Source organism: Erythrolamprus reginae, chromosome 1, assembly GCF_031021105.1.
Source record: "Erythrolamprus reginae isolate rEryReg1 chromosome 1, rEryReg1.hap1, whole genome shotgun sequence".
NCBI classification, from domain to species: Eukaryota; Metazoa; Chordata; class Lepidosauria; order Squamata; family Dipsadidae; genus Erythrolamprus; species Erythrolamprus reginae.
Genome location: NC_091950.1, coordinates 11387340 through 11458965, shown reverse-complemented (window position 1 = coordinate 11458965; position 71626 = coordinate 11387340). Strand labels below are relative to the sequence as shown.

At 43.4% G+C, this 71626-nt stretch overlaps 4 protein-coding genes across 6 annotated transcripts in view; 3 read left to right on the top strand and 1 right to left on the bottom strand.

The window, feature by feature from the left end:
* The window catches only part of ARRDC5 (arrestin domain containing 5), a 12740-nt gene extending 8181 nt beyond the window's left edge, over window positions 1-4559 (top strand). Inside the window, exons 2-3 of the mRNA XM_070735696.1 lie at window positions 1833-2041; window positions 4080-4559. Coding sequence (XP_070591797.1) covers window positions 1833-2041; window positions 4080-4559 — 689 coding nt within the window. The remainder of the gene's footprint in view (window positions 1-1832; window positions 2042-4079) is intronic.
* A 16757-nt stretch (window positions 4560-21316) lies between these two features.
* Window positions 21317-37739, top strand: LOC139158228 (perilipin-3-like). The gene is made up of 7 exons (XM_070735620.1): window positions 21317-21358; window positions 22703-22898; window positions 28757-28839; window positions 31978-32437; window positions 33539-33738; window positions 35488-35625; window positions 37218-37739. Exons 1-7 carry the CDS (start codon window positions 21317-21319, stop codon window positions 37737-37739), a joined length of 1641 nt encoding a protein of 546 aa, XP_070591721.1.
* A 7338-nt stretch (window positions 37740-45077) lies between these two features.
* Window positions 45078-53089, top strand: TICAM1 (TIR domain containing adaptor molecule 1). Of its 3 annotated transcripts, none has more exons than XM_070744562.1 (3): window positions 45105-45202; window positions 46539-46616; window positions 50208-53089. In XM_070744562.1, the coding sequence occupies exon 3, from the start codon at window positions 50362-50364 to the stop codon at window positions 52324-52326; it is 1965 nt and encodes a 654-aa protein (XP_070600663.1). In that variant the 5' UTR covers window positions 45105-45202; window positions 46539-46616; window positions 50208-50361; the 3' UTR covers window positions 52327-53089. The 3 variants fall into 3 exon arrangements, with proteins under 3 accessions (XP_070600654.1, XP_070600663.1, XP_070600646.1); XM_070744545.1 differs by having other exon boundaries at window positions 45452-46616; XM_070744553.1 differs by lacking the exon at window positions 46539-46616 and having other exon boundaries at window positions 45078-45202.
* Window positions 53090-56078: 2989 nt separating this feature from the next.
* FEM1A (fem-1 homolog A) lies at window positions 56079-61743 on the bottom strand. The gene has a single exon (XM_070744533.1). The coding sequence runs from the start codon at window positions 61588-61590 to the stop codon at window positions 59635-59637; it is 1956 nt and encodes a 651-aa protein (XP_070600634.1). The 5' UTR covers window positions 61591-61743; the 3' UTR covers window positions 56079-59634.
* Between the last annotated feature and the right edge of the window lie 9883 nt (window positions 61744-71626).

Genomic DNA, 71626 nt, shown 5'->3' with positions numbered 1-71626 from the left:
CCGCAATCTGCATTGGTTGCCGATCAGTTTCCGGTCACAATTCAAAGTGTTGGTTATGACCTATAAAGCCCTTCATGGCACCGGACCAGATTACCTCAGGGACCGCCTTCTGCTGCACGAATCCCAGCGACCAGTTAGGTCCCACAGAGTGGATCTTCTCCGGGTCCCGTCAACTAAGCAATGTTGCCTGGCGGGACCCAGGGGAAGAGCCTTCTCTGTGGCGGCCCCGGCCCTCTGGAACCAACTCCCCCCAGAGATTAGAACTGCCCCCACCCTCCTTGCCTTTCGTAAACAACTTAAAACCCACCTCTGCCGCCAGGCATGGGGGAATTGAGATCCTCTTTCCCCCTAGGCCTTTACAATTCTATGCATGGTATGTCTGTATGTATGTTTGGTTTTTATATTAATTGATTTTTAATCATCAATACCAAATTACTATTGTACACTGTTTTATTGTTGCTGTTAGCCGCCCCGAGTCTCTGGAGAGGGGCGGCATACAAATCCAATAAATAAATAAATAAATAAATAAATTAAAAGACTTAAAAAGATCCTAAGAACTTAAAAACATTCAACTTATCATTCACTCAATAGATCATTTTGTCAATTTCCAATGGTTTTCAAATGTCCGCTGAGATCCTTTAGCACTGCGCCCAGCGTGTTGTTGTTGTAATTATTATTATTATTATTATTATTATTATTGTTGTTGTTGTTGTTGTTATTGTTGTTATTGTTATTATTATTATTATTATTATGATGATGATGATGATGTCAGTACAACACAGCAAACCAGATCACTATGCTGGATTTCGTATTTCATCACCAGTTGGGCGCTTCCCAAGCACCTAGGACTGCGTGATGTGGCGGCGAATTATGTTTGCCGATGCCAGTAAAGCGGCCTTTTGCAATTGACAGATGGAGATTTTGTCAATTCCGATGGTTTTCAAATGTCCGCTGAGATCCTTTGGCACTGCGCCCAGCGTGCCAAGTACCACTGGGACCACTTTCATTGGCTTATGCCAGAGTCATTGCAGCTCGATTTTTAGATCTTCGTATTTCACTAATTTCTCTAGCTGCTTCTCCTCAATTCTGCTGTCTCCTGGGATGTCGATGATCCATACTTTCTTTTTCTCCACAATCACAATGTCTGGTGTGTTATGCTTCAGAATTCGGTCAGTCTGAAGTCGGAAGTCCCACAGTAGTTTTGCTTGCTCATTTTCGACCACTTTTTCGGGCTTATGATCCCACCAGTTCTTCGCCACTGGTAAATAGTAGTTCTGGCACAAGTTCCAGTGGTTCATCTGTGCCACAGCATCGTGTCTATGCTTGTAGTCAGTCTGTGTGATTTTTTTTGCAGCAGCTGAGTATGTGATTGATTGTTTAATCTGTTTCTTTACAGAGTCTGCACTTTGGATCGTCTGTTGATTTTTCAATTCTGGCTTTGACAGCATTTGTTCTAATGGCCTGTTCTTGTGCCGCCAGTATAAGTCCTTCTCTCTCCTTTTTGAGTGTTCCACTTGTAAGCCATGACCAGGTCTTTTCTTTATCCACTTTGCCTTCAATCTTCTCTAAGAACTGTCCATGCAATGCATTATTATTATTATTATTATTATTATTATTATTATTATTATTGGTTTATTATTATTAATGGTTTATTATTATTAATGGTTTATTATTATTAATGGTTTATTATTATTAATGGTTTATTATTATTAATGGTTTATTATTATTAATGGTTTATTATTATTAATGGTTTATTATTATTATTATTATTATTATTATTATTATTACTTCCAGGATATGAGGATATTTTTGCATTGTTTCTTGATTTGCAGATAACTGGCTGGGGCCAGGTGTGCATAAGTTTGATTTCGACTTCGTCTTACCTCCAAGCATCCCGTCCACTTTCACCAGCCGAGTGGGCAGAATCAGCTACTTCCTGCAGGCGCTTTGTGCCACGCGAGAACTTATCCTTGGCAAGCAGAAAAAGTATATCTTGGTTCAAGGGATTTCGCTGTACAGCCAGGACATCGTGCAATCCAAGGTAGTCCTCGCCATACAACAGTTCGCTTAGTGACCATTCGATGGAGGGGGTTTTTGTAATTAAAAAAAAAATTCCTCCACAATTTCCATTTTTATATCAACACATGTTTCAAAATGTCAATAACATACATATTTATACATTTTTGTTCAATCAATCAAAATGTCCTTTATAAATAAATAAATAAATAAATAAATAAATAAATCAATCAATCAATCAATGTCCTATTTTGTACCTATTTTTATCCTGTTCATCAGTCTGTTTTCCTTCATTCTGTTATTCCTTCTATCTCTGTCTCCTTCTCCTACCTTCTTATTCCTTCTCTCCCGCTCCTACTTCCCTCCATTCCTTCTTCACTCTCTTCACTCTTTTACTTCCTCTTTCTCCCTCTTTATTTCTCCCTGAGTGCTTCTTATCCTAGATCATCTCATATTTAACAGACTGATGACATATGCTGTACATTTTTAAACTAGTGGTGCCTCTTCTATAATAATTATATTTATAACTTTTCTGTATATATGACTCTTTACTCTGGGTATATGTTACTAATCCAATGCTGCCTCTTCCAAACCTAGCTTTTGTCCATATGTATATAAGCAGAGTAACGCAGAAGGACTAGATAAGATATCAGAATATATTGTGGCAATTTAATGAACCAGATAAATGAACGAAGACACATTTGTATAAAACAGTGGTACCTCTACTTAAGAACTTAATTCATTCCGTGACCAGGTTCTTAAGTAGAAACGCTCTTAAGTAGAAGCAATTTTTCCCATAGGAACCAATGTAAAAGCAAATAATGTGTGCAAACCCATTAGGAAAGAAATAAAAGCTCGGAATTTGGGTGGGAGGAGGACGAAGAGGGGGAGGAGAGTTGCTGCTGAAGGAAGAAGATGAGGGGAGAGGAATCAAAAAAATCCAAAACTTTAAGGCTTAAAAAAATAAAAGTGGGACTCTGAGGCGGCAAGGAGGAGCATGCGCCTCCAATACACCCGGCGCAAAGCTGCCTCCCCTACACTGCCTCCCCTACACTGCCTCCCATACACTGGCTGCTGCTGCTGCTGCCTGCTTCCCCTTCCTTCCCGTGCTGAAGGGCTCCCCTCTCCTCTCGCTCACTCACTTTGTAGCCGGCGCCTTTCCTTCGCTGTGGTGAAGGGAGAAAACAAATAAAATATATAAATTCAATTCAATTCAAGACTCGGGGCGGCTCACAACAATAATAAAAACAATATTCCAGCGAAAACAAATCTAATATTAAAAAGCACATAAAACCCTATCATATTTAAAAAGCAAACAACATATACATACCCAAACATAAATATAAAAAAAAGGCTGGGGGAAAAGTGTCTCAACTCCCCCATGCCTGGCGATATAGGTGGGTCTTGAGTAATTTACGAAAGACAAGGAGTGTGGGGGCAGTTCTAATCTCCGGGGGGAGTTGATTCCAGAGGGCCGGGGCTGCCACAGAGAAGGCTCTTCCCCTGGGGCCCACCAAACGACATTGTTTGGTCGACGGGACCTGGAGAAGGCCAACTCTGTGGGACCATATTGGTCGCTGGGATTCGTGCGGTAGCAGGTGGTTCCGTGGGTACTCTGGTCCAATGCCATGCAGGGCTTTAAAGGTCATAACCAACACTTTGAATTGTGACCGGAAACTGATCGGCAGCCAGTGCAGGCCACGGAGTGTTGCAGAAACGTGGGCGAATATAGGAAGCCCCACGATGGCTCTCGCGGCCGCGTTCTGCACAATCTGAAGTTTCCGAACTCTCTTCAAAGGTAGCCCCATGTAGAGAGCATTGCAGTAGTCGAACCTCGAGGTGATGAGGGCATGAGCGACTGTGAGCAGTGACTGCCTGTCCAAATAGGACCGCAACTGGTACATCAGGTGGACCTGGGCAAAATGCTAAATGCTAATGCTATTTGTTCTCCTATTTATTTATTACTTAGATTTGTATGCCGCCCCTCTCCGAAGACTCGGGGCGGCTGTGAACCTCCTAAGCTTTTCCTTCAATGTTGCCCTCTCTCCTTCCCCTCTTTTCAGTTCCCTTTGGTGGTGGAAGCCCAGCACGTCCTGACCTACAACTGTTGTCGCAGGAACGCCCCCATCACTTTACGCATGTCGCTGAGCAAGAGCATCTACCTTCCGGGCGACAACATCACCTTCACCACCGAAATCACCAACCCGACGGGCAAGTCCATCCGCAAGGTCGTCTTCACCCTTCACTCGGTCGTCCTCTACAAAGCGATCAACTTCCGAGCGGAGTCGCGGACGTTAGTGCAACACGAGGAGATGCTTCGCCTGGAGTCGAACATCGAAAGGGGCCCTTGCGAGTTCACCAAGATCCACAGCACCCTCTGCTTGCCCAAAGTGATGCCCCTCACCAGCGCTCAGAAATCGGACGACATCATGGAGATCGGCTATGAGCTGACGGGCACGGTCCACTTCCCCTGGTGTCTCAACAGAGTGGTGGCCAAGATCCCCATTGTGATCAAAAACGAAGCCACGGGGTCACCGGAATGAAGGACGGAAGTCCGCAGTGAAGACCGCGGTCCCCTCACCCTCATCCCCCCCCCCAAAACCCTCCACCATTTTTATCCAAATAGGTTGATATAGTTTTCAAAACGGGTCATGTTCTCCATTCCCCCATCTCCCAGTTCATTAAAAGTTTGCTCTACGTTTCCACTTCCGAGACTCATGGTGCATTTCGTTGGGTTTTACTGTCCGTTCTCCAGTTACACCACTATTGGGCTGCAGCTGGTATGGTCAAGTGCGCAGTCCCAGTTGAAAAATGGAGCTGCACGCACAGCTCGAGCAGACTGGCGGGCAGGTACATGTGTCGGTGTGAGATTCGGCTTCTGCGCATGTGCAGGAAACCAAATCTTGCACTAGGACCTTTGTGTGTATGAGATTTTGCTGATTTTTGGTGGGTTTCTTGCTTCCGCGCATACGCAGAAGTAAAGAAATCGCTGTAAATCAGTAAAATCTCATGTGCCCGAGCATCCTCGGTCGAGATTCGGCTTCTGTGCATGCACAGGAAGACAAATCTTACGCCAATGCGCATGCCTCTGCACGCTGGATGTGCCCGCGCACATCACCAGGATCATACCTGTAGCGCCGCCGATGGGCAGCCCTTCCCTGAGTTACAATCATAATAGAGTCGGCCTATTATGGTTGTAGCTTGTGACGGTTATTAACCAGATTGTATTACCCACAAGATCATATGCTGCAACGTCCTACCAGTCAATGACTACTTCAGCTTCAACCGCAACAACACAAGAGCACGCAACAGATTCAAACTTAATACGAACCGCACCAAACTTGATTGTAAAAAATATGATTTCAACAATCAAGTTATTGAAGTGTGGAACTCATTACCGGACTCAATTGTGTCAATCCCTAACCGCCAACATTTCTCCCTTAGACTCTCCACGATTGACCTCTCCAGGTTCCTAAGAGGCCAGTAAGGGGCGTACATAAGTGCACTGTTGTGCCTTTCGTCCCCTGTCCAATTGTCTTTCCTTTCTTTATCTATCTTATATATTCTCTTCCTTTCATATATCCTCTCCTCTAAGTTCACTTTCTCCCTCATTTATATTATCACATGTCTATTTTTCTTCCTATGTATTTGGGTATTGGACAAATGAATAAATAAATAAATAAAATAGTAATAGCAACCCTGCCACCCTTCCACCTCTCACAATACTAGACAACACAGTATCAACAGTAGAGACCTTCAAATTTCTAGGTTCTATCATATCTCAAGACCTAAAATGGTCACCTAACATCAAAAACACCATCAAAAAAGCACAACAAAGAATGTTCTTTCTGTGCCAGCTCAGGAGGCTCAAACTGCCCAAGGAGCTGCTGATACAGTTCTACAGAGGAACCATTGAGTCTGTCATCTGCACCTCTATCACTGTCTGGTTTGGTGCTGCAACCCAACAGGACCGACACAGACTTCAGAGGAGAACCAGAACTGCAGAAAAAACAATTGCTGCCCACCTGCCTTCCATTGAGGATCTGTATACTGCACGAGTCAAAAAGAGGGCGGGGAAAATATTTACTGACCCCTCACATCCTGGACACAAATTGTTTCAACTCCTACCCTCAAAATGTCGCTACAGAGCACTGCACACCAAGACAGCTAGACACAAGAACAGTTTTTTTCCGAACGCCATCATTCTACTAAACAAATAATTCCCTCAACACTGTCAGACTTTCTACTAAATCTGCACTTCTATTCCACTAGTTTTTCTCATCATTCCTATCACCCATTTCCTCCCATGTTGACTGTATGACTGTAACTTGTTGCTTATATCCTAAGATTTTTATTAATATTGCTTCTTCATTGCTTATTTGACCCCTATGACAATCATTAAGTGTCGTACCACATGATTCTTGACAAATGTATATTTTATTTTATGTACGCTGAGAGCATATGCACCAAGACAAATTCCTTGTGTGTCCAATCACACTTGGCCAGTAAAAATTATATTCTATTCTATTCTAATAGCACTTAGACTTAAATACTGCTTTACAACTACAATTGAGTTAATCAGTTATTAAGAGCCCATTTTACGACCTTCCTTCCCAAAGTTATTATGTGAATCACTGCAGTTGAATTACTGACACAGTTGTTAAGTAAATCTAGCTTTCCCATCAATTTGGCTAAATGCCTCATAAAAATCATAACTCGTTTGCATAATTTTCTGAAGTGCTTATTATACTTCAATGAGAAATATTATGAATGGGCTTCAACTCAACCTAGCTGGGTGGGGGATCTGGGAGTTGAAGTCCATAAGTTTTAAAGTTGCTGATTCCTAACAGGGCAAGGATCCCTTTGACCTAATTCCAGGCATCTCCAGCATCTTGGTGTAGGCTTCACCTGTCAAGTTGCTCTACCTGTGTTTTCATCACCTCCACCCCTGCACTGATCTCTCATTGGCCAAGCCAAGGTGACTCCTTAGTGTGGTTCGCCTACTCCTCGTAGGCTTAAAACTTCTCCCATGTAAACAAGGACACATTTTGTATCAGGAGCCTGTCCACCTACCACCCGAAGAGAGACCATCATCCGATAACAAGACCCAGGTAATTTAATGCGAAGGATTGCGTTGTTGTTGATCTGAATGGGTTTGCCCTGGGTGGTTGTAATTTTTTTGGCAATTTTTAAACCTGCTGGAGTCCCAGAAATGGTGTGAATGCTTGGAGATCCTTAACAAAATCAGAATTTGATTCAATTTGTTTTAGCCTCTGGTCCCCTAATCAGGAAACTGCAGTTTAATGTTTCCAAGTGTAAAATAATGCACTTGGGGAAAAGGAATTCTCAATCTGAGTATTGTATTCACAGTTCTGTGTTAGCAAAAACTTCAGAAGAAAAGGATTTAGGGGGAGTGATTTCTGACAGCTTCAAAATGGGTGAACAGTGGAGTCAGGCGATAGGGAAAGCAAGTAGGATGCTTGGCTGCATAGCTAGAGGTATAACAAGCAGGAAGAGGGAGCTTATGATCCCGCTATATAGAGCGCTGGTGAGACCACATTTGGAATCCTGTGTTCAGTTCTGGAGACCTCACCTACAAAAAGATATTGACAAAATTGAACGGGTCCAAAGACGGGCTACAAGAATGGTGGAAGGTCTTAAGCATAAAACGTATCAGGAAAGACTTAATGAACTCCATCTGTATAGTCTGGACTCTGGAGGACAGAAGGAAAAGGGGGAACATGATCGAAAGATTTAAATATGTTAAAGGGTTAAATAAGGTCCGGGAGGGAAGTGTTTTTAATAGGAAAGTGAACACAAGAACAAAGGGACTCAATCTGAGGTTAGTTGGGGGAAAGATCAAAAGCAACGTGAGAAAATATTATTTTACTGAAAGAGTAGTAGATCCTTGGAACAAACTCCCAGCAGACGTGGTTGGTAAATCCACAGTAACTGAATTTAAACATGCCTGGGATAAACATATATCCATCCTAAGATAAAATACAGAAAATAGTATAAGGGCAGACTAGAGGGACCATGAGGTCTTTTTCTGCCGTCAGTCTTCTATGTTTCTATGTTTCTAAATGCAACTTCTGTTGATTGTTCCCATGGTCAGAATTTTCCTCCTTAATTCCAGGTTGAATCTCTCCTTATTCAGTTTCCATCCATTATTCCTTGTCTGGTGCTTTGGAAAATAGCTTGATCCCCTCCTCTCTGTGGCAGCTGCTCAAACATTAGAAGACTGCTATCATGTCTCCCCTGGTCCTTCCTTTCATTAAACCAGCCATGCCCAGTTCCTGCAACTGTTCTTCATATGTTTGAGCCTCCGGTCCCCTAATCATCTTTGTTGCTCTTCTCTGCACTCTTTCCAGAGTCTTAACATATTTTTAATAGCGTCATGACCAAAACTGGGTGCAGTTCTCTAGGGGTGGTCCTACTAAGGATTATATACAGTGATATTAGTACATCCCTTGATCCTGGTTGTATCCCTCTGTTAATGCAGTTTAGGATTGCATTGGTTTTTTTGGTTGCTGTTGCACACTGCTGTCTCATATTTAGCTGGTTGTCCACCAAGACTCCAAAATCCCTCTCCCTGCTATTATTGGTTTCACCCAGTCTATATGCATACATTTGGTTTTTATTTATTATTATTATTTTTTATTTATTGGATTTGTATGCCGCCCCTCTCCGTGAACTCGGGGCACCTAACAACAGTGGTAAAAACAGCATGTGACAATCCAATACTAAAACAGCTAAAAACCCTTGTTATAAAACCAATCATACATACAAACATACCATGCATAAATTGTAGAAGCCTAGGGGGGAAGAATATCTCAGTTCCCCCATGCTTGACGGCAGAGGTGGGTTTTAAGGAGCTTACGAAAGGCGAGGGTGGGGGCTATTCTAATCTCTGGGGGGAGTTGGTTCCAGAGGGCTGGGGCCGCCACAGATAAGGCTCTTCCCCTGGGTCCCGCCAAATGACATTGTTTAGTTGACAGGACACGGAGAAGGCCCACTCTGTGGGACCCAACTGGTCGCTGGGATTCGTGCAGCAGAAGGCGGTCCCGGAAATAATCTGGTCCAGTGCCATGAAGGGCTTTATAGGTCATAACCAACACTTTGAATTGTGACCGGAAACTGATCAGCAACCAATGCAGACTGCGGAGTGTTGGAGTAACATGGGCATACTTAGGGAAGCCCATGATTGCTCTCGCAGCTGCATTCTGCACGATCTGAAGTTTCCGAACACTCTTCAAAGGTAGCCCCATGTAGAGAGCGTTACAGTAATTAAATCTCGAGGTGATGAGGGCATGAGCGACTGTGAGCAGTGAGATATAGCTCCGTGTGCCATCTGTGGCACCCATGCCATAGGTTCGCCATCACTAACCTATCACCCAGAGGGTCGTTGGTTGATGGAATTCACTTCCAGAAGACAGCTGTCAGCCTTGATAGCTTCAAGGCAGGATTAGACAGATTCATGGATGCCAAGCATATAGATGGTTATTGAAACAGATGTCCAAGTGCTGCCTCTATGTTGGTTGAGGCAGGCAGGATTACCTTGAGTATCACTTGTTGGGGGTCAAGGGAAAGGGAGGGCCTTGCCTTCTCTTTCTGTTCAAGATCCCCATGGACAATTGGTGGGCCACTGTGTGACACACAATGCTGGACTTGATGGGCTTTGGCCTGATTCAGCAGGGCTCTTCTTAGGTTCTTATCATCTAGCACAGTGATTCTCAACCTTTCTTTCTAATGCTGCGACCCCTTCATACAGTTCCTCATGTCATGGTGACCCCCAACCATAAGTCTAGCGCCAATTCTCCCAACAGAGCTTTAAGCTGATTGGCAGGAAGGTCAGAGGGACACCGCCTACTGTAAACGCCTGATTGGTCGGATTGTAAAAATATTTTCCAAGGCGCCAGAATAGAAGCCTTAGTTCTTAACACCAGGGGGGATTTGTCTTATCCTAAGCTCTTAGGCGACTCCTGTGAAATGGTCATTCGACCCCCAAGGAGGTCCCGACCCCCAGGTTGAGAACCACTGATCCAGGATGTTAGCTATTCCTGCCAGCTTGATATCATCAGCAAATTTGATAAGTTCCCCTTCTATTCCCTGAGTCATCTTGGCTTCTACTAGGATGCTAAAATTATTTAACCTGAGAAGTAGATTAAATCAGTGAAGAGCTATCAAACTTTTTACTACCACACTGTGGCCGTGGCTAATGCAGGATGCCCTGCATATTCTTTCATCTTTCCATGCAAATTGGGTGCTCTGGGGTGGGGCTCCATTTCCCCCCCCCCCCCATCCAGGCAGCAGTCCACCCCTTGGTTAAATGCTTCAGCTTCAACCACAACAACACAAGAGCACACAACAGGTTTAAACTTAATATTAACCGCTCCAAACTTGACTGTAAAAAATATGACTTCAGTAACCGAGTTGTCGAAGCGTGGAACTCATTACCGGACTCCATAGCGTCATCCCCAGACCCCCATCACTTTACCCTGAGATTATCTACGGTTGACCTCTCCAGATTCCTAAGAGGTCAGTAAGGGGCAAGTACAAGTGCACTAGAGTGCCTTCCGTCCCCTGTCCTATTGCTCTCCTATATCTCCTATACCTTCCTTCTATTCCTATATCTCTTCTTCTATTCTGTCATTGATATGTTCTATTACTATACCTTCTTTTCTATTATTTCTTAGATATATTTTACTACGAGTATCTCCTCTATAACCTTCACCATGTATTTTACTATGGGTATATAGATATACAGTATACCCACTAAAACCCTCATTGTGTATTGGACAAAATAAATAAATAAAAATGAAATAAATAAAAATAAAATGGCCTTTTGAGTAATGGATGCTTGGACTCAGATCAAGGACACTGCAGCCTGGAAAGTTCCTAAAGACTGTGTTTTTTTTCTCTTTTTTTAATTTACAAAATCAAACCTTTTAAAAGACTTCCAAAGGGCATCTCTTTGGCTTTGATCTCTTCCTTTCTTTAGAGTAGGACCGAGAATGTGATCTCGCTGTGTAGAGCACTGGTGAGACCACATTTGGAATAATACTGTGTCCAGTTCTGAAGATCTCACCTACAAAAAGATATTGATAAAATTGAACGGCTCCAAAGATGGGCTACAAAAGTGGTGGAAGGTCTTAAGCATCAAACTGATCAGGAAAGACTTCATGAACTCCATCTGTATAGTCTGGAGGACAGAAGGGAAAGGGGGGACATGATGGAAACATTTAAATATGGTAAATGGTTAAATAAGGTTCAGGAGGGAAGTGTTTTTAATAGGAAAGTGAACACAACAAGGGGACACAATATGAGGTTAGTTGGGGGCAAGATCAGAAGCAACGTGAGAAAATATTATTTTACTGAAAGAGTAGTAGATGCTCGGAACAAACTTCCAGCAGACGTGGTTGGTAAATCCACAGTAACTGAATTTAAACATGCGTGGGATAAACATCCATCCATCCTAAGATAAAATACAAGAAATAGTATAAGGAGAGACTAGATGGACCTTGAGGTCTTTTTCTGCTGTCAATCTTCTATGTTTCTAAGGGGGCACAATCTGAGGTTAGTTGGGGAAAAGATCGGAAGGAACGTGAGAAAATATTATTTTACTGAAAGAGTAGTAGATGCTTGGAACAAACGTCCAGCAGACGTGGTTGGTAAATCCACAGTAACTGAATTGAAACATGCCCAGGATAAACATAGATCCATCCTTAGATAAAATACAGGAAATAGTACGTATAAGGGCAGACTAGATGGACCATGAGATCTTTTTCTGCCATCAATCTTCAATGTTTCTAGATTTTTAATAGGAAACTGAACACAAGAACAAGGGGGCACAATTGGAGGTTAGTTGGGGGAAAGATCAGAAGCAATGTGAGAAAATATTATTTTACCGAAAGAGTAGTAGATGCTTGGAACAAACTTCCAGCAGACGTGGTTGGTAAATCCACAGGAACTGAATTTAAACATGCCCGGGATAAACATAGATCCATCCTAAGATAAAATACAGGAAATAGTATAAAGGCAGACTGGATGGACCAGGAGGTCTTTTTCTGCCGTCAATCTTCTATGTTTCTATGTCCTGTGCTGACCTCTGAGGGTGGATGGGATTACAGGCAGTTTTGACTTGCAACCATTCATTCATGGGCCATATAAGGTTACAATGGCACTGGAAAACAATTCTCACACTTACAATTGTCATAGCATTTCCAAAGTCAAGGGATCAAAATTTGGGTGTTTAGCAACCAACATGTATTTACTATGGGTGGAGCATCCCAGGATTATGTGATCCCCACTTGTGATCTACCCAGCCGGCTTCTTTGAAGTGAAGCCAATATGGGGAAAGTGAGAGTTGCTTAACCAACTGCATGATTTACTCAACCTTTGCAGTGGTTCAGGACAGGGGCTTGTCCTCTGTCCTGGTGCTTCTTGACCTCTCAGCAGATTTTGATACCATCGACCATGGTATCCTTGTGCGGCTGGAGGGGTTGGACTTGGGAGTGGGAGGCACTGTTCTTCAGTGGTTCTCCTCCTACCTCTCCGGTCGGTCGCAGTTGGTGTTAGTGGGGGGTCAGAGGTTGACCTCTAGGTCTCCCCCTTGTGGGGTGCCTCAGGGGTCGGTCCTCTCCCCCTGCTATTTAATATCTACATGAAACCGCTGGGTGAGATCATCCAAGGGCATGGGGTGAGGTATCATCAGTATGCTGATAATACCCAGTTATATATCTCCACCCCATGTCCAGTCGGTGAAGCGGTGGAAGTGATGTGCTGGTGCCTGGAGGATGTTGGGGTCTGGATGGGTGTCAACAAGCTCAAACTCAACCCTGACAAGACGGAGTGGCTGTGGGTTTTGCCTCCCAAGGATAATTCCATCTGTCCGTCCATTACTCTGGGGGGGGGAATTATTGCCCCCCTTGGAGAGGGTCCGCAACTTGGGTGTCCTCCTTGATCCACAGCTAACATTGGAACATCATCTTCCAGCTGTGGCGAGGGGGGCGTTTGCCCAGGTTCGCCTGGTGCACCAGTTGCGGCCCTATTTGGACAGGATGTCATTGCTCACAGTCACTCATGCCCTCATCACCTCGAGGCTCGACTACTGTAACGCTCTCTACATGGGGCTACCTTTGAAAAGTGTTCGGAAACTTCAGATCGTGCAGAATGCAGCTGCGAGAGCAATCATGCACTTTCCCAGGTATGCCCATGTTACACCAACACTCCGCAGTCTGCATTGGTTGCCGATCAGTTTCCGGTCACAATTCAAAGCATTGGTTATGACCTATAAAACCCTTCATGGCATCGGATCAGAATATCTCCGAGACCGCCTTCTGCCGCACAAATCCCAGCGACCAGTTAGGTCCCACAAAGTCGGCCTTTTCCGGGTCCTGTCGACGAAACAATGTCGTCTGGCAGGACCCAGGGGAAGAGCCTTCTCTGTGGCTGCGAGAGCTATCGTGTGGTTACCTAGATTCACCCATGTCTCTCCAACACTCCATGGCTTGCATTGGCTGCCGATCAGTTTCCGGTTGCAATTCAAAGTGTTGGTAATGTCCTATAAAGCCCTACATGGCATTGGACCAGAATACCTCCGAGACCATCTTCTGCTGCACGAATCCTAGTGGCCAATAAAGTCCCACAGAGTTGGCCTTCTCCAGGTCCCGTCTACCAAACAATGTCGTCTGGTGGGCCCCAGGGGAAGAGCCTTCTCTCTGGCGGCCCCAGCCCTCTGGAATCAACTCCCCCCAGAGATCAGAACTGCCTCCATCCTCCTTGTCTTTTGTAAATTGCTTAAGACCCACCTGTATCACCAGGCATGGGGGAATTGAGACATCTCCCCCAGGTTTATATAGTTTTATGTATGGTATGCTTGTGTTATATGGTTTTTAAATGATGGGGTTTTAGATGCTTTTTAAAAAAAAATAGATTTGTTACATTGTCATACTTTATTTTTATTGTTGTGAGCCGCCCCGAGTCTCCGGAGAGGGGCAGCATACAAATCTAATAAATTATTATTATTATTATTATTATTATTATTATTATTATTATTATTATTATTAACAACGTGGTGAAAAAGCTTGTGAAACCGGGCACGGTTCATTTAACAACTGCCTTGATTAATAATGGAAATTCTGGTCTCAGTGGTATTATAGGTCAAGACCTAGAAGTATACAAATATATTGATTAGAATTCGATATAGTGCTACATCAAAACTCTGTCTATCTGTGATTCCCATATCCATCTATTACCTGTCTGTCTATCTATCATCATCATCTATCAGAATGGAATGGAATGGAATGGGATGGGATGGGATGGGATGGGCTGGGATGGGATGGGAGAAGAGAAGAGAAGAAAGAGAAGGAGAAAGAGAGAGGAATATAGAATATAGAATAGCCCCCAACATTTCTCCCTTAGACTATCCATGATTGACCCCTCCAGGTTCCTAAGAGGTCAGTAAGGGTCGTACATACGTGCACCGGTGTGCCTTTCATCCCCTGTCCAATTGTCTCTCCTTTATCCCATATATCTTTTCTTCCTTCTTATATCTTCTCCTCTATTTTTATTTCTTTTCTTCTATCCGTTTCTTTATATATATTACTACATGTCTATTCTCTTCAAATAAATAAATAAAATAAATATAGAGTATAGAATATATATAGAATGTAGAATATAGAATATAGAATATAGAATATAGAATATAGAATATAGAATATAGAATATAGAATATAGAATATAGAATATAGAATATAGAATATAGAATATAGAATATAGAATATAGAATATAGAATATAGAATATAGAATATAGAATATAGAATATAGAATATAGAATATAGAATATAGAATATAGAATATAGAATATAGAACAGTGATGGCAAACCTTTTTTTCCTTGAGAGCCGAAAGAGCGTGCGCCCACACCCATAATTCAATGCCTGGGGAGGGCGCAAACAGCTCCCCCATTCCTCGGAAGCCCTCTGGAGGCTAGAAACGTCCTGTTTCCCAACTTCTGGTGGGCCCAGTAGCCTCGTGTTTTGCCCTCCCCAGACCCGCAAGGGCTTCCCAGGAGCCGGGAGAGGGTAAAAAGGCCTTCCACCATTCCCCTGGAGGCTCTCTGGAAGCCAAAAACGCCCTCCCAGAGCCTCTGTGCGAACCAAAAATCAGCTGGCCAGCACACACATGCATGTTGGAGCTGAGCTAGGGCAATGGTTCGCATGCCAGCAGATATGGCTCCACATGCCACCTGTGGCACCCGTGCCATAGGTTCGCCATCACTGATATAGAATATAGAATAGAAACTACTCAAGTTTTCTCACGTTGATTCTGATCTTTCCCCCAACTAACTATAAGTCTAGAAACATAGAAGATTGACGGCAGAAAAATATCTCAAAATATCCATCTAGTCTGCCTTTATGCTATTTCCTGTATTTTATCTTAGGATGGATCTATGTTTATCCGAGGCATGTTTAAATTCAGTTCCTGTGGAATTACCAACCAACTGGAAGTTTGTTCCAAGCATCTTCTACTTTTTCAGTAAAATGATATTTTCTCACGTTGCTTTTGATCTTGCCCCCAACTAACCTCACATTGTTCCCGCTTGTTTTTGTGTTCACCTTCCTATTAAAAACACTTCCCTCCTGGACCTTATTTAACCCTTTAACATATTGAAATGTTTTGATCATGTCCCCCCTTTTCCTTCTGTCCTCCAGACTATACAGATTGAGTTCATGAAGTCTTTCCTGATACGTTTTATGCTTAAGACCTTCCACCATTCTTGTAGCCCGTCTGTGGACCTGTTCAATATTGTCAATATCTTTTCGTAGGCGAGGTCTCCAGAAGTGGACACAGTATTGCAAAAAGGGCTACATACAAGAAATGTTAAATTAAAATTAAAATTTAATTAAAAAAACAGAACAGGGATAAAAATATTAAGGACTTGTAACATGAAGACTGTTTAAAATATAGTTTCAGTTCTTACATGGAGTGTTTGATGGCTACTTTAATCTGAAATGGTGTAGGGATTCCTGCTTGAGAAGAGGTTGGACTAGAATTAATTTAATTTATTAGACTTTTAAGCCGCCCAATTCCTCGTGGGCTCTAGAAGACCTCCATGGTCCCTTCTAATTCTGTTATTCTTTTGAGACATGGATGCTATCAATGGTGATGGGGGATTCTAGGTCCTGTATGTTGATGCAGTAGTTGATGAAGTGTAAATCAAATCACCAACTCAGAATGAGATTAAATTTAAATAATGGAATAAAGGATTAGGTTAATGCCACTAAATTAATCAGGGAAATCAACTAAAAAGGACTTAACCACTTTAGCTTTGATGTATCAATACAAATCCATAATATGCTATGTTAGGTCACGCTATATTATATTATGTTTAATATGTTGAGATAATACTGTATAGTAGGGAAATACTGTATAACCATTTCTTCCTGAATCTTGGCCATTATAAAGTAGGAATAACCAGAGAATTCTTGGGTTTGAAGTCCACACATATTATTATTATTATTATTATTATTATTATTATTATTATTATTATTATTAGTATTTATTAGATTTGTATGCCGCCCCTATCCGTAGACTCGGGGCGGCTCACAATACAATAAAACAGTTCATGACAAATCTAATAATTTACATTTTAAAATATTTTTAAAAACCCCATTATTAAGCAGACATACATACAAACAAACATACCATGCATAAATTGTATAGGCCCGGGGGAGATATCTCAGTTCCCCCATGCCTGACGACAAAGGTGGGTTTTAAGGAGTTTACGAAAGGCAAGGAGGGTAGGGGCAGTTCTAATCTGGGGGGGGGAGCTGATTCCAGAGAGTCGGGGCCGCCACAGAGAAGGCTCTTCCCCAGGGGCCCGCCAACCGACATTGTTTAGTTGATGGGACCTGGAGAAGGCCCACTCTGTGGGACCTAATCCGTCGCTGGGATTCGTGCGGCAGAAGGCGGTCTCGGAGATACAGTATTCTTAACTTTGCCAAGGTGAAGAAGCACTCAAAGATATTATCTATCTATCTATCTATCTATCTATCTATCTATCTATCTATCTATCTATCTATCTATCTATCTATCTATCTATCTACCGGTATCTATCTATCTATCTATCTATCTATCTATCTATCTATCTATCTATCTATCTATCTATCTATCTATCTATCTATTTATATGCCTCCTCTCTCCGAGGACTCTAACCTTGTTAGCTAACAATGTACAGTTGTTGTTAGTCCTTAACCACATTTGACCACAATTGAGCCCAAAAGACAAGACAGACAAACAAACAATATTATGGTTTGTTAGCATTTCTCATATATATTTGACTCGGATGACCTAAGACACCACGGGCTTTTTCAAAAAGTGACTCAGCTGCGAGAGAAGAACCAACAATGCAAACATTTGCAACTGGTGTGTTTGTGTGTCCAATGCATTTGTTGGGCCTCCAGGACTACACAGATCTTGGCAATATTTCCTTATTTTTAAAAAAAGTCTATAGTTGGGACAATAGCACAGTAGAACAATGTGGGATGTGTAAGGTTTACAACTTCTTCTTGGAAATACCGAAGTATGTATCGTCACATATTTGGAGAAAATATGGATCCAAATGGTCAAACAGGTGGCAACTCCAAATCTTAGCAAAAAATACTCTGTCCTACACATTGGCAAAAAGAATCAGAACACCAAATACAAGCTAAATAAACAAGAACTTACACATAACCCTCACTCCGTAAAAGACCTTGGAATATTCATATCCAATGATCTAGTGCCAAAGCCCATTGCAACAACATCGCCAAAAAGGCTTCAAGAGTTGTTAGCTTAATCCTATGTAGCTTCTGCTCTGGTAATCTCACACTACTAACCATAGCATACAAAACTTTTGCCAGACCAATCCTCAAATACAGCTCATCTGTCTGGAGCCCAGGCCACATTTTGGAAATAAACACTCTAGAAAATGACCAGAGATACTTTACCGGAATAGCCCTCCACTCCTCCACTGGCAACAGAATTCCCTACGCAACTAGACTTACAATCCTAGGTTTAGAAAGCTTAAAACTACGTTGCCTTAAACATGATCTAAGCATAACTCATAAAATCATCTGCTACAATGTCTTTCCTTCAAGGACTACTTGAGCTTCAACCAAAACAATACACCAGCACAGAACAGATACACATGTAAACTAAACTGATCCAAACTTGACTGCAGGAAATATGACTTTAGTAACTGACTAGTTACTGAGTAGTCACTACCAGACTCTGTAGTATCCTCAACAAACCCTCAAAACTTTACCCTTAGACTATTCACTGTTGACCTCTCCCGATTCCTAAGAGGTCAGTAAGGGGCATTTATTTATTTTATTGATTGATTGATTGATTTTGTCCATTGCACAATGAGAGTTATATTGGGTATACATATAGCAAATATATAATGAAGGTTATAGAGGATATACTCATAGTAAAATATATCTAAGAAAGAAGAGAAGAGAAGAAATAGGAATAAAATATATCAGTGAAAGAATAGAATAAATATAGGAATAGAAGAAAGGTATAGGAGATATAGGAGAGCAATAGGACAGGGGATGGAAGGCACTCTAGTGCACTTATGCACACCCCTTACTGACCTCTTAGGAATCTGGAGAGGTCAACCGTGGATAGTCATGTATAAGTGAACCAGCCTTCTGTCCCCTGTCCTAATGTTTCTCTATTATTATTATTATTATTATTATTATTATTATTATTATTATTATTATTATTATTAATTAGATTTGTATGCCACACCTCTCCGAAGATTCGGGGCGGCTAACAACAATATAAAAAGACAATGTAAACAAATCTAATGTTAAAAACAATCTAAAAAACCCCAATTTTTAAAAAACCACTCATACATACAAGCATACCATGTATAAATTCTATAAGTCTAGGTGGAAGAGAAATTTCAATTCCCCAATGCCTGACGACAGATGTGGGTTTTAAGGAGCTTGCGAAAGGCAAGGAGAGTGGGGGCAACTCTGATATCTGGGGGGAGCTGGTTCCAGAGGGTCGGGGCCGCCACAGAGAAGGCTCTTCTCCTGGGTCCCGCCAAACGACATTGCTTAGTCGACGGGACCCAGAGAAGGCCAACTCTGTGGGACCTAATCGGTCGCTGGGATTCGTGTGGCAGAAGGCGGTCCCGGAGATATTGTATCATATATATAGACATTGTTATATCTTTGTATATCACCAATACATACTTGACAAAGCAAACAAACAAACAAATAAATAAAGATCCTTGGAAACTTTCTTAACCCACATCACCTCTCAGCCCATCTTGGAGAAGAATTCTTCTGAAGACCTCTTTCCTTCTCTCTCTCATGCCTAAGAAATCAAGGGTCCCCAAATTGGGCAACTTTTAAGATTTGTGGACTTCAACTCCCAGAATTCCATAGCCGGCTGGAGAAATTCTGGGAGTTGAAGTCCGCAAGTCTTCAAGCTGCCATGTTTGAAGACCTCTGGCTAAGATGACCATGCATGGTGAAATGGGTGTGCGCGTGGTGTGGAATTGCTCAACAGGACAAAAACCGTGGGCAGGTGTTTGGGAAAACGGGCTCCTTCCCAACAAATTCCAGATACTGTACTTGCAAAATGAGAACAGCGTCTTCTCTTGCTCTTGGGTCCAAAACATTCTTCTCACGCCCAAACAGTGCACCTGATCTGCAAATCCAGCTGAGTGGCGAGGCGGAAGCATTCTTGAGGTTGCTCACCCATAGCACGTAGTCGTTGAAGGTAGACTGCACCTACACGTGGAGGGTTTTATTCAGTAAGTCTCGCCCTGTGTTTATTTTACATTTTCAGTGGGATCCGTGATCCCCCTAGAGCAGGGGTAGGCAAAGTTGACTCTTCTAGGACTTGTGGACTTCAACTACCATAATTCCTGAGCCAATTGTTCTAGCTCAGGAATTCTGGGAGTTGATGTTCACAAGTCATAGGAGAGCCAACTTTGCCTACCCCTGCCCTAGAGTTCTTCTTAGCTAGATCCCTCAAAGACACTGGAAGTGAGACCTAGGAGCTTTGGTGGCGCAGTGGTTAGAGTGCAGTACTGCAAAGCAACTTTTGCTGACTGCTGGCTGTAAGTTCACCAGTTCAAACCTCACCAGGCTCAAGGTTGACTCAGCCTTCCATCCTTCCGAGGTGGATAAAATGAGGAGCCAGAATGTTGGGGGCAAAAGGCTGACTCTGTAATCCACTTAGAAACATAGAAACATATACAAAACTATAAGCCTTATTTGTTCAGCTTAAAAAAACATAAATTAACATTTGAACCCAGTTCTTCCGTACACCACAGTCACAAAGACAAAACAGAATAGCTAAGAGAGAACCACTCTTCTGGCTCCCTCTTGTGGCAATCTGTAACACTAGCTCTTAAAGCAATAGTGTTCTATTACATGTAAGCATACATTGTTATTTATTTTTATTATTTGTTTGTTTTATCAAGTACATATTGGTGGTATACAAAGATATAATAATGTTTACATACATGATACTAATAAGAGGGAAACATTAGGAAAGGAGACGGTAGGCACTGTGGTGCACTTATGCACGCTCCTTACTGACCTCTTAGGAATCGGGAGAGGTCAACGGTGGATAGTCTAAGGGTAAAGTTTTGGGGGTTAAGTGATGATACTACAGAGTCAGGTAATGAGTTCTATGCATTAACTACTTGGTTACCAAAGTCCTATTTCTTGCAGTCATGTTCGGAGCGGTTTTCTTTGAGTTTGTATCTGTTGTGTGCTTGTGTGTTGTTGTGGCTGACGCTGAAGTAGTCGTTGACAGGAAGGATGTTGTAGCAAATGATTTTATGGGCTATGCTTAGGTCGTATTGGTTTGTGGTATATATATCGCCAAATTCAACTAGTTATGTAAATAGTACTAATAGGGAGATGATGGATCAATGGATCAATAATATAGATACTATAAGTGGACAGAGGGATTGAGGAGTGGAGGGAGAGAGGGAGGATGTATGAAGGGGTGGATGTATAAAGGATGTATGTATGAAGGGATGGATGGAGGGAGGGAGGGATGGAAGGATGGATGGATGGATGGATGAAGAGATGGATGCGTTCATGCATGAAAGGAAGGACGGAGAAAGAGGATGCATTGATAGGTAAGCACTGTAAATGGATGGATGGGTGGATGGATGGATGGATGGACAGACAGATGAATGGATGGACAGATGGATGGATGGATGGATGGATATTGTGATAAACTTTGGATTGTGTTCTCTTGCAGTTGAAACAGAGCTACTCATGGCAGCCAAAGGAGAGAACCAGGATGTTACGAAGACTGAGGTCAGTCTCCAAACTCTTCATTCAGAAAATGATGGCTTACAAGGAAGGTCACACATCCCCCCTGGAGCCCATCTTTTTCTTCGGATCTCCAGGGCTGCCACCCTTAGCGCTGGGGGAAATGGGAGTGGCGTGGAGTATCTAGCCATAATCACATTCCTCTCCCCCAGAGTCAAGGCCACTCCGCCCTGCACCTGGAGTGGGGTGAGTGGGAGGTATCTCCCATGGGAGCAATGCCTTGATTGGACCTTGGGATGATGGACTGTTGGTGCTGGGAGGGAGACTTGGGCTTTTTTGGGAGGGGAACCCGGAAGCTTTCAGACTCAGATTTTTCCAAATGTGCCAATATGGCACATCTGGAACTTGAGGAACTTCTGGCCTTGGAGTTTTCTTGGGTTAGGGGTGTTACTCAGAACTCTCCCTCCTTCCTTCCCTCCTTCCTTCCCTCCATCCCTTCATTCCTCCTTCCACCATTCCCTCCACCCCTCCATCCTTCCCTTCCTCCATCCTTCCTTTCCTCCATGCATCCCTTCATCCTTCCTTCCATCCTTCCCTCCAACCCTACCTCCATCCCTCCTTCCACCATCCTTCACCCATCTTTTCCTTCATCCCTCCCTTCAACTTTCCATCCTTTCTTCCTTCCCTCTATCCCTCCCATCCTTCCATTTCTTCATTCAACCATCCTTCCCTCTTTCCCTCCCTCCATCCCTCCTTCACCCATCTTTCGCTCCTTTCCTCCATCCCTCCCTTCATCCAACTTTCCATCCTTCCTTCCCTCTATCCCTCCATCTTCCATCCATTCCTTCATTCACCCATCTTTCCCTCCTTTTCTCCATCCCTTCATCCAACTTTCCCTCCTGCCCTCCATTTCTCCATCTTCCATCCATCCATCCTTCCATCCCTTCATCCAACTTTCCCTCCTGCCTTCCATCTTCCATCCTTCCCTCCCTCACCCATCTTTCCCTCCATCCCTTCAACCACCCTTCTTCCCTCCCTCCCTTCTTCCCTCCCTCCCTCCTTCTCTCCATCCTTCTGGCTGCAACCATCATAAATCCATGCCAGTGGCAAGTGGCCAAATTTTAATCATATGACCAGGAGGATACGGCGATCGTCTTAAGTTTGAGGACCAGCCATATGTGACTTGTAACTTCAAACGGTCACAAAACGAGTCAAGGACTACCCACACATCAAAAATAGTGGGGGATCCCCAAGACAGTGAGCTTCCATCCGCCCCAGCCACAAAAGGCAACACTCAGAGCTGATGGGAGTTGTAGTCCACGCAATCTAGACATATCCTGGCAGCCACGGGGAATCTAGCTGAGATCAACTTTCTTTTCTTCCCTCCAGAATATCGTGACGAGGGTCACCAACATACCTTTGGTCAGCTCTGCCTACCAGGTTTGGTCCTCCATGTACCGGTATGCCAAGGAGACCTACCCCTACGTCAACACCGCCTGCAACATTGTGGAAATGGTGGTCGCAGTCGCCGTGGGCAGTGCCCGTGGTGCGGCCCAGCTTTTCCAGCCCCATCTTGAACCGCAGAGTGAGTTGTGGCCTTTACACATTCCAGATGGGTGTGTTTTCAGCAAATGCCCTTAGAGCATCTTTCCCAACCATGGCAACTTGAAGATATCTGGACTTCAACTCCCAGAATTCCCCAGCCAGCATTCTACCGCACAAATCCCAGCGGCCGATAAGGTCCCACAGAGTTGGCCTTCTCCAGGTCCCGTCGACCAAACAATGTTGTTTGGCGGGCCCCAGGGGAAGAGCCTTCTCTGTGGCGGCCCTGGCCCTCTGGAACCAACTCCCCCCGGAGATTAGAACGGCCCCCACCCTCCTTGTCTTTCATAAACTACTCAAGACTCACTTATGCCGCCAGGCATGGGGGAGTTAAGATATTCCTTCCCCCTAGGCCATTACAAGTTATGCATGGTATGTTTGTGTGTATGTTTGGTTTTTATAATAAGGGTTTTTAGTTGCTTTACTAAATTGGATTGTTACATGTTGTTTTTTATCATTGTTGTTAGCCGCCCCGAGTCTGCGGAGAGGGGCAGCATACAAATCCAATAAATAAATAAAATAAATTAATTAATTCTGGGAGTTGAAGTCCAAATATCTTCAAGTTGCCAAGGTTGGGAAACACTGCCTTAGAGGGTTGAGCTCACCTGGTCACATGACCATGACCACAAGTCACGCCCACAGAAGTGGTAGGGAAAATTTTTACATTTCACCACTGGGGTTTATAATCTCCTGCAAAACCTCCCCCCCCCCCATCCAAAAGGGACTGAATTCACGATCAAACAAGTGAGCACAACTTTTTTGCTACCTGGAGCAAAGGTTGGAAGCCCTTGGTCTGGGCAATTCTGTAAAATATTCCTTTTAATGAAAAGCCTTCTTTGCAAAAGGCTAAAACAGCCTTTCTAAGAAATCTGAACTCATTTAGGATTCGCGTCTCATGTTTTTTTCTCTGTTTAATTAGTTGGCTTTTTAAAAAGAAAATAAACCCAATCTACTTTTCTTTTATAAAAAGAGGGTGTTTTCAAGCCAAATAGGAACCCTTTTAGCTTTTTGCGCAGTAACCGAGAAACCGAGGCCTAAATAAATTTTAAACAAATCGCAATATATTAGGGAATGTGGTTTTATTTTTACTGTATTTTTCGGAGTACAAGATGCACCTTATTCCTCCCTAAAAGAGGCTGAACATTTGGGTGCATCTTATATTCCGAATGTAGCTTTTTAAAAGCTTTTTTCAAACCCATTTCTAACGAAGTGCTAACAATCTTCCCGAATAAGACTTTTTTCAGCTTTAACCAGGGAATAAAATTATGTATGTATGTATGTATGTATGTATGTATGTATGTATGTATGTATGTATGTATGTAGGTATGTAGGTATGTAGGTATCTATCTATCTATCCTCTTTCTTTCTCTCTCTCTCTAATTTATCTAATCTCTCTCTCTCTCTCATCTATCTATCTCTCTACCTATTGTATCTTATCTATCTATCTATCTATCTATCTATCTATCCATCCATCTATCTATCTATCTATCTATCTATCTATCTATCTAGTCTGTCCGTCCGACCGATCTCTCTCTCTCTCTCTCTATCTATCATCTATCTATCTACCTACTGTATCTTATCTATCTATCTATCTATCTATCTATCTATCTATCTATCTATCTATTTATCTTCTATCTATTTATCTATCTATCTATCCTATCTATCCTCTCTATCCTCTCTCTCTCTCTCTAATTTATCTAATCTCTCTCTCTCATCCATCCATCTATCTATCTAGTCTGTCCGTCCGACCGATCTCTCTCTCTCTGTATCTATCATCTATCTATCTATCTACCTACTGTATCTTATCTATCTATCTATCTATCTATCTATCTATCTATCTATCTATCTATCTATCTATCTATCTATCTATCTATCTATCTACTATCTATCTATCTTCTATCTATCATCTATCTATCTATCTATCTATCTATCATCTATCTATCTATCATCTATCTATCCTATCTATCCTCTCTCTCTCTCTATCTATCTAATTTATCTAATCTCTCTCTCTCTCTCATCTATCTATCTATCTATCTATCTATCTATCTATCTATCTAGTCTGTCCGTCCGACCGATCTCTCTCTCTCTCTCTCTATCTATCTATCTACCTACCTACTGTATCTTATCTATCTATCTACTGTATCTTATCTATCTATCTATCTATCTATCTATCTATCTATCTATCTTTCTATCTATCTATCTTCTATTTATCTATCTTCTATCTATCTATCTATCTATCTATCTATCTATCATCTATCTATCTATCTATCCTCTCTCTCTCTATCTATCTAATTTATCTAATCTCTCTCTCTCTCATCCATCCATCTATCTATCTATCTAGTCTGTCTGTCCGTCCGTCCGACCGATCTCTCTCTCTCTCTCTCTCCCTACTGTATCTTATCTATCTTCTATCTATCTATCTATCTATCTATCTATCTATCTATCTATCTATCTATCTATCATCTATCTATCTATCATCTATCTATCTATCTATCTATCTATCTATCTATCTATCTATCTATCATCTATCTATCTATCCTATCTATCCTCTCTCTCTCTATCTATCTATCTAATTTATCTAATCTCTCTCTCTCTCATCCATCTATCTATCTATCTAGTCTGTCCGTCCGACCGATCTCTCTCTCTCTCTCTCTCTCTCTCTCTATCTATCTATCTACCTACTGTATCTTATCTATCTATCTTCTATCTATCTACTGTATCTTATCTATCTATCTATCTATCTATCAATCATCTATCTATCTATCTATCTATCTATCTATCTATCTATCTATCTTGTATAGGATAGTAATACTGTACTGTAGTTTGTATAAACATAACATAAGTAACGAATAATGATAAAAGAGGACAATAGGACAGTAAGACAGGGATGGTAGGCACAATGGTGCTCTTATGTCCGCCCCTTACAGATCTCTTAGAAACGGGGAGAGGTCAACTGTAGACAATTCAAGGTTAAAGTTTTTGGGGTTTGGGGAAGGAACCACAGAGTCAGGTAGTGCATTCCAGGCATTGATCGCTCTATTGCTGAAGTCGTATTTTCTGCAGTCGAGTTTAGAGCGGTTGACATTGAGTTTGAATCTATTATGTGCTCATGTATTGCTGCGGTTGAAGGTGAAGTAGTCACTAACTGGAAGGACATTTTGGTATATGATTTTATGAACTACCTTTAGATCACATCGGAAGTGACATAGTTGTAAATTGTCTAACCCCAGTATTCCCAGTCTGGTAGAATAAGGTATTTTCTGCTGAAGCTAGACAGACTAAGGACACTAGCCAGATGAATACCTAGTGTTGTGTTTGGGCCTGGGCCAACCGTTGCTCCCACAGATGGGAGAGACGCGGCACAAAGCGAATGCGAAAGCCTGGCTGACAGCCAAGAAGACGTGGCAGACAGCCAGGAGGACGAGGCCACTGGGACGCAGGATTCAGCAGACAGCCCAGGGGATTTGGCATGCAGTCCCTCAGACAGTCTTTCGTCCCTGGGTTCTTCTGCAGATCAATATATTGATCTGCGTAGCCGAAGAGCTATGCAAAGAAGGGATCGCTTTAAGGAGTATTACAAGTCATTATAGGAGCACCTGGGCTGGGTGTGGTTCTTATACTGAGGGCTGGGTGTGTTCCTTTAATGAGGGCTAAAGGGATAAAAGGGAACAGAGGCCCAAGGCAAACTGTGGCTGTTGATCTGTGTTATTTTGTGGTTCCTGCTCTGAAGTTTCTGTTCCGTGCCGTTGGAGTTTTCAACCCAGCTTTTTCAGACAAGTGGGAGGTGAAAACTCTGGGACGTGCTGTTTGCTCCAAAGATTCAAAAGGACTCCTGAAACGTCTTTGCTCATTCCAGGTTGTCTTTGTTTGTTTTTTCCTGTGTTTTTGTATGCGGCTGAAGTAAGCCTTGCACTCTCACTGTTTTTGGACACTAAGAACTGTTTTGAGTAATCCTTTTTTGTTTATCTAATACAAGTGTGCTGATTATAAGAGCACGTGTGTGTTTGATTTCTTTTCCTTGGACTGTTACGCATTGCCTGAGCCCAGTCAGGCAGAACACCATGTAGGAAGATTCTCCCCCCACACCCCGCCCATTTTCCTCCTCTAAAAAACTAAGGTGCCTCTTACACTTCAAAACATACAGTAATCTGAAAGAATACCAGTGTTTCAAACTGAAACAAAATCTCACCCCATTCCTAAAATGTCTGTAAAGGGCGTGCATAAGCGCACCAGTGTGCCTACCTGTCCTACTGCCCCAATTGTCCTCTTTTATCTGTATTTACTTTGTTTATGTTTATACCAATACCTACTATCTTGTACATTGTTAGTGCTCTGTACAAAACAGTTGGGTTTGGCAATACATAAACAAGCTAATAATGAATGCTTGTACGTATTGAAGCAATATAACTTTAAGAGTTTGTGTTGGAAATGGCCATAAGAGGGAGCCAAAAACGCGATTCTCTCTCTCTGTAGTTCTCTATTAGAAACATAGAAACATAGAAGACTGACGGCAGAAAAAGACCTCATGGTCCATCTAGTATTTCCTGTATTTTATCTTAGGATGGATATATGTTTATCCCAGGCATGTTTAAATTTAGTTACTGTGGATTTACCAACCACGTCTGCTGGAAGTTTGTTCCAAGGATCTACTACTCTTTCAGTGAAATAATATTTTCTCATGTTGCTTTTGATCTTTCCCCCAACTAACTTCAGATTGTGTCCCCTTGTTCTTGTGTTCACTTCCCTATTAAAAACACTTCCATCCCGAACCTTATTTAACCCTTTAACATATTTAAATGTTTCGATCATGTCCCCCCTTTTCCTTCTGTCCTCCAGACTATACAGATTGAGTTCATGAAGTCTTTCCTGATATGTTTTATGATTAAGACCTTCGATCTCTGATTGTGTTTTTCAGCTCATCCTTTGTGGCTGCTGAAGTCAGAACTGTGTGTTCAATGATAATTTATGTATTTGTAAACTGTACAAGCAAGGCTTGTATTATCGTTAATGTATTGAGAGTTATTGACTGATTTGACTGTGTATGACTGGACTGTTTAATTTGACTACAATATTTGCTACAGTAAATACTATTTTATACACTTTAATGTACAGTATCTGGTTTATATGACTGAACCATTATTCATATCTATTGACTATCTGCTAGAATTCCACATTTCCTTTGTCTTCGGAGAGGGGCGGCATACAAATCCAAATAATAAATAAATAAATAAATAAATAAATAAATAAATATGTGTATCCTTGATAACTCAGAAGTCACTCTGCATACTCCTTAACATACATGTTTGACAAACAAACAAATCCGCACGAATCCCAGCGACCAGTTAGGTCGCACAGAGTTGGTCTTCTCCGGGTCCCGTTGACTAAACAATGTCGGCTGGCGGGACCCAGGGGAAGAGCCTTCTCTGTAGCGGCCCCGACCCTTTGGAACCAGCTCCCCCAGAGATTAGAATTGCCCCCACCCTCCTTGCCTTTCGTAAACTTCTTAAAATCCACCTCTGCTGTCAGGCATGGGGGAATTGAGACATCTCCCCTGACCTATATATTTTATGCATGTATGTTTTATTTTTAAATAAGGTTTTTTTTAGTTTTTTAATTATTAGATTTGTTACTGTATATTGTTTTTATTATTGCTGTGAGCTTCCCTGAGTCTACGGAGAGGGGCAGCATACAAATCTAATAAATAATAATAATAATAATAATAATAATAATAATAATAATAATAAACAAACAAACAAATAAATAAATAATTAAAATGGGAGGCTGATTTGACTTAAAGCCCAAAATTTTTAAATATGTTCTTTTTCTCCCCTCCTTTCCTAGTTGCCACCGTGAACGAATACGCTTGTAAAGGATTGGACAGGCTGGAGAGAAAACTGCCAATTCTCCAACAACCAACTTACCAGGTATGATAAATTAGCAAAAGTTCCTCAAAACACACCTTGCTGGCTGGAGGATTCTGGGAGTTGAAGTCCACACCTCTTAAAAAGTTTCTCCAAATTCAGAAACGTTGCTCTGGAGCAGGGGGTCTCCAACCTTGGCAACTTTAAGACTGGTGGACTTCAATCCCCAGAATTCCTTAGGCAGCCATGCTGGTTCTGGAATTCTGGGAGTTGAAGTCCCCCAGTCGTAAAAGGGCAATAGTTCGCCACCCTTGTGCTAGACAATTGAACCCTAAACTTAGGACCACGATTGACCCTCAAAATTTATATTGCTAAGTGAGAAATGTTGGGGGAGAGTTTTGCGCATGCGGAAGTTAATCCACCAAGTAGCCACAGTAAACTACTATACCTAATTGAAGTCTTCAATGAAAAACACAGCAGCAGGCTTTCTTGTAAAAATTTATTTTACTTTTCTTCTTCTCAAAATACTTCTCTAAATAAACTATCACCTTTACTATTAACCACTATAGTAAACTGTCCACAATACTTCTATATAACTCCTATTACATCCACCATTGCAACCACTAAGTACAAACCAAACAGGACAAAACCACTCTATAACAGACAGACTCCGTGGTGTCAACCCCCAACATTTCTCCCTTAGACTTTCCACGGTTGACCTCTCCAGATTCCTTAGAGGTCAGTAAGGGGCGAGCATAAGTGCACTAGTGTGCCTTCCGTCCCCTGTCCAATTGTCTCTCCTATATTTTATATAATCTTTTCTCCCATCCATATATCCTTCCTCTACTCTTCCTTGATGTATTCTATTCTCATGTCTCTTCTTCTATCCCTTCCCTGATATTTACTACTACACGTTTTTATTCTCCTTAACTTTCAATTTGTATTGGACAAAATAAACAAACAGACAAACAAACAAACAATAACTCTACTATAACAAAACCACTCTGTAACAAGCCGCACCCATGCAAGGGTGTTCCTCCTTATATAGGTTAAAGCCAATCAGGTTGCAGCACAATTAGCAAACCCATGATTATGTGCTGATTATGGCTTACATCCCTGTGGTTACAGGCCATTTACTTGCATTGTGATATTACCTTCAGAAATAAACTTATTTCTGGCAAGAAATGTATTAAGTAAGCTTTGCCCTATTTTACAACTTTTCTTGCCACATTTGTTAAGGGAATCCTTGCAGCCATTAAATTAGTAACATCTGGATTCCCTTCATTTGGTCACAAAGGGGGATCACTTGAACTCTTCCCCTCCACCACAGGACATTGCAATCGTCATAAATGTGAGTCAGGTGTCAAAGCATCCGAATGCCAATGATGTGAGCACGGAGAAGGCTGCAACAGTCAAATATGTGAAATATAGTCACAAGTGCCCTTTTTTCAGTGCCGTGGTAACTTTGAATTTGAATTATATTTAAATGAACTGTTGTAAATAGAGGACTACCTGCAGTTCTCATTTGCTCCAGAGGAGAAGAGTAGATAAACAGCAGGGAAATTCAAGGAGGTGGATATAGATTAGATGAGAGGTCTTCAAACTTGGCAACTTTAAGACTTGTGGACGTCAACTCCCAGAATTCTCCAGGCAGCATAGCACAAAAAGAAAGAAAGAGAGAGAGAAAGAAAGAAAGAGAGAGAGAGAGAGAGAGAGAAAGAAAGAGAGAGAGAGAAAGAAATAAAGAAAGAAAGAGAGAGAGAGAGAGAGAAAGAAAGAGAGAGAGAGAAAGAAAGAAAGAAAGAGAGAGAGAGAGAGAGAGAGAAAGAAAGAAAGAGAGAGAGAGAGAGAAAGAAAGACAAAAAGAGAGAGAGAAAGAAAGAAAGAGAGAGAGAGAGAAAGAAAGAAAGAAAGAAAGAGAGAGAAAGAAAGAAAGAAAGAGAGAGAGAGAGAAAGAAAGAGAGAGAGAGAGAAAGAAAGAAAGAAAGAGAGAGAGAGAGAAAGAAAGAAAGAAAGAAAGAGAGGGAGGGAGGGAGGGAGGGAGGAGGGAAGGACAAAATAGAAAAGAAAGAGAAGAAAAAATGAAATAGAAAGAAAGGAAAAGGAAGGAAACAAAAATGAAAAAGGAAGGAAAAATGAGGGAGGAAAAAACCAGAGCAAAGCACATTCCCCCCCCCCCAGCAATTAACATCTGGATAAACAGGAAATTGAATCCGATAACGAAGCAATAAAAGAACTCCACCCCAGAGCTGGCTGAGTGCCTATCGAACAAAGAGTTGCAATGTATTATAATGTGTAAACAGATCATAATAGAAAAAAACTACCTGCAAACTTCTATGTGCCCTGATGACATAACCTATGTGTTTTTAATAAAAACCATGTGTTTTCAATAGGAAAGTGAACACAAGAGCAATGGGGCACAATCTGAGGTTAGTTGGGGGAAAGATCAGAAACAACGTGAGAAAATATTATTTTACCAAAAGAGTAGTAGATGCTTGGAACAAACTTCCAGCAGACGTGGTTGGTAAATCCACAGTAACTGAATTTAAACATGCCTGAGATAAACATATATCCATCCTAAGATAAAATACAGGAAATAATATAAGGGCAGACTAGATGGATCATGAGGTCTATTTCTGCCGTCAGTCTTCTGTTTCTATGTTCCTATGAGGCACCTTCCTCCATGATGGGGAACGTTGTTTGCCACACCCCCTTTCCCATCAGCTTTTCCTTATATACTGCCAAGGTGTGGCCAAATGTCCCATAGATCTATTTAACACCAAGAACCCCTTCTTGAGAGATATTCATGTCTCAATCTCATCCTCCCTACCCTTGCATCTAAAAGGGGGTCCTGATCCTTAAAGTCACCATCGTCCTCTGTGTCAGACAATACCCTAATTGGGGGTTCTACAGTCTCAGGTGGTTCCTCAGTCTCCAACACTCCTTCACTCTCACTCTCAGACTCTGGTAACAAGAACACTGGCCTGCGATGCCAGTACTTATCCATCTCCTGGTCCTCGAAATTTGTGACCAGCTGAGCTGGACGTGGACCACTCACAACAGTTCCAACACAAAGACCCCAAACTTTGGGATATAAATGGTCCTAGAGGTAGGACTTTGAGGAGAGACCGTCCTTGTGATTGAATTTCCAACCAATTATTCTTGCACAGCCTTTGATGATCTTCTTCCTCCTTCTTCTAGGTCTTCGAAGATGGGGTCACCTTGACCAAGACGGTAGTTTCGTCCACTGTCCATGCCGCTGGGGAAGCCAAGGGCCGTATGACCCAGAAAGTGACCAAAGCCGTTGACCTTACCAGGGACATTGTCCAGGACAGCATCACCTTGACCCAAACTGTGGTGAGCTCCACCGTCAACACGGCCCAGAATGCCGCCAGCGAAGCCAAGGGCCTCTTGACCCACCGAGCGGCGGACATTGTCAACCTGGGCAAGGAGACCATGAATGATGGTGTTGACCTGACTCGGTCGGTGGTGTCCAACACGATCAATGCTGCCCGTCAAGTGCAGAGCGCTGGGGCTCTCCAGGAAGGGGTGGAGATGGCAACGTTGTTTAGGCAAGCTGTGGTCAGCGGAATGGACACCCTGCTGGATAAGACGGAAGAGATGGTGGATTATTACCTTCCCATGTCAGAAGAAGAACTCGGTAAGAGCAGAACTTCTCTAGCTGCAATCAATCATCAGTAAGAAACCAGATTAGGGTCACCCAGTCAGCTTCCAAAATCAATTCTCAAAAATCCTTCCTTCCTTCTTTCCTTTTTTCCTTCCTTCCTTCGAGTCTTTGGAGAGGAGCGGCACACAAATCTAATAAATTATTATTATTATTATTATTATTATTATTATTATTATTATTATTATTATTATCCTTCCTTCCTTCTTTCCTTCCTTCTTTCTTCCTTCCTCTTTCTTTCTTTCTTTCATTTTTCTCTTTCCTTCCTTCCTTTTCATCCTCTGTTCTTTCTTTCTTCTTTCCCACTTTCATAATTTCCCCCTTTTTCCTTGCATTTCTTTCCTACATTCCTTTTCAAATTTTCCTTCCTTCCCTCCCTCCTGCCTTCCTTTTTTCATTTTTCATTCCTTCATTTTTTTTATTTTTTATTTTTCCCCCTTTCTTTTTCCTTTCTTCCTTTTTCATTTTTCCTTCCTTTCCTTCCTCCTTTCTTTCTTTTTTCTTTCTTTTCTTCCTCTTTATCTCTTTCTTTCTTCCCTTCCTTTCCTTCCTGTTTCTCCTTCCTTCCTTTCTTTCCCACTTTCATGCCTTCTCCCTTTTTCCTTGCATTTCTTTCCTACATTCCTTTTCAAATTTTCCTTCCTTCCTTCCTTCCTTTTTCATTTCCCTTCCTTCCTTCCTTTTTCCTTCCTTTTTCCTTCCTGCCTTCTTTCTTTCCTTCCTTCCTTCCTTTTCTTTTCTTTCTCAGTTTTTCCTTCCTTCCTTCCCTGCCTTGTCACCCACCCATCTCATCTGCAGGGGACTCATCGGACAAGCAAGCCAGAGCCATCATCCATGTAAAACAGTGTTTCCCAACCTTGGCAACTTGAAGACATCTGGCTGGGGAATTCTGGGAGTTGAAGTCCAGATCTCTTCAAGTTGCCGAGGTTGGGAAACACTGATGTAAAATACTGACACGAGAACAAAAAAAGTTGGAAGGAATTGGGGGGGGGGCAGGTTTTTTAAACCTTCCATGGGGGCTGATCCTTCCCGGGGGTCCGAGGGGGCCTCTTCACACCCTCTTTGTCCTCCCTGCAGCCCAGCTGGCCAACCAGGTCCAGGGGGTCAGCCCGGCCTCCCTAGACGAGCAGCAGAGAGAACAGAGTTATTTCGTCCGCCTGGGCTCCCTCTCCAGCAAACTCCGTTCCCGAGTCTACCGGCATTCCCTGAATCGGCTTCATGTGGTCCAGGAAAACACACAGGACTTGCTTGGCCAGCTCCAGTATGTGATAAACCTGGTAAGCGGGACCTGGGTTCAAATCAGCCAGGACACAGTGTCATTTCCATCTGCCCCACCCACAAAGGGAAACCCTCAGAGCTGATGGGAGTTGTAGTCCACGCAATCTAGACGTACCCCGGCAGCCACAGATCTCTCTGGCCAGGGATCTGATATGAGCCAGCCGTGTGCAGCAGCTGCCGAAAAAGCCAACACAGTTCTAGGCTGCATTAACAGAGAGATAGAATCAAGATCACGTGAAGTGTTAATACTACTTTATAAGGCCACACTTGGGACACTGCATTCAGTTTTGGTCGCCACGATGCAAAAAGGATGTTGATACGAGTGCAGAGAAGAGCAACAGAGATGATTAGGAGACTGGAGGCTAAAACATATGAAGAACAGTTGCAGGAACTGGGCATGGCTGGTTTAATGCAAAGAAGGACCAGGGGAGACATGATAGCAGCCTTCCAATATCTCAGGGGTTGCCACAAAGAAGGAGGAGTCAATCTATTCTCCAGAGCATTTGAGGGTAGAACAAGAAGCAATGGGTGGAAACTAAACAAGGAGAGAAGCAACTTAGAATTAAGGAGAAATTTCCTGACAGTTAGAACAGGGGATTAGACTACAAGACCTCCAAGGTCCCTTCCAACTCCATTATTATATACAGGTAGTCCGCAACTGGCAGTTCCTTTAGTGACCATTCAAAGTTACAATAGCATTGGGGGGGAAAATACTTATGACCATTTTTCAACCTTTCGGCCATTGCAACACTGAGGTTTTTGGTGTAAAGTTGTGTGACAATACAGTATATGATTTATAATGACCATCATGATTTACAATAGAAATTACAGGTTCAATGGCAGTCGTTAAGTTAAGGGCTGCCTGCATTGGGTTACCTAACCAGGTGAATAAAATAGAATAGAATGGAATGGAACGGAAAAGAATAGAATAGAATAGAATAGAATAGAATATATGGAATGGAATGGAATTGTGATTGGACAAACAAGGAATTTGTCTTTGGTGCATATGCTCTCAGTGTTCATAAAATAAAAGACACATTTGTTGAGAATCATGAAGTATAACACTTAATGATGGTATTATTATTATTATTATTATTATTATTATTATTATTATTATTATTATTATTATTACTGGGTTCAGTTCTGGAGACCTCACCTACAAAAAGATATTGACAAAATTGAACGGGTCCAAAGACGGGCTACAAGAATGGTGGAAGGTCTTAAGCATAAAACGTATCAGGAAAGGCTTCATGAACTCAATCTGTATAGTCTGGAGGACAGAAGGAAAAGGGGGGACATGATCGAAACATTTAAATATGTTAAAGGATTAAATAAGTTTCAGGAGGGAAGTGTTTTTAATAGGAAAGTGAACACAAGAACAAGGGGACACAATCTGAAGTTAGTTGGGGGAAAGATCAGAAGCAACGTGAGAAAATATTATTTTACTGAAAGAGTAGCAGATGCTTGGAACAAACTTCCAGCAGACGTGGTTGGTAAATCCACAGGAACTGAATTTAAAGATGCCTGGGATAAACATACTGTATATCCATCCTAAGATAAAATACAGAAAATAGTATAAGGGCAGACTAGATGGACCATGAGGTCTTTTTCTGCCGTCAGTCTTCTATGTTTCTATGTTTCTATTATTATTATTGTTGTTGTTGTTGTTATTGTTATTATTGTTATTAAATAATTAGAATATTATTGCATTGTTTCTTAAATTGTTTTCATTTCTGCTTTTCTGGTAGGTGGAACATTTGAGAAACAGCGCTGGGAGTCAGTTCCAAGAAGCACAAGAGAAACTTAACCAAATTTTGCTCAAATGGACCCAGATTCAGTCAGGAGAGGGTCAAGAACGGAGAGAGAATGAAACCCCCCCACAACAGGTAGCCCTGTGATGGCAAACCTATGGCACTCAGTCCACAGGTAGAATATGGAGCCATAGCTGAGGGCATGTGAGCTCCAGTGCGCATGCATTGTCTGGATATATAGAGTAACACAGGAAGACTATATAAAATACCAGAATATATTGTGGCAATTAATAAACCAGATAAATGATAAAGACACGTTTGTAGAAAATAATAGTTTACTCTTCAGTGCAAAATATCTTCAGTCTTCTATATACCGAACCTTTACACCAGCTACATTCAACCAACCCAGGTTACAAGTAGATACTAAAACAATACAGGTTTCTAGTAGATATTAAAACAATACAGGTTTCTTCGTGTCACTATTACTATTCTACTCAATGTCTAACTCACGCTCAACAGCAAACAACCAACAAGGGAATAATCATGGTGAAGTTGATTTGCATCTTATAATGCTCTGGTCCAATCACATCACAGTTCACACTCAATGACTCAGTATTAGCAGGCTTACATTCTACTTTTTACCTTACAGTATATGGTAATACAATGAAATATCACCCTGCTAACCCCGACGTGCATGATTTTCGGCCTTGGGGAAGGCCGTTCTTGCCCTCCTCAGGCTTCGGGAAGCTTCCCCGATGGCGGTCTACTATGGACCTCACCCCATTCCTAAGAGGTCCATACATAAGAACCCCTCTACTTACAAACTTTTCTAGATAAGATTTTTTTGCCTCTCCTCAAGAACCATTTTCTACTTACAAACCAGAGCCTCCGAAACTGTAACAGGAAAAGGAGGGGAGAAGCCTCCGTGGGGCCTCTCTAGGAATCTCCTGGGAGGAAACAGGGCCGGAAAAGGAGAAGCCTCTATGGCAGTGTTTCCCAATCTTGGCAACTTGAAGATATTTGGACTTCAACTCCCAGAATTCCCCAGCCAGCAAATGGGGCCTCTATAGGAATCTCCTGGGAGGAAACAGGGCTGGAAATGGTTGGGAGAAGCCTGTGTAAGGCCTCTCTAGGAATTTCCTGGAGGAAACAGGGCTGGAAAAGATGGGGAGAAGCCCATGTAAGGCCTCTCTAGGAATCTCCTGGGAGGAAACAGGGCCGGAAAAGGTGGGGAGAAGCCTGTGTAGGGCTTCTCTAGGAATCTTCTGGAGGAAACAGGGCTAGAAAAGAAGAAGCCTCCATGGGGCCTCTCTAGGAATCTCCTGGGAGGAAACGTGACCGGAAAAGGTGGGGCCTCTCTAGGAATCTCCTGGAAGGAAACAGGGCCGCCACCCTCCCTGTGGTTTACCCAATCGCACGCATTATTTGCTTTTACATTGGCTTCTTCTTACAAACTTTTCTACTTAATAACCTGGTCACGGAATGAATTAAGTTCCTAAGTAGAGGTACCACTGTACTCGTAACCATGTTTATACATCTTACATATTCACAGTCATGTTTATACTTTGCCTGTAATCATAAACACACTTGACAAAATAAATAAAAATAAAGTTAAATTAAAATTAAATAATAAAATAAGATAAAAAAGAAATAATAAAGTAACATTTAAAAATAAAGTATAAAATAAAATAAAAATAAAATAATAAAAATAAATTTGTCCTCTCCAGGTTGAATCAATGACTTTTGCCATGTTAAGATCCCTCATCCAAGATCTCAGCCCTGCTTACACCTGGCTGATGTCCACCGTCGAAGTGCTACCCAGGAACCTCCGCGAAAGAGTTGACCAAACACAGAGTAACTTCCACCACCTCCACCGCTCTTTCTCTTCCGCCGAGTCCTTCCAGGATCTGCCCTCTGGCTTCCTCACCCAGAGTCAGGAGATGGTCTCCCAAGCCCGGGACGTACTCCACATGTTGGCGGAACACCTCATCCAGATCACCCCTCTGAATTGGGTCGTGGGGCCCTTCCGGCCTCAGGAAGGAGCGTCGTCGGGAACCTCTCAGGAGGAGAGCAAGACGGGGCGGTTGAAGGAACCATGCAAAGACGTCAGGGCATACCCGTCGGAGAAGGTGGCGGTCAAGAAGATGAAGAGGATGGAGAACACAACTGAAGAGGACCCAAGAGAGTCCACGGAGGCCTTGAAGGAGCTGCTAGCAGACTCCAAGGGGGCCCCCCAAGAGAAGAACTAGGAGAAAAAAGAGCAGCAAAGACCACCATGCCAGTAGGGAGTCTCTGGGGGTAACCACAAGGCAGGGTCAAAAGTCTCAAGATGGCGACCACAACACAGCTTTGATGGCCTGGTTGGGTCCAACATCTTCTCTGGCCGTGCCTTGCGGACATCCCTGGGACCATCTGAACATCCTTAAAAGTTTTGCAGTTCTTGGAGGGAGAGGGTTCCCCCACCCCAATGCTCCCCAACTTCACCCCATGATGCTGGAGGCCTTGAAGGAGAGACGCTGTCCAAGGATGGAGCTCTAGTCCTTGTGAGGAGAGAAACAGGAAAGCTAAAAGTTTGCCGAGAGATCGAATCTGCTTGGATCCATTTCTCCTTCTCCCCAAAGGGACCCAGGTCTTCCCCAGGGAGGGGGAGGTCTGGAAGGGTTATTTCCCACTCCCTAAAAAGTGAGGGGCTCCATTTTGTTAATTTCCAAAGAAGCTTTTCTTAGATTTCTACTTTAAGTTGGAACTGCAACCCCAAAAGGGTCAGGAATCAGATTTGGATATAAGAGCTGGAATAGCTGTCATTTATTTAGACTAGGGGTCCCCAAACTTGGCAACTTTATGACTTCTGGACTTCAGCTCCCAGAATTCTCCAAAAATCAATCAATCAATCAATCAATCTACCTACCTACCTACCTACCTATATATCTATCTATCTGGACTTCAGCTCCCAGAATTCTCCAAAAATCTATCTATCTATCTATCTATCTATCTATCTATCTATCTATCTATCTATCTATCTATCTATCTATCTATCTATCTATCTATCTACCTTCCTTCCTTCTTTCCCTTTCTTTCTTTTCTTTCTTTCTTTCTTTCTCCCTCCTTCCTTCCTTCCTTCTATTCCTCCTTCCTTCTTTCCTTCCTTTTTCTTTTTTTCTTTTTTTTCATTTTTCTTCACTTCCTTTTTTATTTTTTCCTTCCTTCCTTCCTTCCTTCCTTCCTGTGCCATGCTGGCTAGTGAATTCTGGCAGTTGAAGTCTACATGTCTTAATGTTTCCAAGTTTGAAGATCTCTGATTGAGATTTATATCCCATTTCTCTTGAAGTATGTTATAATCTAATTAGGCCGTAAGCATAGTGGCCAATTCCAAGGAAGGAATTGACATCTCGGAAAGGAATTAAATTTCCTAGTACAGTATAGCCAAGCATCCAATCCTCATTACTGCAGACATGAGCTTGTAAATAGGTATAGGGCTGGGCTGTCGAGGTCAAAAGCTTAATGGCAAAGATGGACTTGAAGATAATATTTGAAGGCAGGTGGAAGACATGGTGACTTTATTTAACTCGGGGTGAGTGGGAGGGGGAGTTCGGAATGGGTCCAGCTGAATTTACCATGACGCTAAGCTTCGAGCATCTTCCAAGGGGTCCTTCTTGTGTCTACACTATGGGAAAATAAAATCTAAAAACATGTGTGTTCATTTTCCATCTTCCTTTGCGATAGGAGAGATTGTATGGTGAATAAAAATTGGCATTTGATAAGGTAAAAAGGAGATGGTTGGGCTTGGATTTAGAGCAGGCCAGTTTTCAAGATAAAATGGATTGGCATGGAAGGCCATCTGAAAACACCAGATTAGGGGAAGGGTCTATTGATGGATGGAGGGGTGCGGATGGGTGGGTAGATTGAGGGGAAGGCATGGAGGGAGGGGTGGGTGGGTGGAGGGATGGCTAAAAAAGGAAACAGAAGGATCAGAACACCTTATTCTCAGCAATCAATGCTCAGATAAGCAGGGATTAACACCAGGCAAACAAACTGAAAACAATACATTGGTCAACACAAAAAAATCATCAGCAAAGGTAATATAGACAAGAGCCTTGGTGATGCCGTGGTTAGAGTGCAGCACTGCAGGCTACTTCTGCTGATCGCCGGCTGCCAGCAGTTTGGCAGATCGAATCTCAGTAGGCTCAAAGTTGACTCAGCCTTCCATCCTTCCAAGGTCGGTAAAATGAGGACCCAGATTGTTGGGGGCAAGAGGCCGATTCTCTGTAAAGCGCTTAGAGAGGATTGTAAAGCGCTGTGAAGCGGTATATAAGTCTAGAAACATAGAAGATTGACGGCAGAAAAAGACCTTATGGTCCATCTATTCTGCCCTTATGCTATTTCCTGTATTTTATCTTAGGATGGATCTATGTTTCTCCCAGGCATGTTTAAATTCAGTTCCTGTGGATTTACCAACCATGTCTGCTGGAACTTTGTTCCAAGCATCTACTACTCTTTTAGTCAAATAATATTTTCTCACGTTGCTTCTGATCTTTCCCCCAATTAACCTCAGATTGTGTCCCCTTGTTCTTGTGTTCACTTTCCTATTAAAATCACTTATCTCCTGAACCTTATTTAACCCTTTAACATATTTAAATGTTTCGATCATGTCCCCCCTTTTCCTTCTGTCCTCCAGACTCTACAGATGGAGTTCATGAAGTCTTTCCTGATACGTTTTATGCTTAAGACCTTCCACCGTTTTTGTAGCCCATTTTTGGACCCGTTCAATTTTATCCATATCTTTTTGTAGGTGAGGTCTCCAGAACTGAACACAGTATTATTCCAAATGTGTTCTCACCAGCGCTCTATACAGTGGGATCACAATCTCCCTCTTCCTGCTGGTTATACCTCTAGCTATGCAGCCAAGCATTCTACTCACTGTCCCTACCGCCAGACTGCACTAAGTCTAAATGCTATTGCTAATTGTCCAATGGAGTTTGATGTACTGATTCAAAAGAAAAAATGCTTAGTTTTGCCCTATCACCATTCTTGGAGTGTGAAAATGCATCGCCTGTTAGTAAAGAAAGGACATTATAGTTACGCCTTCAAACGCTCAGCGGGGGCTGGACAGTAAAACAAAGGCCACTATAACTTTATGTGTGGAGGATTCCCAGTTGACAAACATAAGGCCTGGAGATAACGCAAGTCAGGTTTGGGAAAGATTTAAAGTGTTATTCCAAAGGGAGACAGCTGGTGCCAAGGTCATTTTGACCAAAGAGTTGCTCACAGAGGTCAGCCTGGGACCTTACTTGCAAAATGATATTTTTCTGCAGAACCCCAGCCTAGCAAACTGGTGAGTTTGTTTTTTTCTTTTTCTTTCTTTCTTTCTTTTTCTTCCTTCCTTCCTTCCTTTTCTTCTTTCCTTCTTCCTTCCTTCCTTCCTTTTCTTCTTTCCTTCTTTCTCTCTTTTTCTTTCCTCCTTTCTTTCTCTCTCCCTTCCTTCCTTCCCCACCCCTCTTTTTTATCTGAATATAAAATACAAATGAAAATAAAGGCAATAGGGAAGTTGGAGAAAAGAAGGGGGACAGAGATGTGAAATAAAGGGAAAGTTGATATAAAGCAATGTTACGTGTTTTCAGTGTCATAAAATCCAGAATAAAGTTAGAATAGAATAGAATAGAATGAAGAATAGAATAGAATATTGTAATGAAGAATCGAATCAAATAGAATAGAATAGAATAGAATATTGGAGTGAAGAATCGAATCAAATAGAATAGAATATTGTAATGAAGAATCGAATCAAATAGAATAGAATAGAATATTGGAATGAAGAATCGAATCAAATGGAATAGAAAATAACGGAACATAATGGAATAGAATAGAATTCTTTATTGGCCAAGTGTGATTGGAGACACAAGGAATTTGTCTTTGGTGCATCTGTTCTCAGTGTACATAAAAGAAAAAAGACATTTGTCAAGAATCATGAGGCACAACACTTAATGAGTACAACCTCCACTTTTTACTTTTCTGCATGAAAGGACAGGCCCTTCCTATCACAACCCTCCGAGCCAAAACCAAAGTCCACATTTAATTTTATTTACTTTTGCTTTGAACACAAAGTCCAGAACGAATTTCCAAGGATCCACCCAACTTGTTAAACTTCTTTCCCTCCATCGCTCCATCGCTCCTTCCGTTTCTATTATTGGCTCAAAGGGTGTGTGTGTGTGTGTGTATGTGTGTGTGAGAGAGAGGGAGAGAGATTCTATTATTTGCCTAAAGGTCAGTGGTGTATTAACCATTAAACAGACTAAGCACATGCTTAGGGCACCAGGCCCAAAGCGGGCACCAGAAAGTTGAGAAACAAAGGGGGGGGGGAAAAATCAACATTTTTTTTAAAAAAAAGTTATAAAAATTGAATCTTGGGGCACCAAAATTTGTCAGTGCTTAGGCCACCAGTGAGTCTTAATCCACCACTACCAAAGATGGTGTGTGTTTGATTCTGTTATTTTCCCAAAGGGTCTGTGTGTTTGTGTTTGTGTGAGAAAGAGTTTCTGTTATTTTCCCAAAGGTTTTGTATGGGGGGTGGCGGTGGGGAAGAGAGAGATGGCAGATAGACATATGTAGACTGACAGACAGACAGATAGAAAGGAAAATAGAAGAAGAGAGATGATAGCTAGGTAGGTAGGTAGAGTATGCAGAGATAGATAGAAAAGATAGAAAATAGAAGAGATAGATAGAAAAAATAGAAGATAGAAGAGATAGATGATAGAAAAATAGAAGAGAGAATAGATAGATGATAGATAGAAAGAAAGAAAAATAGAAGAAGAGAGATGATAGCTAGGTAGGTAGGTAGGTCGAGTATGCAGAGATAGATAGAGAGAAAGAAAGAAATTAGAAGATAGATGATAGATGGATAGAAAAATAGAAAGAAGATAGAAAAGATAGATGATAGATAGATAGATAGATAGACAGATAGAAAGAAAGAAAAATAGAAGAATAGAAGAAGATGATAGATAGGTAGGGAGGTAGATGGGTAGAGTATGCAGAGATAGATAGAAAAATAGAAGATAGAAGAGATAGGTGATAGATAAATAAATAGATAGATAGAAAGAAAAAATAGAAGATAGAAGATATAGGTGATAGATAAATAAATAGATAGATAGAAAGAAAGAAAAAATAGAAAATAGATGATAGATGGATAGAAAAATAGAAGATAGAAGATAGAAAAGATAGATGACAGATAGATAACAGATAGATAGATAGATAGATAGATAGATAGATAGATAGATAGATAGATAGAAGAATAGAAGAAGATATGGATAGATAGGTAGGGAGGTAGATGGGTAGAGTATGCAGACAGATAGAAAGAAAAATAGAAGATAGAAGAGATAAATATGTAGGTAGGTGGGTAAAGTATGTAGATAGACAGATAGATAGACAGACAGACACAGATAGAGATATTCTACTATTTGGCGAAAGTGTTTGTGTTTGTGCGTGTGTGTCTTGCCATTACTTTCCCAAAAGGTATCTATGTGTGAGACAGAGTTACTACTATTTGCCCCAAATGTGTGTGTATATGTGTGAGCGAGAGAGAGATTCCATTATTTTTTTTATTTTTTTTTATTTTGTCCAATACACAATGAGGGTTTTAGTGGGTATATATCTATATACACATAGTAAAATACACGATGAAGGTTATAGAGGAGATACTCATAGTAAAATATATCTAAGAAAGAATAGAAAAGAAGATATAGGAATAGAACATATCAATGAAAGAACAGAAGAAGAGATATAGGAATATATCTCTTGTAAGCAGTGTGAATCTCACACTGCTTACAAGAGCTTGCAAAACGTTTGCCAGACCCATCCTCAAATACAGCTCATCTGTTTGGAACCCATATCGCATCTCAGACATTAACACCCTTGAAAATGTCCAAAGATACTTCACCAGAAGAGCCCTTCACTCCTCCACTCGAAACAGAATTCCCTACGAGACTAGACTTTCAATCCTGGGCCTAGAAAGCCTAGAACTAAGACGCCTTAAACAAGATCTAAGTATTGCCCACAAGATCATATGCTGCAACGTCCTGCCTGTTGGCGACTACTTCAGCTTCAACCACAACAACACAAGAGCACACAACAGATTTAAACTTAATATTAAACGCTCCAAACTTGACTGTAAAAAATATGACTTCAGTAACCGAGTTGTCGAAGCGTGGAACTCATTCCCGGACTCCGTAGTGTCATCCTCAAACCCCCAACGCTTTACCCTTAGATTATCTACGGTTGACCTATCCAGATTCCTAAGAGGTCAGTAAGGTGCGAGTACAAGTGCACTAGAGTGCCTTCTGTCCCCTGTCCTATTGCTCTCCTATATCTCCTATACCTTTCTTCTATTCCTATATCTCTTCTTCTATTCTTTCATTGATCTGTTCTATCACTATACCTTCTTTTCTATTCTTTCTTAGAATAGAATAGAATAGAATAGAATTTTTATTGGCCAAGTGTGATTGGACACACAAGGAATTTGTCTTGGTGCATATGCTCTCAGCGTACATAAAATAAAATATACATTTGTCAAGAATCATGTGGTACAACACTTAATGATTGTCATAGGGGTCAAATAAGCAATGAAGAAGCAATATTAATAAAAATCTTAGGATATAAGCAACAAGTTACAGTCATACAGTCAACATGGGAGGAAATGGGTGATAGGAATGATGAGAAAAACTAGTAGAATAGAAGTGCAGATTTAGTAGAAAGTCTGACAGTGTTGAGGGAATTATTTGTTTAGTAGAGTGATGGCGTTCGGGAAAAAACTGTTCTTGTGTCTAGTTGTCTTGGTGTGCAGTGCTCTGTAGAGATTTTGAGGGTAGGAGTTGAAACAATTTGTGTCCAGGATGCGAGGGGTCAGTAAATATTTTCCCCGCCCTCTTTTTGACTCGTGCAGTATACAGGTCCTCAATGGAAGGCAGGTGGGCAGCCATTGTTTTTTCTGCAGTTCTGATTCTCCTCTGAAGTCTGTGTTGGTCCTGTTGGGTTGCAGCACCAAACCAGACGGTTATAGAGGTGCAGATGACAGACTCAATGACTCCTCTGTAGAACTGAATCAGCAGCTCCTTGGGCAGTTTGAGCTTCCCGAGCTGGCGCAGAATATACTGTATATAGATATATTTTACTATGAGTATCTCCTCTATAATCTTCATCATGTATTTTACTATGTGTATATGAGGGTTTGTGTGTGTGTGTGTGTGTGTGTGTCTGTATATATTCAGCAAAAAACAAACATGTGCCATATATATACACACACACACACACTAAAACCCTCATTGTGTATTGGACAAAATAAATAAAAATAAATAAATAGGACATATCAATGAAAGAATAGAAGAAGAGATATAGGGATAGAAGGAAGGAATAGCTATACAGTATAGTACCCCAAAGGGCCTGTCTGCTTGTTGTTTCTGTGGGCTGGGTGCAAAGGATCCACTTCCCAAGCGATTCGAGGAAACCGAAACCCGCAACCAGCCCTCCTTCTGGCCGAGACTTCACTTCCTATTTCTTTCGGGGCGGATTTGTTGCTTCCCGCCCAGCTGGCAGGAGGGGCCGAGAGAGGAGGAGGAGGAAGAGGAGAAGCCAAAGAGATCTTGCTGGGAGGTGTTGGAGCTTTCGAGACTTCCGCCTCCTGCTCCTCGGAGCTTGCTCGGTCCTTGCAGGGCGGCCGCAGCCTCAGGTGAGTCTCCCAGGGGAGCCCCCTAAGCAAAGACCCCACCCCTACACCCACACATATCCTCTTTGCAAAGTCAGCTGGGGGTGGGGGCAGATTTCCGACCCAGAGGTTGCATGGGAAGAAGGGGGGGGGGATTAGCCAAGGTTTTCCAAGGGGAGGGGGAAAATTATAAAAAGGGGGCCGGGAGTCCCTTTTGGAGGGAGGGTCTCGTGGCAGGCAGACCCTTTGCACAGCTTTCTTTTTCTTTAACAGAGTTGGAAGGGACCTTGGAGGTCATCTAGCCCAACCCCCTGCCCTTTCCTTTGGAGTGTCCCAATATCTCGGGGGTTGCCCCAAAGAAGAGGGAGTCAAGCTATCCTCCAAGCACCTGAGGGTAGAACAAGAAGCAACGGGTGGAAACTAAACAAGGAGAGAAGCAACTTAGAACTAAGGAGACATTACCGGACAGAACAATTAATCAGTGGAACAGCTTGCCACCAGAAGTTGTGAATGCCCCAACAGTGGAAGTTTTTAAGAAGATGTTTGATAACAATCTGTCTGAAGTGGTGTTGGGTTTCCTGGCTAAGCAGGGGGTTGGACTAGAAGACCTCCAAGCTCTATTACTAATACTATTACTATTATTACTACTATTAATACTACTACTACTACTACTATTATTATTATTATTATTATTATTATTATTATTATTATCATCATCAAACCTCAACTTCTTTTTTTTACATAGTAATATAAACCCTAACCCATTTCTATAACAAAAACCGTGTCTAATCGGTAAAGCCCAAAACCAAAGTTCATTTTTCCCCAGCTCAAGCACAAAGTCCTCAAGCAGTTTCAAAGTGGAGACCGAAATAATTGCATTTTTTTAACCCCTTCGGTCAAAGCAGTCAACTGGACAAACACTGCTAATTCCGTCACCTTTGCAAGCCATGAATCTTATAGGAATCAAAGCGTCCGTCCATTTTTTTGTGCATAAAGTGATCTTGCTGCCATTAACATAGATCAGTGTTTCCCAACCTTGGCAACTTGAAGATATTTGGACTTCAACTCCCAGAATTCCCCAGCCACTGACATAGTAAGACCTAGAAGAGGTTTCGTAGAATTGCCTAATACTATATATCGCATCCCCCAAAAGCAAGACGTAGGAGACTTTCCGTTTCGCAGCATTCCCGAACAGAACATATATCACATATATTTGAAGAAAATATAATTGTTGTACATGGAAATAAAGGTACGGCAGTAGTAAGAAATTCTTGATAGGATTCACAGTTTGTTGGGTTATGCTGGCTTGCGATGACAACTACTGTACACTATATAATAAATGTTCATGTTTTTTGTTCAGCAATAAATGTGAATTCTTCTTCATTGAAGAAAAAGAAGACATCTCCTGAAAATAAGATGTAGCACATCAAAAATTAATGTAAGACGCTGTCTTATTTTCGGGGAAACAGGGCATTGGTCAACTGTTTCAATTGACTCACGCATTTAAGTGAACTGTTCCTAAGCACATTTATGCAAGTAGTAAATTCTTGATTTGTAAATACACAGTTATTAAAATCTTGAGACGGTCCTGGCGCATCGATGTCTTCTGTTCTTTACAAAATCCTTAAAAACAAGACAAACCAGGTTAGGGATTTTCAGGCCTAGCAATGGAGGGACGAACCCATCTTGTCTCGCCTTGCCTCGGCGTGTCTGAAAAATTTCCTTCCGGCATCAAAGGCGTCGGGTGAACTGGCTAGGAGAGGATGAGAGGTTCGTGAAGTGGCTAGTTTTGCGGCCACGTTTAAATCTTTCCTTTTCCCTCCAGGACTGGGGAATTGATTTAAACATAGAAGACTGACCGCAGAAAAAGACCTTGCGGTCCATCTAGTCTGCCCTTATACTATTTCTTGTATTTTATCTTAGGATGGATCTATGTTTATCCCGGGCATGTTTAAATTCAGTTACTGTGGATTTACCAACCACGTCTGCTGGAAGTTTGTTCCAAGGATCTACTACTCTTTCAGTAAAATAATATTTTCTCATGTTGCTTTTGATCTTTCCCCCAACTAACTTCAGATTGTGTCCCCTTGTTCTTGTGTTCACTTTCCTATTGTAAATACACTGTTATTAAAATCTTGAGGTGGTCCTGGCGCATCGATGTCTTCTGTTCTTTACGAAATCCTTAAAAACAAGACAAACCAGGTTAGGGATTTTCAGGCCTAGCAATGGAAGGACGAACCCATCTTGCCTCGGCGTGTCTGAAGAATTTCCTTCCGGCATCAAAGGCGTCGGGTGAACTGGCTAGGAGAGGATGAGAGATTCACGAAGTGGCTAGTTTTGCTGCCACGTTTAAATCTTTCCTTTTCCCTCCAGGACTGGGAAATTGATTTAAACATAGAAGATTGACGGCAGAAAAAGACCTCACGGTCCATTTCTAGTCTGCCCTTATACTATTTCTTGTATTTTATCTTAGGATGAATATATGTTTATCCCAGGCATGTTTAAATTCAGCTACTGTGGATTTACCGGACCACGTCTGCTGGAAGTTTGTTCCAAGCATCTACTACTCTTTCAGTAAAATAATATTTTTTCACGTTGCTTCTGATCTTTCCAACTAACCTCAGATTGTGCCCCCTTAGAAACATAGAAGATTGACAGCAGAAAAAGATCCCAAGGTCCATCTAGTCTCTCCTTATATTATTTCTTGTGTTTTATCTTAGGATGGATATATGTTTATCCCAGGCATGTTTAAATTCAGTTACTGTGGATTTACCGGACCACGTCTGCTGGAAGTTTGTTCCAAGCATCTACTACTCTTTCAGTAAAATAATATTTTCTCACATTACTTCTCATCTTTCCCCCAACTAACTTCAGATTGTGTCCCCTTGTTCTTGTGTTCAGTTTCCTATTGAAAACACTTCCCTCCTGGACCTTATTTAACCCTTTAACATATTTAAATGTTTTGATCACATCCCCCCTTTTCCTTCTGTCCTCCAGACTAGACAGATTGAGTTCATTAAGTCTTTCCTGATACGTTTTATGCTTAACACCTTCCACCATTCTTGTAGCCCGTCTTTGGACCCGTTCAATTTTGTCAATATCTTTTTGTAGAGAACTGGACAAAGAATTATTCCAAATGTGGTCTCACCAGCGCTCTATACAGTGGGATCACAGTCTCCCTCGTCTTGCTTGTTATGCCTCTAGCTATGCAGCCAAGCTTTCCCTACCGCCTGACTGCACTGTTCACCCATTTTGAGACTGTCAGAAATCACTACCCCTAAATCCTTCTGAAGTTTTTGCTAAGATTGGCCCCAGATCAGGCGACGCTCCCCTCCCAGGTGGGTGGGTGGGTTACACAGAGGCCTTGACATAGAACCCGAATGGAGCCTGACATTAGGGTTGTGAGTAGTTGCTGTCATTACATAGCTGTCACAGCTGTACATCTCCACACCGTGTCCACTCAGTGAAGTAGTGGAAGTGATGTGCCAGTGTCTGGAGCCTGTCGGGGTCTGGATGGGTTCCCAACAGGCCCAAGCTCAATCCAGACAAGACGGAGTGGCTGTGGGTATTGCCTCCCAAGGACACGTCCATCTATCCATCCATTACCCTGGAGGGGGAATTGCTGACCCCCTCAGAGAGGGTCCGCAACTTGGGTGTCCTCCTCGATCCACAGCTGACTTTAGAACACCATCTTTTGGCTGTGGCGAGGGGTCGTTTGCCCAGGTGCTCCTGGTGTATCAGTTGCGGCCCTATTTGGACAGTGAGTCTTTGCTCACGGTCACTCATGCCATTATCACCTTGAGGTTCGACTACTGCAATTCTCTCTACATGGGGCTACCTTGGAAGAGTGTTCGGAAACTTCAAACCGTGCAGAATGCAGCCGCGCGAGCGGTTATGGGCCTTCCAAGGCATACCCATATTTCTCCATCACTCCGCGGACTGCATTGGTTGCCGAGGACACAATTCAAACGGTTGGTTAGGACCTACAAAGCATCAGAGTCAGCCTATTGCCACCAACAATCTGGGTCCTCATTTTACCAGCCTTGGAAGGATGGAAGGCTGAGTCCACCTTGAGCCAGTGAGATTTGAACTGCCGAACTGCAGCTAGCAGTCAGCTGAAATAAGAATAAGAATAGAAGGAATGGAATTATGAAATGATGAAAGGGAAAGGAAGGGAAAAGGAAAGAATGAATAGAATTGGAATGGAATGGAATTATGAAATGATGAAGGGAAGAGAATGGGAAGAGAATGAATAGAATAGAGAATAGGATGGAATAAACAGAATAGAATAGAAAATAGAAATATGAATAGAAATTAGAATGGAATAAAGAATAAACAGAATAGAATAGAAAATAGAAATATGAATAGAAATTAGAATAGAATAAAGAATAGAATAAACAGAATAGAATAGAAATTAGAATAGAATAAAGAATAAACAGAAGAGTAGAAAATAGAAATATGAAGAGAAATTAGAATAGAATAAAGAATAGAATAAATAGAATAGAAATATGAATAGAAATTAGAATAGAATAAAGAATAAACAGAATAGAATAGAAAATAGAAATATGAAGAGAAATTAGAATAGAATAAACAGAAGAGTAGAAAACAGAAATATGAAGAGATTAGAATAAAATAGAATAGAATAGAATAATGGATATAGAATAGAATAGAGTTTTGGAATGAAGAATAGAATGGAATAGAATAGAGTAGTGTAGAGTAGAAAATAGAACAGTGGAAAAATAAAATAGAACAGAGAATAGAATAGAACAGAACAGAATATAGACTAGAGGAAAAATATAATAGAATATAATAGAATGCAGAATACAATAGAATGCAGAATACAATAGAATTCTTAATTAGTCAAGTGTGATTGGACACACAAGGAATTTGTCTTTGGTGCATAGGCTCTCAGTGTACATAAAAGAAAAGATAAGTTTGTCGAGAATCATAAGATACAACACTTAATGATAACAAGTTTGACACCCCTGTTCCAGTGTTTCATTCTCTTCTTTCTCTTTTTTCCTTCCAGCCTTCAGGTTTGGCCAAAGTTACGATGCCGGCTTGTTCCGCAGTGTTTCAAATATTTTCCCTAGAAGACGTCATATCTTTAGGCACCTTCCTGGCATCCCACCTTTGATGAAGTTTGGGAAGCTGTACCTTTCCTCAGCTGGCCCACCCGTAACATGCCTTTCAACTTGGACCCAGCTTTGTCCATGATGGGGGCTTCCCAGGCAGACGGAGGTTTTGAAGGGATCCTCCAGATCCTCGATGGGATCCCGCCGGAGAGGCTGGTTCAATACCGGCACAAGCTGAGCTGCTCGCACCACGACTGGAAAGGCTGTCATCTCCTGCACGTCATGATCCTGTGGTCCTTGGGGAGAGAAGATGACGCCAGGGTGCACCTCAACACCTTCGGGGACGATGTGGTGGCGCAACATCTCTCCCAAACCCTCTGGGGCATGTGTGAAGCGAAGAGGACCACCCCAGAGCAACTCCAGAAGGACCACGCCAAGGTGGCCCAAGCCATGGCAGAGATCTACTCGCTCTTGGTTGAAGAGAAGCTCTGCGACCCGCTGGTCTACAGAGACGTTCTCCAGGCCTTTAAAGTGAGCCACGTCGAAGGGGCCCATCTCAAAGGTCTCCTGGATGAAGCTGCGGAGAAGCGTGGGCTGCAATCCACCTCAACGGTGCCAAGGGATAATTTTGGAGCTCCGGCCTCAGGTCAATGGGGTTTGACTCTGGGCAGAAGGAGCAGTCCGGTATCAATCAACCACTCTTCTCCTCCCGATAATCCTAAACCTTTACGTTCTACAGGTAGCCCCATGTCCTACATCAGCAGCTTTCAGATCAGCGAGACTTCAATAACCTCCGACAGCTCTTGCAACACAGGTGTCTCGTTGTCTCTACCATCAACCGGCCAAGGAGAAGACATCGGTTCCATGCCGTTGGTCAGCAACTGCACCACCAACCCAAGAAAATCTCTACCAAATTCTAGAGGTCCTTGTTTACCGCCTGACTCCAAAGTCACAGTGTCCCCCACTGCATCTCCGCAGGGCCTGCCAACCCCAAAAACACCACCGTCAGGAGATTTGACGCGGACCTTTGAGGCCCCATCTTCCCAGAGGCTGGGTTCGGCACCTTCTACAGAAAGTGGTCCGCTCCACTCCTCTGCTCCAGCACCAGTCACAAGCTTTGGACCTCAGCTGTCTTCTTCCACTTCTACTTCTGATCTTGCTTCTTGTAGTTCCGAACCTTCTTCTTCGACGGTCCCACCAGATGACGAAAGGGTGTTCTATACCTTCGTGGTCCTGCATGCGGCAGAAGACACGCTGGTGGCTTGCCGGGTGAAGGAATGCTTGGAGGCGTTGGGGGTCTCCAACGGAGCCACCTTCAGCGAAGATTTCCTCATCCCCGGGTGCGGCCAACTCAACTGTTTCCAGAACGCCCTGGACAACTCGGCCTTCACACTGGTGCTCCTGACCAGGAACTTCACGGGCCGCCTTTGTGAATATCAACGCGACACGGCCTTGATGGACTCCCTGACCCGCTGTTGCAAGCGGAACTCGGTGATTCCATTTGTGCCCAAGGAACACTCCCTAGCGCCTGGGGAAATGCCCCTCCTGCTCGCTACTCTGGTACCCTTGCTTGAAACGTCTCCCGTGTTTGACAAACGGGTGAAGACGACCTTCACGGCAAAGGTGATCCGGGAGAAGAAAGCCTCCTGGGACCTCCTGAGACAGATCCAGGAAAGAGAGGAGGAGAGAGAACGGGAACGAGAAAACCTGAGGCTACAGCAACGCCTCACTGCCCTCAACCTTCAGTCGTCAGTTCGACCACCGATGGTGGACATGACAAGAATGCCAGCCCAGGCCGGCGGGGAGACACACGTCTTTCCTCCTCCTATGAGGCCCTTTGTCAACGTGGGGCTTGACCAGGCTTCCTTCTCCCAGCCGTTCCTGTCCTTGGCGGGTTCTCCAAACGCAATGCCGGGTCCGCAACTCATCATTCAGAACGCCCAGATGATTCAGATCGGGGACTATAACCACATGCAGATGGAAAGAAGCAAGGCCACGGTTGGCACGGCCAACGAGACCGTCGAGGAGACACCGACAGCTGGAAAAGAGGACAGCCCCCGAGAATGGAAATGAGACGGACGAAAGGAGACGGCAGAAAAAAAGTCTTAAATTTCCTAATCGGAAACATCAGTGATTTTAGTGAGGGAAGGGGGCCATTTGTGATGTTGTGCAGAGATGTAGGGGACAACAAGAACTGGGGCCAGGGTTGGGTTCCTCCCAGTTTTGGACCAGATCGTCCGAACCATTAGTGACGCGGTGATGGTGTCATGGATCCAGTTCGGTGGGTGCCGGATCGTGTGATCAAAATTGGGATGCTTGGTTACTGGTTTCTATTTATGGTGGTTGCGGCGTCTGCGGGGTGATGCGATCCCCTTTTGTGACCTTTCCGAGAAGCAAAGCCAATGGGGAAACCAGATTCACTTAACAATTAACGTGTGGTTGTGAGCCAGAAGTGTGGCTGCCTTAGACAATCAGGGTCACTTGGCAAGCAAGGTCGTTAAATGGGGCAAAACTCACTCAACACCTGTTTTTTCAGTTCAGCCGTGGTCCTGTGTTGAGGACTACCTGTATCCTTTTTAATTTTGCAATTTGGGAGGCAGGAATTTTGGGATCCTTTGGTGCTTTTTAGAAAAGGGGGAAGCCACTTTGCAGCCAGCCGAGACTTCCGAAGGGATGAATCTCACAGGACAGAGATAAGGCAGCACCTATTTCTTTCAAACTGCACCTCAATTTAACTTGGTTGGGAATTCTGGGATGTGCACAATTGCTTTGTGTTACATGACATCTAGGCAAAATAAATGTGGGCCTTTGAAAGCGCCTTGGTTTGTGTTGCAAATAGGAGCTTGGTTTGATTTTGCTTTAAGGAGTCAGTGATCTTTATTTACAACTTGGTGTCTGAACTGAATTGTGACTTAACTATATAACTGGGTTTAAGCCCATGGCTTAAAACAGGGTAGCAATCGAGAGCTCTCAGATTCCAGGCAACGCTGGATCCGATCAATCAAGATAGCTAAGATATGTGGACTTCCAACTTCCAGAATTCCCCAGCCAGGATGGTTGGCTGAGAAATTCTGGGAGTTATTTATTTATTCATTTGATTTATATGCCGCCCAACTCCCAAAGTTGACGTCCACAGGTCTTAAAAAGTTGCCCTGTTTGGACGCCCGTGGTCTAAAACTTTAGATATTTTACCAGTGGTCCCCTCAACTAAACAATGTTGTTTGGCGGGGCCCAGGGGAAAAGCCTTCTGTGGCGGCCCCAGCCCTCTGGAACCAACTCCCCCCGGAGATTAGACTTGCCCCCACCCTCCTTGCCTTTCGTAAGCTCCTTAAAATTAACCTCTGCCATCAGGCATGGTGGAACTGAGATATTCTTTCCCCCTAGGCCTTTACAATTTATGCATGTTATGTTTGTTTGTAGGGATGTTTGGTTTTACAATAAGGGTTTTTTAGTTGTTTTAGTATTGGATTTATATGATGTTTTTTATTACTGTTGTTAGCCGCCCCGAGTCTACGGAGAGGGGCGGCATACAAATCCAATCAATCAATCAATCAATCAATAAATAAATAAATACTACCAGTAAGATAAGAATCTGAAGTTGAAATAAGAAATTGAAAGCCATGTTACTTAGATGGGGGGGAGGAGAGGAAGAGAGGTGAGGGGGGAGGGTTCAGGAACATGGGTGCAAGTGTACCTCAACATTACCTCTATTTCCACTTCCACTGTCATTGGAGAAGCAGGAAGCTGCAGGTTACAGTGCTAAACCCAAAGCCCCCATTCCTCCCTGCGTTCTGCATTCCATCAGATTTGACTGAGGAGAAAGGGACGCAGTACTTTATCCAGTCTGGAGAAGAGGCATTAAACAAGAAAGACGCAAAAGTCTTGTCTTTTAAATACACCCACTCAGGGTCAAAGTTGGGTATTTATTTATCATCAGAAATTAGGCTCTTTTTTTGGGGGGGGGGGTACTGCAAGGAAATATGGGGTCCTTCTTTGGAAAAGAGCTCTAGGGCTGGGTAGACTTGAGTGTGAGTTGTTTTTCCTCTCTTCTTACTACCATCCGAACTGAATCCGCTGGTCTTCAGGCACTTATAAAAATGGGGGGATTAGACTGTAAGGCCACAGCGGCCATCTTGGTTTTTTTGCCCCCTATCTGGCAGGTGATTGCATCTACTAGATATTTTATATTCAGGGTAGCATTTAAAGCAGGGGCCTCCAATCTTGGTAAGTTTAAGACTCCTGGACTTCAATTCCCAGCATAGCTGCCTAGGGAATTCTGGGAGTTGAAGTCCACACGTCTTAAAAGTTGCCAAGGTTGGAGGCCCCTGTCTAAAACTTTGCACCTCTTTTACCAATGGTAAATAATGAGCCGGGGTGGCGCAGCAGGTAGAGTGCTATACTGCAGGCCACTGAAGCTGACTGTAGATCTGAAGGTCAGTGGTTCAAATCTCACCACCGGCTCAAGGTTGACTCAGCCTTCCATCCTTCCGAAGTGGGTAAAATGAGGACCAGGATTGTGGGGGCAATAGCCTGGCTCTGTTAAAAAGTGCTATTGCTAACATGTTGTAAGCTGCCCTGAGTCTAAGGAGAAGGGCGGCATAAAAATTGAATAAAATAAATAAATAATGCCAGTAAGATATGAATCAATGTGTAAATGGGGATTAGCAGAACGAGGGACTCTTTCTTTTCCTTCTAAAGTTACCGGTACATCATTCCTATCACCCATCTCCTGCCACTCACGACTGCCACTTGTTGCTTGTAGCCTTAAGTTTTTTGTTAATATTGTTTCCTCATTGCTTATTTGGCCCCTGTGACAATCATTAAGTGCTGTACCTCATGATTCTTGACAAATGTCTCTTTTTCTTTTATGTACACTGAGAGCATCTGCACCAAAGACAAATTCCTTGGGTGTCCAATCACACTTGGCCAATAAAATTCTATTCTATTCAATTCAAGGGTTAGGGTTAATATTGACACATTCATATTGAATTTGCTCTGCCTGGAAAACAGAAGGTCACTGCTTTAGGCAGCACCTGAGCTCACCAGAAACGCACAGAATTTCCACTAGGGAGAATTTCGCTGTGGATTCCTCAGTGCTGTCTGGGCTGGGTTGTTTTCTTGCATGTGTTTCATGACCCAGCTAGGTAGCATCATCAGTGCCAGAAGGAGTGTTGGGATATTGATACTCCAAGGTGGAAATTGGGGCCCCAGGTGCTCTGAACTGGGCTGTTTTCTTGCAGGCATTTCATTACCAAACTAGGTAACAACATCAGTGAATTACATGGTGCAGTAGGATATGAAGAGTTTGATCCTGCTACAAGATTCTTTGATTTGTAACTTGGTTATCTTTTTTTTCCATAAATGGCAAACTCAGAAACAAACGCAGGTTTGTTTCTCAGGTTCAAAATGGTCACCACATATAAGTAGTCCTCCACTTATGACCGCTTGTAGTTACCACGGATTTCCCCCAGTTACTTACAAGACAGATTTGAAATTCTGATGGCCCCTCCCATAATCATATTTTGGGTGCTTGGGAACTGGCTGGCATTTACAGTATCCTGCAGTCCCACCACATTTTGGGTCAAAAACCATCGTCTCCAGCTACAAACACTCATTGTGAACAATGGTTTTGCTTAACGACTGCCCTGTTTGCTTTATGACTGCTGCATTCCCTTAACAATCCTCATAAAAAAAGCCTGGAAAATCAGACAAGGTCATGTGGCGACCCACTGAACGATCACCGTGACTTGTGATTGTAATTCCAGACTCAAGTTTAAAAAAACAAAGGCCCACATGAAAATTAACAAGAGTCAGACACAATTGTGTATTTTTTAGCAGCATGACATTTTCTTCTTGATTTTCACTGTCAGTATAACTTTATTTACTTCAAGTTAGGAAGGTTGGTTCTCAAGTGTAGCATACGCTGCTTATGCATTTTTCTGCCACAGTTGCCAAATCGACAGCATTCTTTGCAACAACACCCCCCCCCCCCCAAAAAACCCACCTCCCCAAACAAACGGGAACCTGAAACGTCGTCCTTTGCATTACCCGACAGTATTCTGTTGCTTGCCTTTAACACTGCACGAATGCAAAGCTGCAAAATACACGGAGGGGAAAAAATATGCCCTGAGGTTTCTGTACTCTTGAGCCCCTAAAGCTGCCGCTTTTCAATCTCTGCAGCTTTGAGATGATTGGGACTTCAACTCCCAGAATTCCCCAGCCAGGCTGGAGAATTCTGGGAATTGAAGTCCAAGCATCTTAAATCTGCAGAGGCGGAAAAACTATGCAAGGCCACTTAAGACCTCTGCTGCTTGTTATCCCTGGGCTGTGTGGATGCACAAATGATCCCCCACATCACCTCCTAGTTTCCAGACACATCCACACACACAAACCCCAAATATTGGCCATTTGCTGCTCTTATCCTGCCCAAACCAGGAATCCAAAACCTTTGGGGTTGTTTGTTCCTTTGATGTCCAAAAGAAAAAGAAAGCAACGTCTTTTGACACCCTCAGGCTCCAGCCGATACTGTTTCCCAACCCACCCAACCCCTTGGCTGCTTCAAAGCAGAACAAAATTAGAGATGAATTCAAAGAGGATGCCGATCTCTTAAAAGTACGGAAGCCGCGGGATTGGAAGGATGCCTCCACTAACTGCTACATTTCAAAACTTTTTAGTTTGATCAATTTTCGGTGCTTCTCTTCTGTGAGGCAGTCACCCAAGCCTGTGTTTAACCAAGTCTTTTTGAAGGAAGAGCTCTGGGCCAGTGTTTCTCAACTTTTTGGAAGGCTCGGCTTCAACTCCCAGAACTCCTGCCAGCCACTTGCGCGGAAGTCCACCCTTCTTAAAAGTTGAAAAACACTTTTTGAAATGGTTCCTTTTACCCAGGATGGGTGTGTTTTGATCTGCAAAAGGTCTTATCTGGACATGAACAAGCACCAGACATGGTGAGAGCACCCTGTTAGCCTATCTTGACCTTTCCCTGTCCCGCTAGTATGAAGAGTTAAGATGGTCCAGAAGTTATGCAACCATCAACAACACGGCCACATTACAACTGCTCCAAATATCTGCCGTAACAATATTAGTAAATGAGGTAGACCCTGAAAAAAGGGACAAGGAAGGTCCTTCAAGATTCAAACATCAGCCTTCTCAATCCCTTCAAGCCATTTTTATCCATCCATCCACTCGCCCACCTTGCCATCATTTCTCTCTTGCCTAATGTAGCCTCAACCCCCAACTACGCAGCCTGCATAAAAGAATTTACAGGACATACCAAAAAGAATAAAGGTGTGTGTTTGAGAGCTGCTCATCTATCCTTCAACAGCCATTTCTGCCCTTCACATAGTTTTTTCTTTATAAATCATCACTTGATAACCATGTCCAGGGGGGAGTGTCTAATACTAAGTATGTCTAATACTAAGAATTCAAGTTGCAACCCACTTCTTGCAGAGATGAATAAATTTCTGGTTTTCAATGCCCGCCTGCCCTGAAGAATTAAGAAGGGGGAGAACATATGAAGAAACTGGGAGGCTGTTATGTAAGCATTTAACTCGCCTCTGCCTGATTTGCCAGGTTGTATGCCGCCCCGAGTCTTTGGAGAGGGGTGGCATACAGATCTAATAAAACTTAAAACGTATTAGGCACAATTTTTAATGGGAAGCCTGGGCAGGCCCACAGTGCAAAATTGGTTTTCAGCACATTTTCTTTGGCTTCTGGGAGATTTTAAAAAGCATCTGCCCCTTAACTTTTACTGAGGCCGCAAAGAGGAAACTGAATATTGCCCAATCATCCCCTTTCTTAAGCCCTTCCAGGAAAACTGGGGGCATCACAGGCAGGAAGACATAAATCGTGTGTATGTGTCTATCTCTCTCTCTCTCCAAACTTGGCAGCTTTAAGCTGGAGGGACTTCAACTACCAGAATTCCTCAGCCAGCACGGTGGTTTGAGGAATTCTGGGAGTTGAAGTGCACCAGTCTTTAAAGTGGTCATGTTTGGAGACCTCTGATAAACGAACACAGGGGTTTTTGCCAGTGATTTGGTCAAATATCAATATCCCGTTTCTCTTTTCTGCAGAGGAAAACTAAATGGCTTTATTAAATTTCACAATCGGGGGAACCTTTTACAGCAGGGATCCTCAAACTTTATAACTTTAAAATTTGGGGGCTTCATTTCCCAGAATTCTAAAGCCAATTCTGGGAGTTCAAGTCCACAAGTCTTAAAAGTTACAAGTTGGAAGACTTCTGTTTTACACTCTGGTCTGCCTATAGGGCAGGACAAGAAAAACCAGCAGCCAAATAAAAATACAATTATTACCACCAGCTTTGAAAACAGCCTGCAAAATCCAAGGTGATGTTAACAGGCAGCTGAAGCAAGAACTGAAATGTAGAGAGGGAAAAAAGAAACAAAGCCAAAACCCCAAACCTCACTGCACCCAGCTTGGATCAACCATGCAAAGAAGCAAACAGCCTACTACTCAAAATGAAGTCTATCCTCTTCTCTCCCCCATCGCCACCTCCTCCCCAAGTTACCAAGCTGAGCTGAACAAAACAAAACAACACTGTTAAGACTTGGTGGGTTTGCTTTAGTCCATTCTTAGGTCTTCAAAAAGAGTGCAAAATGGAAGAACTTAAAAAGCTCAACCAACGCGCAAACTGAAAGCAGGCCATGCAAAACATTCATCTTTCTTGCACATGGCCACTGTGGGGCCGGTCAGGAAATCAGATCCGCCCGCCCCCTATTTCCCCACTTCTCACAGGAACACAAAGAAGATGGGTCAGGATGGGAAAAGACTTTGGAGGAATTTGGATGTCATGGGTCAGATCCGGAGGTTTTCTTGGGGACCCTGGCAAAGTCCCAGCGAACTGAATCTAGCCAAATTCTTTTTTTTTTTTTTTTTGCAGTGTCCCAAGAGGGGAGTAAATTAATGTAAAATGAGAAGGGGGGCTAAATTCAGCTCCTTGGCTCTGTCTGGAAGGCCACGGAGAAAAATTTGAGGGGGGCTTTCAGATTAGGGACAGACCCGTACAGAAGTAAAGCAGTGTTTATTAACCTTGATCACTTTAAGATGAGTGGACTTCAACTCCAAGAATTCTGGGCGATGAAGTCCACCCATTTTAAAGTGATCAAAGTAGAGAAAAACTGCAGTAGAGCCGGTCATCTACTTAAGAAGACCCCAGATAGCGAGGCTACTTGTGCTTTTGGGCAAAGGATGCCTTCTCCATGTCAGGGGCTGGACAGAAGTAAGACAGAGACCACATAAGCTGGCCATGTGCAAACCAAAGCTTTTAAAAATCCAGACCCCAGGAAGACTGCGAATCCAAGTCCTCTCCCTGCCAGCCACAAGAGGTCTAGGAAGAGACCAGTAGGGAGTAAGAGTCCTTCTTGGCTAATGCAGCTCAATGAAGGCTTCCAACTCTTCGGGGATGAAACCCTTATAAGGGATCTTGTGTTTATCCAGCGCTCGGGCCGCAAGGCACTGTAAGGTGATGTAATTAAAAGGCTGCATCATGGCCTTGGTGAGCTGCTTCTCGTCCAGGAGCTCGTAGGCCGTCTGTTTGAAAGCATTAGTTGCATCCATATGAGCTCCGGCCTCCATTAGGGCACTCATGATGAGAGGGCAATTGTTCCGGGCAGCCACGTGCAACGGCGTGTTGTTGTCGTAATCCCGGCTGTCCGGGTCGGCCCCACACTCCAGCAGGAGGTTCACCACGTGCAGAGAGGGGAATTTCCCCACCGGGTAGCGGCCCACCGTGGTCGTGTCCTTGTCCACCGCCATGTGCAATGGGGTGAAGCCATTCTTGCCTCGGGGGTTACACTTTAGCAAGCGGTAGATGGTTTGGCGTTTCTGGTGCTCCTGCTCGGGAGAGCACTCCACTTTTTCCAGCAGAAAGACAAAGTGGAGAATGATGGCTAGGGCTTTGGTGAACTGGGAAGCGTCGGCCACCGGGTCCTTCCGGTACTGGAGAGCCCTCTCAACCTCACGTACCCCTTTGCTCAGAACCACCATGAGGTCAGTGAAACCGAGCTGAGTCCCCAAGGTGCCCTTTGAATGGTCCTGCAGCACATACGAGAAGAGCTCAGCAAAGGAGAGGAAGCTGCTGGCTGTCATCGGACTCAAGGGCTCCAGGTTGCCTTGCTGCATTTCCAAGGCGTACTTCCACAGGTTAATGCACCGTTCAAAGTTGCCCGAATCAGCGTAGACGGCCCCCCGGTAGCGGATATAATACGAGGTATCTGGGTGAGACGGTCCCAGGATACGTTCTCGGATCAACAAAGCCTGCATCCTCATCTCATCCGGATCCGTGATGAGTGATTCCAGCTCCTCCATGCTGCTCACTTCCTGGGCGTAGTCGTAAGCCAGCACCCGCTGCCGAGGCTCAGGTTTGGAGAGACACTCACCCCCTTGGAGACGCAGTTCCATTGCCCGGCGCCAGTGCTGCAAGGCACTGAGCAGGTCACGCTTCTTGTCCACCATGGTAGCACCCAGCAGTTCCAGTGCCTCCACCGCAGCCTCGCGGGTGCAGTAGACGTGGGATCCGCCGATTTCGTCCTCCTCCTCTTCTTCCTCTTGCAGATCCTCTGTCTCTTCCTGCTCCTCGGCGTCTTGACTTTGGGGTTCCTCCAGCGCGCCCCGGATGAGGAACTCCACGATGTTGGCGTGCCCGGTGACGCTGGCGGCCAGCAGTGGGGTCATGGCGTAGCCATCCCGTTCCATCCGTGCCCCGCGAGCCAACAGCAGGCGAAGGATCTCCAGGCTGCCGGATTCGGCGCAGTCATGCAAGGCCGTGTTACCCTTCAGGCTGCGGCGGTTGACATCTGCGCCACGCTCCAGCAGGTAGCGGGCGATGTCTGCATGGCCCTTGTAGCAGGCGATCATCAGGCAGGTGTGGCCATGCCGGTTGGCCACCTCAAGGTCGGCGCCGCACTCGCCCACCAAGTAGCGCACCACGGCGAGGTGCCCATCGAAGCAGGCCGCCCGCAGCGGCGTCGAGTTGGTCAGCGTGGTCTGGTTGACGCAGGCACCGCGCTCCAGCAGGCTCCTCACCACCGGCAGGTGCCCGGCGGCGGCGGCGGCCCACAACGGAGGAGCCCCTTCGATGGTCTCCCCGTCGAAGCGCACTGACCCTCCCGCGCCCACTCGCGCGCCACAGTGGTCTACCAGGTACTCCACCACCTCACGGTGACCGTGGCGGGAAGCGATCAACAACGGCGGGCCTTCCGCGCCGCCCGGGCCCGCCGCCAGACGCTGACGCTCCTCCCGGCCGCGGCCGCCCAGCAGCTTCTGCAGCAACTTCAGCTTCCCCTCCCGAGCCGCGTTGTACACCGCCAGGCGCAGGTCCATAGCGTCGCCACAGCCGCCGCCGCGACTACCAAAGCCTCCGCGGGACGGTCCGCTCTGACAGGCCGCTCGTCCCCACAGCTACCGGCGCCGGCGACGCCATCTTGAGCCCTCTTTGAGGCGAAAACAAAATGGCGGGCCTTCCCGCCGGCCCGAAGGCACGCCGGGATTAGTAGTCTGGAAGCGCGCGCGCCGGTCCACTTTCGAAGACGGCCGGGCCGCTCGTCAACTACGTTTCCCAAGAAGCGCAGCGGCGGGAGGCGGCGGGCGGGCGCGCGCGTGAGTAAGTAGGCGAACGTGAAGGCTGGGCGCTTGACTTATGAGGGAAAAGTTGGCACAATTCATACAATGTCCGTCATTTGGCCACGGCAATATGGGAGTTGAAGAATTTGTCCAGAGCGCCGTTGCAATGTTTTTAACAACATAGTACACACTAAACGTAGGGAAGTATGGTTGCCCGGTCTCACAAATAAAAGAAAAAATTCTGTCAATCTGCCTTTCATTGAGAACTGTATACTGTACGAATCAAAAAGAGGATTGTGAAAATATTTTTACTGACCCCTCGCATCCTGGACATAAACTGTTTCCTTCCCTCAAAACGGCGCTACAGAGAAGGGCTCTCCAACCTTGGCAACTTTAAGACTTGTGGACTTCAACTCCCACAATTCCTCAGCCATCTTTGCAACATTTGCTTTGCTGGCTGAGGAATTCTGGGAGTTGAAGTCCACAAGTCTTAAAGTTGCCAAAGTTGGAGAGCCCTGCTATAGAGCACTGCACAACAAGACAACTAGACACAAGAACAGGTTTTTACCGAATGCCATCGCTCTGCTAAACAAATAATTCCTTCAACTCTGTAAAACTATTCACTAACGCTGCACTACTATTAGGCTGCACTACTATTAGTCTTCTCATCATTCTTATTACCCACACTCTCCTACTTATGACTTCATAACTTGTTACTTGTGTCCTTACGATTCATATTAATATTGTTTCCTGGTTGCTTATTTGTACCCTATGTACCCTCATGATTCTTGACAAGTGTATCCTTTCTTTTATGTACACTGAGAGCATATGACAAATTCCTTGTGTGTCCAATCACACCTGGCCAACAAAATTCTATTCTATTCTATTCTATTCTATATTCCATCTATTCTATTCTTGTCTATTCTATTCTCATCTATTCTATTCTATTCTATTCTACATCTACTCTACATCAATTCTATTTTATTCTATTCTATATTTCATCTATTCTATTCTATATTCTATCTATTCTATTCTCGTCTATTCTTGTCTATTCTGTTCTCATCTATTCTATTCTACATCAACTCTATATCAATTCTATTCTATTCTATTCTATATTCCATCTCTCTATTCTACATCTATTGTATTCTATTCTGTTCTGTTCTGTCATTGACATGTTAATTAGATTGTTGTGACCACAGATGATGTGCAATTAGGAAAGCCCACATCTGCATTTACAAATAGAAATTAGTGCGTAGTAAGAACAGATGGATGGGTTGAACAGCAGGGGAAACGTTCTGAGCAAACAATTAAATGACCACATTAGGTATCTGTGGTCTTTAAGCTGGTTTGTTCAGGCTTCATTGTTGTCTGCTGGAGACCATCCAGATAAAGGGCACTCAACTGTTCATTTAGCGACTGCTTGAAGTTACAACAGCACTGAAAAAAAGTGATTTGAGAACATTACTGTATTCGTATGTTTTAGTTTCGAGTCCCCTAATCTTCATTGCTCTTCTCGGCATTTTTTCTAGTATCAATATCTTTTTTTAGATCATGGCAACCAAAACTGAACGCAGCATTCCAAGTGAGGCCTTAACAAGGCCTTATAAAGTGGTATTAACACTTTGCGTGATCTTGATTCTATCCCTCTGTTATTGCAGTCTAGAACTGTGATGACTTTTTTGGCAGCTGTCGCACACGGCTGACTCATTTTCAAGTGTCGTCCACTAGGATTCAAAGATCCCTTTTACAGTTACTACTATTGAGTATCAATCTTTTTTTTCCGAACGCCATCACTCTACTAAACAAATAATTCCCTCAACACTGTCAGACTTTCTACTAAATCTGCACTTCTATTCTACTAGTTTTTCTCATCATTCCTATCACCCATTTCCTCCCATGTTGACTGTATGACTGTAACTTGTTGCTTAGATCCTAAGATTTTTATTAATATTGCTTCTTCATTGCTCATTTGACCCCTATGACAATCTTTAAGTGTCGTACCACGTGATTCTTGACAAATGTATATTTTATTTTATATACGCTGAGAGCATATGCACCAAGACAAATTCCTTGTGTGTCCAATCACACTTGGCCAATAAAATTCTATTCTATTCTATTCTATTCTAGTCAAAGGTATTACCTATTCTATACCTATACATGTGAAGAACCTAGTTGTTCACTCCCTCCCTCCCTTTGGATGTTGGGAAATTGACAATTTGATTGTTGGCCGCTCAATTATACATATACGCCCAAATTTCTAAATTTCTTTAAAGATTTCTTCAAAGCAGAACTACATATCCTGCGAGCCTCCTCCTAGTGATTGTCTCACAGATGTGTTGGTATTTCAACCTCCCTAATTCTTAGCAGCCTGGCTAAAATGGGTGATGAGTGTTGTAGTCCCTGTTGAAAGGATGATGGGAGTTGAAGCCCAAAAACCTTCCCTAGGATGCCAGCTTGGAAGAAAGCGGGGTGGCATAATATGAGCCGGGTTGGCGCAGCAGGTAGAGTGCTGTACTGCAGGTTACTGAAGCTGATTATAGATCTGTAGGTCAGCGGTTCAAATCTCATCACCGGCTCAAGGTTGACTCAGCCTTCCATCCTTCCAAAGTGGGTAAAATGAGGACCCGGATTGTGGGGGCAATAGGCTGGCTCTGTTAAAAAGTGCTATTGCTAATAAGTTGCTAATAAGTTGTAAGCTGCCCTGAGTCCTAAGGAGAAGGGCTACCTTTGAAAAGTGTTCGGAAACTTCAGGTCGTGCAGAATGCAGCTGCGACAGCAATCATGGGATTTTCCTAAATATGCCAATTTTACACCAACACTCCGCAGTCTGCATTGGTTGCCGATCAGTTTCCGGTCACAATTCAAAGTGTTGGTTATGACCTATAAAGCCCTTCATGGCACCGGACCAGATTATCTCAGGGACCGCCTTCTGCTGCACGAATCCCAGCGACCAGTTAGGTCCCACAGAGTGGGTCTTCTCCGGGTCCTGTCGACTAAACAATGTCGCTTGGCGGGACCCAGGGGAAGAGCCTTCTCTGTGGCGGCCCCGGCCCTCTGGAACCAACTCCCCCCATAGATTAGAATTGCCCCCACCCTCCTTGCCTTTCGTAAGCTTCTTAAAACCCACCTCTGCTGCCAGGCCTGGAGGAACTGAGAGACCCTTTCCCCCTAGGCCTTTTACAATTTTATGCATGGTATGTCTGTATGTATGTTTGATTTTATAATAAGGGTTTTTTACTGTTTTAATATTAGATTGTTATATGCTATTTTTATTACTGTTGTTAGCCGCCCTGAGTCTATGGAAAGGGGTGGCATACAAATGCAATAAATAAATAAATAAATAAATAAATAAGAAGGGTGGCATAAAAAATCGAATAAATAAATAAATAATAAATAAATGGTGAGAGTGCAGCACTGCAGGCTACTTCAGCTAGCTGCTAGCTGTAGTTCAGCAGTTCAAATCTCACCACCGGCTCAAGGTTGACTCAGCCTTCCATCGTTCCGAGGTGGGTAAAATGAGGACCCAGATTGTTGGGGCAATATGCTCTATAAACCGCTTAGAGCAAGGATCGACAAACCCAGGCGCCTGGTCGCCAGTGGCGCCTAGAAAATGTTGTCTGGCGCCTAGAAAATGTTGCCTGCTGTACTGTATGTATACAGCAGTGTTTTTCACGAGGTGGCTCCTGCAAGTGGGAGCTCCAGGGCTGAGGCTTCAGCCCTGGAGCTCCCACTTGCAGAAGCCGCCCCCCGGCTATTGCCCGCCGCCGCCGCTACCCGCGCACCCCAAAATACCCCCCCTGCGTGCCCTTTTCCATGGGCGCGCAGTCCCCATTCCCCTGCCTGCCTGGGGGGGGGGGGGGCGGGGGCGGGGAGGCGCCGGCAGTAGAAGGCGCAGCCCCCGCCCGCCCGATCCGCTCCCTCTCCTCCTCTTCCGCTGAAAGAAACGCGCGGAAGCTGCCTTTTGACTCCGATGCTTTGCTGCTCGTGGGGGGGGGGGGTGGGTTGGCGGTGCCCCCGCCCGCCCGATCCGCTGCCTCTCCTCTTCCGCGGAAAGGCAAAGGGCGCGCCCCGCCGCTTAGGCTTTTGCTGCTTCTGGAGGGGTGGGCGCCGATCCCCCCCCCTTCCAGGAGCAGCAAAAGCCTAAGCGACGGGGCGCGCTTTTTGCCTTTTGACTCCGATGCTTTGCTGCTCGGGGGGGGGGGGGGGTTGGCGGTGCCGATGCCAAATGCTTTCCCTCCGTGGTGGGGGGTGCAGGGCAGGCGCAGTCAGCCCCAGGAGACAAAGATGGAATGAGAGAAAGGAAAGAGAGAGAAAGGGAGGGAGAGAAAGAAAAAGTGAGAGATAGAGAGGATAGAGAGAAAGGGAATGAGAGAAAGGAAAGAGAGAGAAAGAGAGGGGGAGAAGGAAAGAGTGAGAGATAGAAAGGATAGAGAGAAAGAGGGAATGGAAAGAGAGAGAAAGGGAGGGAGAGAAGGAAAGAGTGAGAGATAGAAAGGATAGAGAGAAAGAGGGAATGAGAGAAAGGAAAGAGAGAGAGAGAGAGAAAATAAGAGAGAGAGAGCAACAGAGAGAGAAAGAACAAGAGAGAGAAAGCATGAGAGAGAGAAAGAACAAGAGAGAGAGAAAATAAGAGAACAAGAGAGAGAAAAAGATAGCAAGAGAGAGAGAAAGCAAGACAGATAGGGAGAGGAAAGGAGAGTGAGAGAAATGAGAACAAAAAGGGGAGAAAAAAGGAGAAATGAGAAAATGATTGAGGCAGAGAATGAGAGGAGAGTGAAACAAAAGAGAGAGAGAGGTGATTCTTGAAGCATATGGTAAAAAGCACCCAAATAATAAGAAAACCCCCCCAGCCCACACCTGTTTTTGAAAAGGATAAAAGAGAAAAAAACCCCAGCCCTCAACTGGTTTTGGAAATGGTTGGAGTGTGTATACATACACACACATAAGGGGGGGAGAGAGACAGGGATGGAAAAAGAGGAGAAGTGAGAGGGAGAAGGAATGAGGGAAAAAGGGAGGAAGAGAGAGAAATGAGAAACAAGAGAGAAAAGGGGGAAAGACAGGAGAAGTACCCAGAAATGAGACAGTGGTATAAATTTCAGGAGGGATGATTGATGATTGACTGTATTTATAAGGGGATGTTACATGGGATTGTATATATGAGGGGGTTATTTATGTATGTATGTATGTATGTATGTATGTATTTATTTATTATTTATTTATTTATTAGATTTGTGTCATTTTGGTTGGTGGTGTGCCCCAGGATTTTGTAAATGTAAAAAATGTGCCGCGGCTCAAAAAAGGTTGAAAATCACTGGTATACAGTATATTTTTCCCGCCTTGTGTTTACGCCCAGAAATGGTACATCTTGGCTTCCGTAGCTCCGCCCATCAACCTCGGAGCGAGCTGCTTTCCCAGCGTCCCCTGCGCTTGCGTGCGTCTCTCCCTCCCCCCCTTGCCTCCATTCCGCCTCCTACTCGAACCCCTTCACTCCCCCCCACCGCACACAGACGCTCCGATCTTGGCCGCTCACCCGCCTTCGGAGAGAAGCGGAAGCCCCTCCCCTCCCGGTGTGAGGTTTTGTTCATTCCTCCTCCGGCCGCGTGCGCGGTGACTTCCGACCAGTAACCCCTCCTCCCCCCTCCCCCCCTCACCCGCGTCCCCGGCCCGGTCTCCCTTTCCTTCTTCTCTGTTTCGGTTTCTGACTAACGGTCTCCCCTCGGATCCCGACGGGAGTACAGCAGAGCCGGCTCGGCGGAGCCAGGCCTGCGCCGGGGGGGAGGGGGTGAAAGCGATGTCAGGTGGAGACTCGGCAAAAAACCAAGTTTGCTTAAAAAAAATTCTGGCTCCTAAATTTTTTGGCTGGCTCCTAGATTCTGAACAACTTTGTCGACCCCTGGCTTAGAGAGAGCTGTAAAAGCCCTATGAAGCGGTATATAAGTCTAAATGATATTGCTAAATGCTATAAAGAAACAAATTCCAACTCTTTTAATGCCATAAGCGTTTCTCCTCTGCAAGAGAAATTGCTCTTTTAGATTGACCTTTCCAATTGGTTAGTAGTGGTTGGGGGTTTTTTTAAATAAAAAAAATCCGGTTTTGATATTGCTTTTGATGGCGTATTCGCCCCCCCCCCCTGATTTTTCCTTCATGTTTTTGAAATCCATCACCTTGGCAACATTTCTCCGAAAGGGAAGCGAAGGCAGAAATACCGCAAATAAATTAAATTAATGGGAGTTTGAGCTTTGCTTCCAATGGGCGGAAATTCTCATTCATTGAATTGCCCCACCGCCCCTTCCTGATAGGTTTCATCTCCCATCATCCACTCCTAGTGGGCCCATTCTGAGACATTGCATACCATATCTGATATTCCATAGGTCCATGATGACCACAGATGGCACACAGAGCCACATTGGAGGGAACACAAGATTTTGCCATGTTTCAGCTCCAGTGCGCGCGAGCTGATGTTTGGCCTTGGGAAAGGCTGTTTCGTCCTCCCGATGCTTCAGGCAAGCTTCCTTGAAGCCCCGGAGGCAAAAAAATCCCCCAACAAAAAACCCGGAAGTTTGGAAAAATGCACTTCCGGTTTTCCATCGTGCTGTTTTTTGCACCCCATAGAATTCAGGTTTGTGTTAGCAAAAACTTCAGAAGAGGAGGATTTAGGGTAGTGATTTCTGACAGTTCCTGGGATCATGTGATCCCCCTTTTGTGATCTTCTGACAAGCAAAGTCAATGGGGAAACCAGATTCACTTTACGACTTAACAACTTCAGTGATTCACTTAACAACCTAACCAGATTACTTGTGGGACCACCTTCTGTCGCATGAGTCCCAGCAACTGATTAGGTCCCACAGACACTTGGCCTTCTCCAGGCCCTGTCAACCAGACAATGTCGCTTGGCAGGACCTAGGGGAAGAGCCTTCTCTGTGGGGGCCCCGGCCCTCTGGAATCACCTTCCCCTGGAGTTTTGCACTGCCCCCACCCTCCTCACCTAAGTTGCCAGGCTTGGGGCAATTAGGTCTCAGCTGCCTGGCCAGCAAAATGAAATATATATTGTATGATTGAACTGGTATGATTGTTTTTAAATATTGGATTTTTAGATTGTAATTTTAAATTTAAATAGATTTGCTTTTGTAATGTATTGTCATATTGTGTGCTGTGAGTCACCCCGAGTCCTTGGAGAAGGGCGACATACAAATCAAATCAAATCAAATCAAATCAAACAAACTGTGGCCAGAAGGGTAGTAAAATGGGGCAAAACTTAACTTTTAACAACTGTTACGCTTAGCAACAGACCTTTTGGGCTCAGTTGTGGTCGTAAATCGAGGACTACCTGTATTTGAAGTGGCTATTTTAAATTTTTCATCTGTTGACTTAATGAATTAAGAATATATTCTTTTTCTGTATTAAAAACTAACTTCTAAGAAGAGAGGGGCTATTGTAACCCCTACTATATGTTTAAATGTTTGTATGTCTGTGTGTTTTTTTAATGAAAAAATCAATAAAGTTTATTAAAAAAATAAAATAATAATAAAACTTTACTTAATTCATATAACCAAGGATCGGGTTAGGATTTCAGAATGCAACCATAGTTTAGAGTCTTGGCTTAATTCATGCAATTAATAGGCATACAAATCTAATAAATAAAATAATAATAATAATTTAGGTTGGATCTAATGATGCAATTGTAGCTGAACAATGGAAAAACATTAGAAAGTTGACAAACTGTGGTTTATTTCATCCTATCCCTTGCAGTTGTCATGGTTTATTTCCTGTAGGCTGATTAATAAATCAACATAGCACCATCCATTCATACACCCAAAAGATGGCCACAGACCGGAAAGGATCAAATGTATTTTAATTTTATTTTGAACTCCAGACTGGGAAAGTTCTAATGGAGTCTGTACAGATTCTGAAAGCTGCTGTAGTTTATTTTATTGTTTTGGGGGCCGGCGGGGGAATGATTTTCAAAATGCAATCCAATCTTCAGTGAACCCTTTTTTCTTGGAAAACGATAAAGAACAAACCTGGGGGGGTGGGGGGGGGGGGTGAAAACCTGAAAGAGATTTTGTAATGATTTTTTTTAAAAAAGAAGAAACTCAACAGCAAAAAGGTCTTACGAAAGCGCATATTCTAATAAAAACATCTAAAAAGCATTAAAAGAATTTCTGCAATCAGACTGTGCTGGAAGTGGCACCATTTTGATGATAAAAAGTAAAATGACCCAAAGAAAGGCCAAGATTTGAGTTTTGGGAGAAATAAATAGATTTAAAAGATAGAAACATACCTTTCTGAATTTCTCTCTCTCTTGTCTCTTTCCCTCTCTCTCCTTCCCTCCCTCTCTATAGTATCTCTTATCATCCATTATCTACCATCTTTATCATCTGTCTGTCTGTCTGTCTGCTGTCTGTCTGTCTGTCTGTCTGTCTGTCTGTCTGTCTGTCTGTCTGTCTATCTATCTATCTATCTATCTATCTATCTATCTATCTATCTATCTATCTATCCTCTCTCCATCCATCATCTCTCTCTTTCTATCCCCTCTTTCTCTCTCCATCCACCATCCATCATCTCTCCCTTTCTTTCTTTCTGTCTCTCTCTCTCTTCCTCTCCCTCCCTCCGTCTCTCTCTACCCCCTCTCGCTCCCTCGTTCTCTTTCCCTTTCCGTCTCTCTTCTCTCTCTTCCTCCCTCTCCCTTTCCCTCCTGTCTCCCCTCCCTCTCCCTCCCTCCCTCTTTCCATCTCTCTCTGTCCCTTCCTCCTCTCTCCCTCTCCATCTCTCTCTCCTTCCCTCCATCGGCTTCTCCCTTTCCCTTTCTCTCCCTCCCTTCTATTCTATTCTACTTTATTCTATTTTCCATAATTCTATTCTATTTTCCATAATTCTATTCTGCTCTGCTCTGCTCTGCTCTGCTCTATTCTATTCTTCATTCCATAATTCTATTCTATTCTATTCTTCATTCCATAATTCTATTCTATTCTATTCTTCATTCCACAATTCTATTATATTTTCTATTCTTCGTTCAAATATTCTCTTCTCTTCTCTTCGGTCCATTCTGTATGGGAAAAGGGAAGGGACTGGCCGAAGCTGGTCCCAGTGATTCTTCTTCACCTTATAACATGGAAGCATAGAAAAACACAATGAGGTGGAAGAGGACATGGTGTGGACTACTGAGAGGTGGGGCCCCTGCTGGATGGTAGGCTGTGATTTGTTGTCACTTTTCTACACCACAACAACAAAATCACTAGTCTTCCAATCAGAAGCAGGCCAGGTCTTCATCCACTGGGTGTCCTTTGGAGCTCCCAGGTGGGGCTGTTGCTTTCTACAAAGGAAGAGGATGATAAGCTTCGGGTTGGAAGGAGATTCTGAAATCCTGCAACTGATGCCCATCCCTCCCTCCCTCCCTCCCTCCCTCCCACCCACCCCACCCACCCACCCATCCATCCATCCATGGAACTAGGCATCATAGGAACCCTTCAACAAGAAAGCAGATCTCTTGAGATGAGATAGTCAATTCTTCATAGGAAGTCCTTCATGATCTGATAGCTGTACATGATGTAGGTAAATTGATGGGTCAATGGCTACAGAGCACATGCGCAGAAGCAAAATCTCGTGAGGGGATGCTCACGGAAATCTCTCTCTATTGTGCGTGTCCCCTCACAAGATTTCGGCATGTTCCCTTCATTTTTTTCTTTCCTGCGCATGCGCAGAAGCAAAATCTCACGAGTGCATGCTCAAGTGCGCAAGATTTCAGCAATTTGTTTTGCTTCCGAGAATGCGCGGAAGCAAAAGAATTGCCAAAAAT

Coding starts and splice junctions, on each gene's coding strand:
- LOC139158228 (XM_070735620.1), top strand. CDS start 21,317: ATGGCAGCCAAAGGAGAGAACCAGGATGTTACGAAGACTGAG. Junction 22,899..28,756: donor GCCCCATCTTGAACCGCAGA/GTGAGTTGTGGC, acceptor CTCCTTTCCTAG/TTGCCACCGTGAACGAATAC. Junction 33,739..35,487: donor TCCAGTATGTGATAAACCTG/GTAAGCGGGACC, acceptor CTTTTCTGGTAG/GTGGAACATTTGAGAAACAG.
- TICAM1 (XM_070744553.1), top strand. CDS start 50,362: ATGCCTTTCAACTTGGACCCAGCTTTGTCCATGATGGGGGCTTCCCAG.
- FEM1A (XM_070744533.1), bottom strand. CDS start 61,590: ATGGACCTGCGCCTGGCGGTGTACAACGCGGCTCGGGAGGGGAAGCTG.